Below are 68,913 nucleotides of genomic sequence, written 5' to 3' on the forward strand. Positions count from 1 at the left end.
ATTTTAATCAAAATGATCAACAACAATCAATCAAAAAGGTAAACAATCAAGAAAAACCAACTAGAATCAAAATCTAAACAAAACTGTTGGAAAAAAGTTTTCACATAACAAATGAATCGACGTCGTAACTCATTGATTAGGTCAAAAGTGTTTACAATTAGAGTAACAATTAAATAGGCAATGGAAAGGTGATTGTTGTTTAATTGTTAACAATTAAATGAACATTAGATTGTAATCATTATTCCGTAGAGAAAAAGGTAAATTTGATACGAAGATAATCAGGGAGAGAGAGAGAGAGTAGAAAATTCATCATGAGTGTTCATAGAATTCAAGTTTTCTCAAGGACGAATACCAGTTTTCGTGTTTTCTATTTTCTCTTTCAACCATTTCTCTCTCACTCTCTCACTCTCTCGCTCTCCCATTCTCTCTCATCATCAACCAACATGAAGCTCATTCGCACGCTGTTGTCAGAACCTGTAACACAATGAGCAGGATGTTGTTCACTTAGAACTCTAATCGTTCAGTTAACAGTTTCAATTGTTATTCTTTATTCATGTTTTTCATGATAGAGAAAAAAAAATTCTTAATCTTTATCTGGATTAACACTATGGATTAATTATCTCTCATTTCTTCACGTGTCTTCCTCTCCCTTAATTGTTTCCGTGTTCAACTATTTTCATGTGTAATTCAATTCTGTCAATCATTTTTTTTTATCTTCATCATCAATATAACAGTTTGATATTAATTACCTTTAATTAACCTGTTGATTCAATCACCAGTCTTCATTTGAATCATCTAATTAATTGTTTTCTTTGCTGTTTCTGTGAATTTTGTTTACTTGTTGTTTCAATCAATCGAGACACTTAAATGTTAATTATTATTACATTTACAACTCTCGTTTTTATTTGTTAATTTCATTGGTTATCAAATGATTCTGATCAACAGGTTAATTAAAAATGGATAACAATTAATTAGCCGCGTTTCCAATGGAAATAGTAACAAATTTTAACATCTAATCAACTATTGGATTGAATCATCAACATCTACACTTAATCAGTGGGTTTACCTGATTAAGAGTGAAAATCAAATTATTTCATAATAAACAACAGGTAAGCTTTCAACTCTCTCACTATTATTATGTTGATAGCAATTCCTAAACTGAAAACTGAATAAATCTGATGATGATGAAGGTATTGAGTGAAAAATTGATAAACACCACCAGTTGATTAGAGGGAGACAATGTTAATTGTTGATAGATGAACGTTTATCAACTAAACAATTACCTAAATTTAGTTTCTCTCTTTGTTAACCATCACTTTTACCTGACAGATTAACCATCACTTTCCAACCTCATCAACCATCATTATCTAATCATCATCACATTAAGATAATCAACTCTCATTAAAAGTGAATTAATCAACAACTGTCCTTTTGTTTATTGTTGCTTAACATCATCATTTTAATTTAAATCAAGTGACCATTGAAAAAATTGATTAATTGTCCTTCCAATGACACAATTGACATGTTAACTATTAAATTAAAGAATAGATTGTTTAACCTTTGTGGTTAATCAACAAGTAACAAAACAATTTAGACAAATCATGTTAATCAATTTCTTTTAATTACCAATTTGAATTGTTCTATTCTATTGTATTTTTAGCCTAATCATCATCAACAATCAATTATCGTTTTCACAAAGCAAAATGTTATTCTGTCGTAGCAAATATATCAATTCCTCAGCCGATCCAATTAACTACCGACTCTCTGAGTATCTCATGGAAAGTGGTGGAGGAGGAGGTAAATCAAATGGAAACATTAACATGGTAATTAAAAAATTCTATTTAATCAACAATTATCACTAATAGACAATCAACAATCAACAATCAACGATCAACAGTCTTAGTGTCCATCAAACAAAAAGAACTTCTTGTTACAGATCAATTTCGTTTCTAATCAAATTTCCATCAAAATTTCCTTTTCTGTGTTTTGATTATCATCACAATTTGACAACAATCAAAAATCTTGTTTGATTACGACGATTTTTTGAAGATGCGATTAATTGATTTCCAATGTCGTCAAATTAATTTATCTTCTTTGTGATTACATCTTGAATTTTCCAATAGAATCGAAAAAGAATTTACTTTACTTTTTTTTCTCTTGGATTTGTCATCATCATGTTGAATAAATCATCCTCATCTTCATCTTCATCTTCATCTCCATCATCACCATTACCATTATCATGTATTTCATCCGATTATAACTCGACCATTATAACGAGAAAAAGTTTGACTTTATGTTTGATTGACTTGACAGTTGACTTGATTATCTACTATACCCTTCAGGCCTTAATTTCAATTTCTCTTTATTTAATTAATCTTTCCATTTGGTTTCTTGAGAGATTTAAATTAATTGTTGTTGATTATTTTCTCTTCTATCATCAGATTGGCGGTGATTCATCAACAACAATTCCATCATCTTCATCATTAACTCCGCCAGAACTTACTGACCCTGAAGCAAGAAGTCCACTGACACCTAATGATTGTGACAATAGGTTTCTCCATTTACCTGAAGGAATTGATTTAGCTCTTCATCGGGCTAAATTATGGTCCAAATATGCCAAAGATTTGATTAACTACATCGACAAGAGAAGCAATTTAGGTAAGTCTCTCAAACAATCAACATTTTCTGTGTAAAATTAGGTTAAATTGTGTTACCAAATGTTTCTCATCAAAGTGTAATTATGATTGCTAATTAATAATCGATTCTCAACACTAATAAGTATTTAATACAGGGGCTATTGATTGATTTTCGCCCATGTTTTTTTTTCGATTTTCTACCAATTCCTTATTCCACCAATGACCTAAATGACCTTGATCCTTTTCTATAACAATTAAGTATCGGAAAAACATTTACAATTTACAATTAAAGTCTCATCTTCATAAGACTCATACTTATCGAGAAAATCGCAAAAAAAACTTGGGCGAAAATCAATGAATAACCCTGTAAATGGAAATCGTAGCATTTTGAATTATAATTAACAAGCAATTAACATTCATTGACATAATTTTTTATGTCGTTCATTTAAACATAATCAACACTTAAAACTCAATTTCAATCATGTTAATGATAAAAACGATGAATTGATTGAAATAATTTGATTCCATTGAACTTAGATCTAGTAGATTATCAGATTAATATTTTAATTATAATTGATCATTTTGTTTTACATGAGCCATGGATGATTAATCAATAATCATGGTGATGTAATCAAATTACACTGAAACAATCAATTGTTTAGTTTCCTTAATAATAATAAATTCTGATAATCATTAATTGTCAAATTGTCAAATGAAACAATCACCTTGTTGATGTTGTGTAAGCAGCATTACAATTAAGCAATTAACAATTTGATTATAGTTACGATTATATATTAATACTTAATCATTGTTAACCGGAAATTATTTTGGATACCAAACTATTGAACAATTTAGCATTGTAATTGTTAGGTTTACCATGAAGCTGAAAAACTTTAAATTTCAGCAATTAACATGATAAACAATCTGATTAACACCTACTCAGAAAAGTAAATTGTGTTTATATTTTTACCTTCAAAGTGATTTAATTATATCTACAAATTAAGAGGTGTTGAGAAACAACAATAAACAAATGATGATAGTTGATGATTGTTTGTGTGAGTGTATCAATTTCCCATTATTAACTTAATTAAATCAACAGATTATCATATTGCTTACTGATGATCATCATTTGTAAATACAATTATCATAATGATGAGACTCATCGTCATTTAATAACTAATTGTTCATCTTTTTTGTTTTAATTGTTTCACCGATTCTCAAATTTTTCATTGACAATTAAAGTAATCAAACATTTTCTTCCTACAACCAGTTAATCAATTAACTTAATCCTGTTAAAAAGTAAACCATCAACATTTAATTAAATCCAGTTATAATTGATATAAAGGACAAATCAAACTGTGAATTAGTCAATCAAAGGATTAACAATTATCACCGTAGTTAACAATTAACCTTTCAATTCAACACCTTGATTAGTTATTAACGAAAGTTTCTCCTATACTAATTAACTAAATATTTTTAATTTAAATCTTAATTGTTGCTGATCATCATTCTAATTGTTATTCTCGTTAATTATACTAATATAATATAATATTTAAAATATCCTAGAAATTAGTTTAAATCAATCAGTCAAATAATCTTGTCAACCCTTAATGAAACCAACATAAGTTAAATCAGGAAATAAGTTAAAACAATTAGTTAATTTATTATTAATAATTGAATGAAAAAAAAGACATAAAAAATTAATGATTAATTGTGATGATTAAGTTTCTGATATTGATGTGATTCCGTGTCCCGTTAAATGATAATCAACTTTAATCGAGACACAATAATATCAATAATTGAGTACAACTACAATTAAATTAATTATAAACCATCAATTGAACAATTTAATCTTAATAGCAGATTGTTAAATTGTTACCGTGATCCATTATTATTTATTAATTGTTGGACTGGTGAAAATAATTAAATTACCTTTGATTTGTTTTTCGCAATTTTTGTTAAATTTATTTAGAGTAACACTTTTTAAATTGTTGTGATAATTTCACTTTCATTTGATGTTAATTAACTTTTGCTTTAAGGATTTGTATGTATGATTAAACTATATCAATTAACTAATTACAATCACTTTCTTAAATTGCTGAATCCAATCAAACATTCCGATAATTTCAACAACATCCAATAATTAGGAAAAAGTGAATCCAATTAAATGAGGAAGGGATTTATGAAAATGATGATCGACCCGATGATTAGAATTAATTAATTAATAATAATTACCTGGCAGAGTCAAGGTAATTATAGAAATTTAAACGTTGATCATGATCAATCAACAATCAATATTTTCGCATTGATTGTAAATCAATTGGATCAACAAATATTAATCACAATGAATAAAAACTTAGTAACTTTTTCCTAAGTTTGATAACATCAATTTGTATTTCTAAATCATTGCCCCTGTAATTGAATAAATTGATAATTTTAATTACGTTAATTTAATCTGATTGTGATATTACCTTAATTTCAATTAAAAAAAAGGTAAAACTTTCAATTTTTACCTGATTAGTGTCAAGCTAATTTATGAGACAAGATTAAATCAAGTCATTCATTTGCTCTACTTTGGTTGTTAGTTAAATTGTGAAGTTCAATTAGCAATTAATTTTAATTTACCTTTTTTTCCTCTAACAATTTAAGCTTTTTTTTACCATTTCTTTGAGTTAATTGTTAATTAATCATCGATTAGTCCGAGTAAACTATGAAATTTGTGACTATCATTTACATTTGAATTGTTTAAACAGTTAATTGAATTGTTGATTGATTTAATTGCATTATTATCATTACCTTTTGATTACTTTTCAAGTGTTGATTAATCATCTAAATCAAATGAGCTGATTCTTTTGTTTTTTTTAATGATGATTTGATAATTAATTGCTTCTGATTCTCATGATCATGGTCAAGTACAATTACTATTACAATTATGGGTTTTATTGACATGAATTAATTTGATTATTATTTGTGATCAAATCATAAAGTATCTCATATTAATCAGAATATAATTTTCATCTAAATCACGATTAAAATGAAGAAAAATTGTTAATCACGATCATGACCGATTGCTACGAAGTTAACCAATTGTAATCAATTGTTAGTTAATTGCTTAAAGATCAACAAGTCAATTATTGTTCAACAATAGCTGTGAATATAAATATTTAGTTAATTGACTAATCAACATCGTGATTAAAAATGATTATTTCACTCACTCGAAATGAGTGATCAGCAAATCATTTAATTGTTAGTCTCATTTACAATACTGTTAATTGTTGGACGAATCACTTTCTATTATTAACAATTTAACTAAAGGCATTTCCGAGTTTCAGACTAATTATAAATTAATTTATGTGATTGATTGGAAATCATTTCTTCAGATATTATCGTAAATATCTTTAAATAATATTAATTGATTTAAAGTAAATCATCTAAATGATTAACTTCCAATTATTGATTCCTAGTGATAAACGATGATCAATTCAGACTCAATCTTTTAGTAGGTTAATCAACTTAAATTATACCCTAGAGAAATTGATTGTAAACAATCAAGTGAATGAAACTTTTCCAATTTTAATCACGGACCTTTATTTTGTTCCCAACTGATTAAATATCAACAAATAACGTTGATTATCATCATTTTATCAGCGACTCTGATGATTAACTGACAATTTGTAATCAAAATTTTAACACAATCAGCTTGTAATTATAAATATCGTTTGAACGATGTTGCTTTAAGCTCTGATAGGAATTGATAGTTGAATTATTGTGAACCGATTGTGATGATTGAAGGTAACTAATGGTTCACATTATGTTAACCATCAAGTCCATCATTTAATCAAATGATTTAATCATAATCAGTAGCAATGAAATTGCCGTTAACGGACCTGCGAGCAAATTAATGAAAGTGAAAACAAAAGCAGATGAAAATTTCCACCTCAAGAAGATTGAACAACTTTCTCTTTTTATCATCATCATCATCATCATCATCATCGTCATCGTCATCATTATCATCTCTCACTCTCCCTCACTCTCTCAATCTACCTTCAGGTATCTTAAATATCATCATTATAATCCTAATGGTCAAGCATTTATTCAAACTTAAAGGTAAAGTTATCGATGACCGTTATCATTAGTTTATCTTCAATGAACTTCCGATAATATCTTTCCAACAATCAGCTTAACTACTGTTTTCCCATGATGATCACAATTAATGATTTACTTATCACAAACAATCATTAAACTTTATATTTAGCTAATCAAATCATATCAATCATCAATTTACTTTTGATTAAATTGAGGTAAATAACTTATTGGTAAATCAATTATAAATAATATCAAATTTTTTCATCATTATTATGAATTTTTGATTAACCTACAATCTATTAATAATAATTGTTATTTTTGTTTCACTGTAAACAATTAACTTAATTCACTCTCATCACATTAAATCACAATAAACACTCAACGGGGGTTTTCAATTGTTCATATAACTGATTGATTTAAATCATCTTCAATTATCTCATGTTGATTAGTCAAAATGATTTACTAAATACAGGGAAATATTCAAATACGTTTTCACTGTGAGTCTCTGTATCAATCAATCAATTATTTCAACAATAGTTTCATCAAATTATCAACAATTTGTTTATCACAAAATTGAAATGATTAAATTACCTCAATTTGATTGCAATTAGTTAAGCTGATTGACCTCACCTTAAAAGGATTTATTTTAATCAAGTTTATTGTAAACTTTTTTATTTACACCTTTGATTTAGTCAATTGAACTAATCAATATTAATTAACTTTTGGTTATATCTTTATATTTGTTTATGGACAATTGTTGTGAATTAAATTAATTATCAAGATTGATTTGTAAAAATCAAATTAATCTATTATCCCTACACACTCACATTTACCTGATTGTCCTTAATTGTTGTTTGTTTTGATTGTTAACAAGCAAAGTCAATGATTTAAATTGTTGTTTAGTAGATTAAGAAAAAAAATAATTCAAGATCAATTGAAAATTACCTTTAATTTTTTTTTCCTGTTTCCAATCATACTCAATGTTCAGTTGACTAGATTATATTTTTCACCAATCAAATCAATGATATTGATTAAACTGTCAATTTGATTTGTTGATCAAACAATTTAACTTTACGATTGTAAATCTTGTTATTAACTAAATATTATCATTGTTTAACATTTAACCAAAGCAATTTAATGTTTCTTACCAAACAACAACCAACCATTAATTCAAATTGTTATCAAATGTATTCATATTATTATTGTTATTGTAAAAATCTAAATCAACAATCAGGAAATGATTAAAATCTAATCAAGTTGAAAGATCATTGAAAATCAATGGTCTCTCTCATACAATCAATTTAAAGAGCAAAATTAATAAACAATTTTGTAACCTTTTCTTGTCACTTTACTTGTTGATTGTGATAATCATGATGATCATCATCAAGTTTTCACTCAAGTTAATCAACGAGTCTCTTGTTGAACAATTTAACAATTCACAATTTGTATCACGATTAATACAACAAAACACTGATGATTATTGATGAACCTTAACCATTACAATAATCACAGTTGAATTAAAAATGCAAACCATTTATTTAAATAACATTCATGTTGATCATAATTGACCAATAACATTACACTTGATTGTTTGGGATATAATTTGATTTTTTTCACCAACAATTCTAATCATTTATTTCCTATTCCAATTTATTTAATCCGATGATTAACAGAAGCTGACCATGTACGCAATTTAACTAAATTAGCACAATCAGTTAAGCCCATCCTGAAGGAAGAGGTAAATATTTTCATGATTAACCTTTAAATTTAATTTTCACCTCTAATTTTCAGTTGAACCATTTGCATAATCCTTTTAAAGGTTAATTTGATTAGAATAATTTAATTTAATTGAACAATTAGCTAATTATTCTGTTCTCTTTTCTCTCTCTAAGAAATATCTTCCTCTTCAATCGGTTTACCTGAAAGCCTTGGACAATGATTTGGACAATAGTTGTAGTACACTTGCTAATTGTTCACTTCTTTTAGGACATAAATTTATCGAACCACTGGCTGCTCGTCGAACTGAACATGAAAAAATTCGAAAACAGATCAAATCAGAATGGAATCGAGAATTGAAACGCACTCACGAATCATTGACCAATCTTCGCAAGGCTCGAATCATCTATTTTCAAAGGAATCAAGAATATGAGAGACTTAGAACTTTAAGCAATTTATCATCTGAACTGAATACAAATGAATATGGAGGACCAATTGGCGGTGGTGGTGGTGGTGGTGGTGGTGGAGTGGGTGGTTGTTATGGTGGAAATGATCCAGTCAGTAAATGTGAACGAAAAAAGCGAATTGAAGACGAAGCTTGTTTAAGAGCTCAAGAGGCTGAGATAGTCTATCGAAATACAATCAACGAAGCAAATATCAGGTAATTACAATTGAAATTATCTCAATTCTAAATTTTAATAATTGATTCAAACTAATCATTAACGATTAATACAGAGCACTTGACTATTTTTTTGCAATTTTCTTGGTAACTATAAGTCATAGAAAAGTCTTAAAGATTTCATGATTTATTTGAGCGACACTGAATTGTCATATTGAAATATCAAGGTCATTTGGGTCATTGTTGATCCGTATCAATTGATTTAATAGTAATTTAAGGTTCAGGTAATTGTCGAGGATTAAGTTTCAATACATTAGCGATAGCATTTGGATGGACATTACATGTATTTAAATCAACACTGAAAGTGTCATTTTTATTTTCTCAATTGATGAACCTCAATTTATTTTAACATGTATTTTCGTGAAATGGCCTTCAAACGCGTGATTTTGGGATTGACCTCAATGACCTTGATATTTTTCTATGACAATTTAGTATTGTTCAAATTAATCGTTCAAGTCTTTAGTCTCTAGGACTCATAGTTACCGAGAAAATCGCAAAAAATATCGACAAAGCTGAATAGCCCTGTAAATTGTGAGAAGTTGATTAACAGTAATTAAGTTTTATTTCAAGCAGTAATCATAATTAGTTTCCTGTTGATAATAATTGTAACCTTTTATGTTGACTGTCGTAATATAGTTATAAAGTTTGATTTGATTATAAACAAATTATTAATGATGTAATCATAAAGTAAATTTAAACCCATCAGAATCCTTAATTTAGTTAATCATTTTAAAATCACTTCTTTGTATTTAATTGCTCAATTTGTTTACAATCTCATAACTTACATGTGACATATCCGTTGTTTATGATTATGACGTTGATTGTAGCTGATAAACTAGGTTAAATTGTGGTTAATTGTAGCTCTGATTTATTATCAAGGCGAGTAAGGGTAATCATAAATTGCTAGTTATCATAATGAAGTGATGGTTGGTTGATTGTTGTTTCTAATAAGTGTATAATTGTTGTTTCCTTTTGTGTGTTACAATCAGCATTTATCATTAAATTTTCTCAATGCAAATTGTTAGTTATGACAACATAAAGTGCCACAATTAACTTTCATCACCATGATTATTGTTCACGATTTATGGATAACCATGAAAAAAAATTAGTCGATGAATTGAATTACATTGACATCTAAATATTCACAAGGAATCAATTTCCTCTCAATATATTGATGATAAAATGATTGTATCATACACCAAGTTTAATCTGTACATGTAATTGTCAAGTTTTAATTGTTCTCATCGTCAATTTCATCTAATAATAATTTGATTGTTGATCTATTTTCTCAAGGACTCGAAACTGTGAAGAACTGAAAAGAAAACTTTTAATCCGGATTCGGGAGTTAATCTACCAGTGCGATCAAACCCTGAAAGCAGTGACCATTGGCTACTTTGAATGTCAACATAACCTTTACAAACCAATTGTTGAACAATTTGGATCTCTAAGTGATTTAACTAAATTGTATCAACCTGGAAGTAAATACGCTGATTATATATCACAATTACCAGAATTTACAGAAACCCTTAGAAAATGTAACAACAATGGTATTCTGAAAAATTCTGATTACAACAATAAATTTGATTCATTAACAAATCAAATGTCAACAGGTAAAGTTATTGGTAATTGTAATCAACGATCAACAATTAAACGATCAAACAATTTAAATGAAAACCATTTAAAATCCTGCAAAGATATTGAATTGCCAGTTACCTTTTCAAGTGAAATGGTGGTTGATGGAGATTCAAACTGTAAGTAATACACTAATCATAATCAACCATCAAGTTGATTACCTTAATTACATGAATATTAATGTACATGAATGTATGAAAAAAATGTCCTCTATTTAGATTGTTTGTTAATTGTCCTTTCTGTTTCTCGATTCTTACAGTTGAAAGTGGTTTTAATTGTTCAACTCTTCCTGCGACATTAACACCAAGCCACCATTTTCGTAAACTTAAAACACCATCTCGCTGTCGGCATTGTGATGGTTATGTTTGTTTCCAAGGTCTTGAATGTATCAATGTACGTCTTTTATCAATCTTAATCAACTTAATCATCCTCTCAATGTCTTAATTAGCACCATTATTACATCCTTAATTGTCTGAAAATGGTTTCATCGTTTACCTTCAAACAGCCATGATAATAACACTAATTTTAATAATAGTAGTAATCATAATGAGTCCACCTGAGTAAACAATCAATTCAAATAATAGTAAATTGTAATTGTAAATTTTGTCCAATTTCAATCAATTCATTATTTTCTATTAGGTTGTGATTGTTGGTTTAATTTAATTCTCAGTTAATTACTTAATTTTGATCTCTACCAGTCAAGGATTTAATAACTAACTTTGAAATCAATTCAATATTAATAATCTGTTTCTTTTATGATATTATTGTTATCAAAAAGGTAACAATAGTGATAATAATTAACTAAAAATATATAATCATGTTTATAATACATGTATAGTTAATTATGATAAAGCTAATTGCTTTGTTGAATCTTTACCGTTGAGTTTTGATTAATTCAACAGTAATTTGTTTTCAATAGACAATCAAAAGTAAACTGGTTTATAATTTCAAATCATTTTTACCTTTTATTGTAATAACATAACAATCTGAATATTAATTTAATTCTTGTTCTTATTCAACAATTGAATCAACAACAACAACCCAACTAACTGTAACTTTTTGTCTTTTGTCTCACATATATTAACATGGATTATACTTTAAATCAAAGTGTGGATTAACCTGTCATAACAAGTGTCGAACCGAATTGGTAATCGTTAATTGTAGTAATAACAACAACAATAATAGTACTAATCTCCGACGGAATCGAGGTTCATCAACTAAGAAAACAATGACAACTTTTGGTGTTGATTTGAAATGTTCGGGTGATGAGATTCCTCCGGTTCTGGTTAAATGTATCAACGAACTGGATCGTCGTGGCAGTTTAATTAAGGGACTTTATCGTGTATCGGGTGTTAAATCTCGAGTGGAAAAACTTTGTCAACTTTTCGAATCCTGTCCAGTCGATTCTGTTGATTTAAATGATGTCCATCCAAATGTTATCGCTAATGTATTGAAACTTTATCTTCGTCAGTTACCTGAACCTTTAATTACTTATAAACTATACCCTGAGTTTATACGGATCGCAAAACAATATCCGTCAAGTGCTGATGGTTCAGGAGCAGATTTGGACGATCCTTCAATTGCTGACCAACTGGTTGTCCAGTATAAACAATTGACCTCAAGTTTACCCTCTGTTCATAATAAAACTCTTGCCTTTTTGTGCTATCATTTGAAAAGAGTAGCTGATCAGAGTAAAATCAACAACATGCCTTCATCAAATTTGGGAATCGTTTTTGGACCAACTTTATTAAGATCGTCAGAAGGAGATTCGTTGAGCTCACTGGTCGATACTGGTCATCAGGCTCGAGTTGTTCAAATACTGATTACATATGTTGAAAAGATTTTCGGTCCAGCTCCACCATCACCTCAACCACTGACCGATCCTTCATATCCGGATGATGATGAAATTGATGAAGATCAACAACATCCATGTGAAAATAATGAAAACAATAAGGTAAACTCAATGATGACCAATACAAATCGGACACAAGTTACTCTTACACTAGAAGGTAATAACTGTTCATCGTCAAAGGGGAAGGATAAAGAAAATGATAAACTGATAAATAAGTGCAGAAAAATGATCAACAGTAATAATGTTTACAATAATAACATGAATGACCAAATGATCATTGACCATAACAATATTACTATCGATGGTAAAGTCCGAAGCCTCGAACGTGAAAGGTTATCACCTACTCCATCAATTTATTCATCATCAGCTGTTATCAAATTATCTGGTCAACAAATAATCACTGGACCATCAAATCTTAGCGGTAATTATGATGATTCAGATGATAGATTAAATCGGTCCAATAATAATCATAATCATAATTGTAATCATATTATTGGTGGTTCTCGGAATTCACTTTACGAGGCAAGGAGACAATTTTTTGCTTCTCCCTCACACTCACCTTTATCATCTTTGACATCACCATCTTCATCTTCATCGTCACCTTTATCCTCATCTTCAACCTCAAGTTACTCCATTCGACCTCATTCCCTAATTACCGGATCAATGTCATTAAATTCACACAATCTTAATAATCACAATCACAATCATAATCATAATCATCACAACCATTCATCACCTTTATCTTCAACAATGTCATCACCAACAACAACAACATCTTCACCATCTAATGAACTACCTTCAATGACCATGTCCAGTTTATCACTGACCAGACCTCGCAAAGCCTCAATCGTAACAAATACAATTAATAATAACAACAACAATTTAACCTCAAACAATGATTTATTCATTACAAAGATGACCAGTTAACTGGTTTAATTGAATTACACTGAGAGCGCCGATACAGTAATTTGATAATTGAAATGCAAATAGCAGTTAATTGATCATGAAGGATTAACGGAACAATTAAATAACAAATTTCCTATTACTTTAATTGTTGATCAATTTTAGTTATAAGATTTTCTTTTTATTTTAATTAAATCAACTGATCAATTGTTTCCTCCTGATAATTAACTTTTAAAATTATCCGGACAGGATTCCAATTGTATCTACTAATTGATTTGGTTTTGTCTTTTTAACAATTAACATGTAATCATCATTTTTTTTTAATTGTTTAACAACCAAATCATGATAATCAAAAAATTGTTACGATCTTTGTATTTTAAACTATTTTATATTAACAAAAACTTTATAAATTGTTACACAGCCAAGGGATTGAAGTTTACAATCAGTTTGTTTAATCATTTGCTCAGGTAATCAGGTAATAAAGATACTAATTACTTTTAATATCTAATCAGATGACCATTCAAAGGGATTATACCGTTTGAATGAGAGAGTGTTGTATGATTGGATTAACTTTATCTCATTCATTGATTATATTTAATTGTGTGAATGATTCAACAAATTGTTGAAAACTCAAAGTCTTTGGCTGTTTATTATGCATATGAACATTCAACGTTTAACTTTGCTATTGACGCATTTTGAATAAAATAAATTGCAATTAATTGCTACTATTGTTTCAACTTAATTGATTATCTGTAGGATTTTTGACCACTGAACAAATCAAATCAAGTGAATTCAATCAATTCTCAATCGAAAGTCTCATTGAACATTTCAACTTATCATCACTCGACTTGGTGATCAGTACGAATCTGAAACCGATAGTAAAAGATCACTTTTTCTTTTCCTAAGAATATCGAAACAACCATATAATTATTTACATTTTGAATGATTGGAAAAAAATTTCGTCGATTCAAAATTAATCATCTAAATTGATTAGTTGAAATTTGCAATTTGAATTTGGCGCAATCGAAGTTTTAGTTTTGAAAGATTTTTATTCAATTTTCTTCTACCCTAATTGAACATTTCTTTTAATGGAAAATTAATTAATTAGCTTGGCACGAAATTCAGAAAACTTCATGTGAACACATTTCATATCCATGGATTTGTTAATATTTTCGCTGAAAATTTCGCTTTTCAGCGATTTAATCGCTGAGAGATTTGATCGAAAAATCGATTAACCCGAATCGATTTTTTTCATTCATTTCAATTTGTTTTCTTTTTGATACTTACAAAGTCTTACATTTAATCAACTACACCCGAAGTGTTTTATTGTTTTGTTTCTTCCATACGGAAACATTTCCATCAATTAAAATGGCAAATCTAATAAAAAACCAAGTTTTTAAACATCTCGCCAAGTAAGTAAATTAAATTAAATCCCAATCATTTAATGTGAACAATTGTAAAACCTAATTCTAATCCCTTCATTCACCAAATCGTTTTTACAGATATTTTAAAAATTTGTCAACCGATAGTTTTAAATTAAGTGCAATGAAAGGTTTCTGTGAATTACATAATCTTGAATTAAATGAAGAGGTTCTAATGGATCTACTAGAACTACCCGTTTGGTTGAATATAACCAAGGCCACTTGTAGTCACGCAGCAATTAAGGTAAATATTACAACCGCTGGTTGGCCCTAAACCTTTCGTTCTGACGGATTGGCCTTATTTCATTATAAACTATTGGTTTACATTATTTTCCCTTCTAAAAATTGATCTTTCGTATCTTCATTTTCTTATTGTGATTGTTATTATTCAGATTCCATGGTCAAAAATGCCCTGGGTCCCAATTTGCTTGGGTTTGGATGAGGTCAATGTGGCTGTTGAAGTCTGTGAAAATTTCCGTACCTTCAAGAATCAAGCAGCTTCTAGTCAAAAGTAATCAATTATTTGCTAAATCTTGAAAATGATTGATCATTTCAACACCAGTTAATTGAATTAGTTACTAATTAATTGACGCAAGAAAATGGAAAATACATTTGATTTGATGCTATAGATGATTAAACACAATTTAGTGAACGAAAAGTAAGAGATCAATCACCTGTGGACTTGTTCAATTAGGAATATTGATAAAAGGGATAATCTCTTGTAAGAGATGATATTATGTGACACTTTCTATCTCTCACTCGAATGATTTTTCTCGCAACTTTTTGTTACATTTACTTTAATCATCTGTAGTCACAGTTTTTGAGGAAAAAAATATCATTTTCATGCTTCGTGATTGTTGAAATTATCCTTCACTTTCTCTTATTATAAATAATCAGCTTCATTTGATTCTCAAATAATTTTATCATCACCTTTAATTATAGGTGATTGGTGATTATCTTTTCGTTTACGTTTAATGTTTTTTTCTCTTTCTCTTTCTCATTTTCATCAACATCATCATCGTCGTCGTCATCAGTGCATCTAAATATGGAATCATTTCGAGAACAATTGACGGCATTCGGATCACAATTAGTTCGGTTGTTGTCAAATTTACCTCACCTTTTATTCGTGCCTCTTTCCAACTGTCCCAATTAGAGGTCGAAAGTCGCTCTCCCAATTGGAAACCAGTACCCGATCTTCGTTCGACCACTTTCAAGGATAAAGAGAAAGGATTAGTTTTAAACTTTAAGCACATCGAATGGCAAACAATGAAATTTGAGGCAAAGACTGAATCAACTTCATCTTCTGCTCCATTGCGACTTATCTGTCAAGGCTCATGTCGCCTGATGATTAAGAAAAGAATCTCTGATTCTCAAGTAATGGGAGCACGAATTGTCCTAATGTTCAATGATCTTCTCTGGGTTCTAACTGATGCCATGTTGGTTTCAGCTTTTCATTTCACAACCTACATAAATGGACTGATTAAAAGATCACCAATCACTAAGACAGTTATCGAAGAGGCAACTCCATCTTCTCTATCAAAATCATCCAAAGTTAAATTGGCGACAAATAGTGCTGATGTTAAAAAACACCTCGACGCCAGTAAATTGTTTTCCTTTGAGACTTCGTATCATCTGGTAATTAATTGTCTCCAAGTTCAATTATGTGATGATCTTGATCCTGAACATGGACGAAGCTCATTACCCTCGCTTACCGAAGGCGGTGCTCTTCATGTTGTCGTAGATAAATTCATTTTAGACATTTATCCTTATCAAAAAGCTCTCGGAAGTCGTGACAATTGGCTTAAATATGGAGATCCATCAGCTAACCGAGACTCTTGGATGAAAGCTCATCTATTTGAATTCGCCGAAAGTTTATCCTGTGGACCACCTAAAGGATCACCTAATCAACGATTAGCGGATTTATTTTCTTCTATTATTTTACTTCGTGTTGGCGATTTTTCTGTTAAATGTGTTTCAACTTCAACCTCTCGTCGTGGAGGAGGCAGAAAATTTGGTGCTGATTCAGATGAACGTAAATTAATTTCTACGGGTAAATTTCCTCGTGATATTCCGGCATTTTATTTGGAATTTAATCAATTCTATTATTATGAATTTGGATCTACCCGAGTTTCCCGAACTCGACCAGTACCAGATCCAACTCTTTTTGCGAATGTTGCTCCAGTAAAGATTTTATTTGATACTCCGTCACTCATTTGGTTTAATGCCTTACAAAGTAATCTACATAAGCCTCTCTTAGAATTGAAGCAAATTATACCTCGAAGTGAATCTAATGTGACCATTTTCACTCGATTGGAAGTACTGATGCCAACGATTATCCTCGATCTTGGTAAACCATTACCAACAGATTCTTTCACACCGGATGCCTACAATATTGAATCAATAAATTTAAATTGTTCTCGAGTTGTGATTACCAATTCAATTAAGGAAACAACTTATCTTAATCGATTGAATGATTCAATGGTTTCCATGGGAAGCTGCAAATTATTTATTGAAAGGGAAAAATTCCCATGGATTAAGGGAGTTCATTCAAAGCCAATTTCTAATGGATTTTTACAATTAATGGGCTCTGAGAATATCAAATATCATAATCAAATTTGGGTTGTTGATTGTGATCCAGTTTGGTGTGATTTTGTTGAGAAAAAATCTTCTGGACGAACGAGACCTTTAATTGACCCTTTCCAAGTTACCATATGGTCATACCTTTCCTCTGATCTGTTTGATGATGAAACTGCCAAAAGAAAATCAACTGACCATGAGGTTGACCAGCAAAATCCAGAGTCTGATATAAATATTGTCCTTTGTATTCCCACAGCTCTCAAGATTGTTTTAGATCATGAGGGTTACCTTTTCCTTTTACGATGTTTGGAAAAATTTGAACAATTCAATGACTACCTGACCAATGATTCTCGTAAAATTGAGCAATACCATGGAATTGAGTCTTCTGGTTCACCAAGACTCTCCTTGATCTCATTAATTAAAAATGTTGCAATTGAAGTGATTTTAGATAAACAGGAAAAAGTTAAAAACAATAAATCCGGTTGTTCATCGTCCATGGGAAGTGATCATTCATCACCAATGAAGCAGATTAATCAATCCTATTCGGATCAAAATTTGGCTTCGTCGAAACAATCATCAGATCGATTATCAATTATGGAGCTTTCTGAAGTGCCCCTTGATCCATCAGGATTGAATACTGATCGATCAAGTTCAGGTTATCGATCATACTCCGTTCGAGGTAAAAGTCAAATTGAATAATAACCAGAATTAGAATTGATCAATTGTGGTTACTAATTGTTACTTTTTCGTATTTCTTTCAGATTCTGATTTAAGTATAAATGAGAGTATCTCAGGTTTTGAAATTTTAAATGATCTTTCCCCAATCGATGATGATGACCGCTCTATCCGAAGTGACCTTTCAGATGATCATATTGCAAATAACCTCGATAGTATTACGATTGATGACGATGTTTACTTTACCTCTAATGGTTCCCCTCGGATAATTGAAGAGGCAATGGAAGCAACTGAAGCTATTCTCATCTCAGACTCGGATAATGTTAACCAACCAAAAATCGAGATACTTTCATTGTCATTGGTTAAATTACAATTGGATATCTGTGCATTTGTCAAGCAAGCTCACGGTTTCCAATCCTCTTTACTTGCTTTCATTTCTGGATTGGATTTTAGTGAATTTCAAAAGATATCCTATGAAGAGTACAAAAGGTTGACCTCAAATGTGAAAACCGACGATGAAAATGGTGACGGGAACAATGAAACTGAATCGGCTATCGCTCAGTGTGGTGGTGGTGATTCATTTTCTCAGAAAGATTCATGTTTATCCGTTCGCCTTGATAGTATTTTACATCCTAGTCAAAAAAGTGATTTATGTTCTGTTAATATTGACCATTTAAAACAAACAATCAACAACGAGACGTTATTACAATTGTTAGATTTTCTTACCGATCCCGATGCCACCCAAATTTTACCAATTCTCATTTACCTTCAAGATGTTGGATTCAAATTAGTTGATTGTACTCTTAAAACGCCCCCGTTGACTGTTAATCTAAAAGAAACTCTCGTTCAAAGATCCAAAGAAAATTGTATCAATATTTTACCTTCCACCTCGAATGGTAAGTTCGAATCATGAAGAAGCACCAGAGGAAATTGAATTAATGTAACAATCTTTTCTCTGTTTCTTTTAGGTTTTAAACAGCTAATGAAATTCCGTGATAATTTACTCAATTCAAAGCCATTCGAAAGTGAGAGGAGCGACTATACCGAAAGCAATTTACCCGATGTGACAGAAAATGACTCTTCAATCAATCAAATAATCGCCGAGAATGAACGTTTGAAGAGGCAAATTTCTGACCTGAAGCAACAAAATCTCACGTTGAATAATATTTTAAAGACTAATATGGATAAATGATCATCTTTAATTGTTTCATGTTAATTATGGATTGTTGTTCCTTACTACATAAGACTATTGAAATGAAGGAAAAGATTTAATTTTTTCCATTAAAATGATTTTTGATATTTTTCTTTTTCTATTAATATTACTATGAAAAGTTACTTTTTTTGAGGAGAAATTTTATAAATTGTTGTAAGAAATTGATCACGATGGCAAAGAAGAATCAAGCATAATTATCGCCATCGTCAATATAATCACTTATGCACAAATAAAATGCAGTTGACTAAAAAAATCACTTTTTCTTTCAAAATTCTTATTTTTATTAATAAATATCGCGAACTATTTGTTATATTTATTTCCTATTGTAACAAAATCGATAATATATTTTGCTCATCTCTCGATAGATTGTGTTCATCGAGATTCTCCTATTTTCTCTTTCTCTTTCTCTCTCTTTCTCTATCTTCATATTAATCCATCTTCATCTTCATCTTCATCTTCATGATTCCATTATTCAGTTTTCTCTTTATCTCTTTATTTACCTTGAGCTGAAATCGAGCGGAAGTTTAATCTAAATCAAAGTCAATTTCCTCTCATATTTAACCCACTTTTCTGGTTAATCTTGAGAAATGGGTGATCCCTGTTCATCATAATGGTTAACAAGTAATTCAAATTCTCACTCCCAGTGTAATATTCAAATACTCAACCCACACCTTAACCTCCCATCCCAGTGTCTTTATCTATAGTACTCAGTGGTGAATTCAATCAATTCAACTTGAATTGGGTATGTTTTTCAAAGAAACTTATTCAAAACGAGTTTGTCTTTAATCTTAGTGTAAGGATTAAGATAATCTCGTTTTCAAATGAGTTGGAATTTCATAAATTCGAAGAAAATTTGTCCAAAATAATCATCTTGATAACAATAACTTCCATTGGACTTGGAGTGAAGTGATCTTTTGACTCTGGGTGAAGACATTGAAAAGATTCAATTTTGTTTTTGAAATTTAGTTAATCCGAGTTGATTTGATTGGACTAAAAATTGTTTTATTCATTTGTTTATTTGGTCTCTAGTTAATCATTTGGATTAATTAATCATGCATAATAGACGTGAAGGTCAACATGAAAATGGAGATGATGGTTCAGGAATGATGGGTGGTAATGGAGGGGGAAATGGTGATCTATCTAATTACGATTGGAATGTAATGAGTTTTAATGGGAATGGTGGTGATTCCAATGGGGGTGGTCATCAAATGTCCGCCGAGGAAATGTCCAGGGCAATCAATTCATCTCGTGCACAGCGGATTCGTGCAGCAATGTTTCCTGAGACTATTGATGAAGCCGGTGAATTGTCCCTGGTCAATGGGAGCAATGGTCCAACCACCAATGGTGGTAATTTGAACAATCATCCAAACAATGATGCAAATTCAATTAATATAAATAATTTAACTCTTTCCAATAATAATAATAATAATAATTCAACCAGTTCCGTGGTGGGTCGACTTGCGGAACCCGCTCAAATGTTGAAACACGCAGTAACAAATCTAATCAATTATCGAGATGACGCTGAATTGGCCACTCGAGCTTTACCCGAGTTAATGAAACTATTGAACGATGAGGATTCTGTGGTGGTTGTTCAGGCTTCCATGATGGTCCATCAACTGTCCAAAAAAGAGGCATCTCGACACGCGTTAATGAACTCACCTCAAATGGTTTCCTCTCTTGTTCGAGCCATGGCATCAACAACCGATATCGAAGTGACCAAAAATGCTGCTGGAATTTTGCAAAATTTATCTCAACATCGCCAAGGACTTTTGGCCATCTTCAAATCGGGTGGGATTCCAGCTCTGGTCAAGTTACTATCATCGCCTATTGAACATGTTGTTTTTCATGCGATCACCACCCTACACAACTTACTCCTTCATCAGGAGGGATCCAAGATGGCGGTTCGATTGGCAGGAGGTTTGCAAAAAATGGTCGCTCTTCTTAATCGTAATAATGTTAAATTTCTTACCCTGGTCACTGATTGTCTTCAAATTCTGGCTTATGGTAATCAAGAAGGTAAACTGATTATCCTTGCTTCCGGTGGCCCTCAACTATTGGTCAATATAATGACCACTTATAATTACGAGAAGTTACTTTGGACAACATCTCGAGTGTTGAAAGTGCTTTCAGTTTGTTCATCCAATAAACCGGCTATTGTACAAGCGGGTGGAATCCAAGCCTTGGCGATGCACCTCAACTCAGAGTCTAATCGTCATGTGTCCAACTGTTTGTGGACATTACGAAATTTATCCGACGCGGCGACCAAATTGGACGGGATGGAAGGATTGCTACAAAATTTGGTCCACCTTTTATCCACGAATGACCCAGGTTATGCTATCACCGCAGCGGGAGTTTTATCCAATTTAACTTGTAATAATCCAGTGAATAAGGCAATAGTTTGTCAGGTGGGTGGAGTTGAGGCTCTGGTTCGAGCGGTCATTCAAGCGGGTGATTCGGAAGAAACCATTGAACCCGCAGTTTGTGCGCTGAGACATTTAACTAATCGACATTCTGGCGCTGAGGTTGCTCAAAACTCGGTTCGAATCAATTATGGACTTCCAGCTATCGTCAAATTACTCAATCCTCCTTCTCGATGGCCACTGATTAAAGCCGTGATTGGATTGATCAGAAATTTAGCCTTAAGTCCAGCTAATCATGGGCCATTAAGGGATCAAAATGTAATTCAAAGATTGGTACAATTGTTGTCCAAAGCGTTCACTGAGTCACAGAGACACAAAGCGAATGTAGCTGCCGGTGGTGGTGTTGGGCCAGGAGGTGGCGGAGGCACATCGGGAAATGTGGCAGCAAACAATTCACTTTACTCTGATGGTGTTAAAATGGACGAGATTGTTGAGGGTTCGGTTGGTGCTCTTCATGTTCTGGCCAAAGATGCTCACAATCGTGCTATCATCCGAAGCTTAAACATCATTCCGACATTTGTTCAGCTATTGTACAGTGATATTGAAAATCTTCAACGAGTCGCTGTTGGTGTCCTTTGTGAGTTAGCCGGTGACAAGGAGGGAGCAGAAATGATTGAGGCCGAAGCAGCGACAGCACCTCTGACAGAATTACTTCATTCAAGGAACGACGGAGTAGCGACTTATGCGGCCGCGGTTCTATTCAGAATGTCGGAAGATAAACCATCTGATTACAAAAAGAGACTATCGATGGAATTGACCTCATCTCTATTCAGGGAAGACGCAAGTAATTGGGTCAATGGACCAGGTGAATTGGACATGAATCTGATTGCCGTTGACGACGGTTTCTCAAGTCATCTCTTTGCAGAGCCAACGGCGGGTTCAGCTTCAGTCCATTCAACTTTATCTCGATCAAATCATTACACCACTGGAGGTGGACCAGTAGGTAATTCTGGTGATCTGATGACCACTACATTAACAAGAACAGGACATTATTCAACAAACCCAAACATGGAGTCAACAGTTACTTTTGACCCATTAATGACCAATGGTCAATCTCAATTACAAGGTAATCAAGGGCCAGTGATTAATCCTTCAGGTCAATCATTGGAAAATGCCTTGGCCGCTTGGTACGATACAGATCTGTAAGTGATTCCCTTACAGATCTGTATTGAGCGAATCAATTTCTCAGAAACAGTTCATCATTTAATAATTAAACAAATAAATTAATTGTCATCATCATTTGCTATAATTACGCACCAAAAAAGATACAATAAACTTGATTTCTTTTTCTTCATCTTCTTCTTTCTCTAACAAGTTAATCAAGTCAAATTGATTCCTCAATAAAATTATTCGGTGTAATTAATAAGTGAAAAGGCATTTAAATCAAATTGTGTGATTGGTTTCAAACTGTTCAATCAATTGATTTCTAACAACAATATGACTCTTCCTCTTTTGGTTTGGTTTTTGTGTTACTTGCAAGAACGAGTTTCTTTCGGCTTTTTTGGAGCGATATCCTCTTGATATTCAGCAGTTTTCACTACTTTTTCGAGACAATCGTAAATAGCACGAGAGACATTTTCCCCGCTCTTAGCACTTGTCTCGAAGAATGAAGCTGAAAGTCTGGTGGCCAATCGTTGTCCTTCCTCTCTTGATACTTGTCGTTTGTCTTCCAGGTCACTTTTATTCCCAACAACAACTTTAATCAGCTCTTTTCGGTTAGAATGGATCATTACCTCTTCGTGCCAAACTTTTTCGAGAACCTCTAAACTCTCTCGTTTCGTAATATCGTAAAATAAAATGACTCCATGAGCTAATCGGTAAAAATTCTTAGGTACTGATTTGAATATTTCCTGGCCAGAAGTGTCACAGAAATGGACATTGTATTGCTTTCTGTCTTTTGAATATTTTAATCTAATCGCATCGACACCTATTGGAAATGACAGAATTAATTTTATCGTAAAATGTTATTGTTCAAAAAGCTAATTGTTGGTCGAAAAATAGTTGATAAAATCATACCGAGCGTAATTCTGGTGGTATCGACAAAAGTATGCAATTGCTCCTGCAATATAAAACTAAATAAATAAAAAATTTTGATAATTAGAAAATTTAATCACAATCATATTCCATCGATCATAGTTAACTCAATGACTACATTATTAAATTTTCTGAATCAATTCGGAATGAAAATCGTTCATATGAAAAACTTACCTGGATTTACCAGTACCATTTTGGCCACAAGTAATTATAAAGATATTTTGGCTCATTATTGGCTAGTTGAGAATCACAATTAGATGACAATAATTATTAATTAAAACAAAGATTTTAGAATGAAACAAATAAGAAATATTTTCCAAAAAAACGTGGCTGAAGTTTTTCCAGTGAACTTTTCAATTTGAAGACAATTTTATTAATGACCAACACCAGTTACTGACCAATAATCTTTCTGGGGTGAAATTAACTTTCACAGGGAACAAGGATTCTGCCTTAGGGCTTTTGTTTCATTATAAAATCGTAAAGTCTGACCCTTGAACCTACTTAAGTTTCCTTTGGAGTGTCAGAATTTTGATAACTGCAACAGATTCAAACAAATCAAATTTTTTGGACTCAAATCAAATGGAAATTAATCTTTACATTCATAAATGGTTAGATTATGCTTTAAATTGATCCAAATTAGAATTAATTTTAAATATTTACAAAGAAAATCTTTTTTTTCTGATAAAATAGTAAAGATATAAAACTTTTTCCTTGAAAGTCTTTTTTTACAATTTCATTTTTGATTGAAACAAAAAAGAAAACAAGTAATCAGATTACTAATATTGTGTCACAATTGATTGTTGAATTGGTCTGGATAACATTGCAAATTTGTATGATCGATTTGTATGTATAAAGATGGTGTTGATTGTTCACAATTAACCACAATAACCACCACACCAACCAGTTGATTGTGGTTCTTCCTCTTCGAGATTAATGTTTCTCTTCCTTCTGACTTCGTCCCATAGACCAGGAGTTTGTAAGATCTTCTCAACCAGCTCTTCGAATGCTGTTTTAACATCTTCATTGGTTCGAGCACTCGCCTCGATAAATAGAGTAGAATATTTTCTAGCCCATCGAAGTCCTTCTTCTCGTGACACTTCTCGTTTATCTTGTCTATCGATCTTATTTCCTACAACCATTTTTATCATATTATCACGAGTAGAATAAACTTCTAATTCGTTGAACCAGCTCTCTAATTTTTGGAAACTTTCTCTTTTCGTAACATCATAAACCAAAATGGCTCCATGAGCTCCTCGATAAAAGCTTGGTGTTAATGATCGGAATCTTTCTGAACCAGCGGTATCCCAGATAGCAAGTTTAACACGAACTCCATCAACAGTTATATAAGCTGACTTGAAATCGATTCCTAGTAATTAAAAGAAAACCAATAAATCACAGATTAAGATATTAATAGAAATCACGTAATCAGCTAATCATTCATCAATGACTATGAGGCCCAAGAGAAAAGAGCAACTTTAATACAAACCTATGGTAGCAGGAACTTCATTATGAAACGTATCATCAGTAAACCGCAATAGAAGACTTAATTAAACCAAAGAATAGGGAAAAAGAGAGATGTAAATTTGAAGAAAAAAAATTCATCAATTAGAAAAATATAATTCCCAATAGACTGAAACATAGACAATTTAACAAGGGAAATTATTGGAAAATGATTTGTTACCTTGATTTACCAACATCACTCTCTCCAACAATTAAGATCTTAAGAACTGTTAACACATCTTGGTCATCAGAAGCCATAATATAAACCAGATAGTTAATTCAAATTAATCACAAAATCCAAGAAATAGATATAACCAATTAAACTGTTATATTGACAATTGAATTTGATTTTGTAACAAAATTGAAAAATCAAAACAAAGTCTTAAGGGGCTGTTGAAAAATAACAGAACGAAAATATTTTCGTAAGGTAAAAAAATTAATGTTTTTGATTGTAATCAACTTAAATTGTCACATTTGATTTTTTGAAAAGATTAATATTGTATTAGAATTTGGATTAATTAGAAAACGATTGGATGAGCTTGATGATGTGTTTGAGAATCAATATTTTCCTTTGTGCCTCTCAGATACCAGGACGAATTGAATTAGTTGAACTTATCGGATTAAGAAGTTGAAATGATTATCTCTTTACTTGATTGCGAAGAGGTCAGTAAATTCAGAGACATTTGTTGATTCAGTTGATCAATATCAGCGAAAGGAAAAAGACTGTATTCTAATAATTTAGTCGTGATTTGAATTTAATTGTTTATCCCATGAGATGCGATTAGCCGACCATCTAAAAAGTGATTAACTTAATTATTAGTCGATAAACTTTTGATCAATTGCCCGTTTATTTGATCTCCTTCGACCTGATCAAACAATTGATTTCACAAAGAAAAATTTTCACTAAACTAGTTGAACCAATACAATTAAGAGAGTTGGTTGCAATCGTAATCAACTTTTTTCAACGTTACTATTTAAATTAACTAATATTAACCTTGTTTGATGCTCTTCTTTTTTAATTGCAACAATTGTAATTATTGTGTCATGTTATTTTGTTTGCATTGAAATCAAACAAAATCAAGGACCATCCTTGTTGATCATCATCCGCTTAATGTTTATGTGAAAACAATTTAATGATTATTTAGATCTCAAAACTAATTTTACGAAAATTATTAATGTGTAACAATAATCAACAATGATCAAGATAAACTTGAGATAGCAATCGCTTTCAACGATTAAATTAAAGTTTATACTATCCAGCAATTCAATTTTTGAGCTTAATCATCAACTGGATCAGTGCAATCAACATTCAATGAACGATTTTAAAAGAATCAGAAATCAATTAGGAAACAAAACAAATTGCGATATCTTTTTGTAATATAATGATAATGATGATTATGAGAGAGAGAGAGAGATGATGATGATGATGAGAATGATGATGAAAGAGCTACAATTATATCAACAATTTGTATTGCCAAGGAAACAAGGAATAGATGAAAAATGAAAGAAAAGTAAGAGAAATGATCAAGAGCAAAACAGAAAAATAGTAATAAAAAGCAGATACGAAATCGATTCAATTGATTTGATAAATTTCTTCATGTTGATTACTATTGTTTTCAATCATTTGGCTAATTATTCTCAACTTTAATTACAATCATTTCAAGACTAATATAAGAAAATCAGAATGGTGAGAATCGCTGTAATTGGATGTGGTGTTCTTGGGATTAAAATAATTGGTAAGTTGATTGTGATGATCGTTGTTTTTTTCCTTAATTGTTCTGATTGTTGTTTATCTATCAGGAGCTTTGGCTTATTATGGGCACGAGATTAGAGCTTACGACAACGATGCCAACGTGTTGAACAAAGTGTACCTACGATTGAGTGAGGATCGGCGAATGCTTCGAGAAGAGGGCTTTATGATTGGCAATGAATTTGTGGTTAGTTAATTGTTGATGTTCATTCTTAATACATCGGGTGATTAGGCGTTTTTATCTTTATCTCTTTCATTTTCTAATTTTAATCCAATCAACTGATTCCTCTCAGGGTTTAATTTTCTTTCTCCTTTTCTATTAGGGTGAAGTTTTTTGCTTCAGTTCATTGGAAGATACTGTTCGTGGTGCTCAATTCGTTTTCGAATCAGTTTCAGAGGATATTCAGATCAAAAAGAGCATATTTAAAAGTAATTATCTCTCTTTCATTGGGATTTAATTGTTAATCGATTGGTAATAATTAATTTCGTTTCTTTTCAACTTTAGAGATCGGAACGATTTGCCCTGAGGACACTGTCCTCTCAACCGGGACAATGAGACTTTCTGTCAATGAGATATTTGAGGATATTAAAAATCGTGAGGTAATTAGTCAATTTCCTGATCTTTAATTGTCGCAAGTTAATTGTAAGTCAAAATGTACTTTTAGAGGTGCATTGGAATACGTTTCTTGTATCCCGTTTATCCAATACCTGAAGTTGAATTGATCACAACTAATTACACATCGGTAGCTACTCTTGAAAAAGGTAATTATGGTTGTCTGTTTGTTAATTGTTAATTAACTTACTCTCTCATTTAAATAGTTCGAAAATTTCTTGAACAAATGGGACGAATAGCTTTTTTCCGTTCTGGACCTGAACCAATAATTCTTAGTGAAGAGCAAAGAGAATCTCGGAAAAATGGTAGACAATCATTATTATATTTTCACCTAATAGATGATAGTTAATTGTTGCAAATTCTCATCTCTAGCTAATGAGTTGTGTATTTTTCTTTAATTTTACAGCTTTTATCCGTCAAATGGCCGAGAAAAAGGGAATCGGACGACGATTGACTTTACCTGTTCCAGATCTTCAAACAGGTTCGATTGATGTCGATTCGTTGAAAGAGACAACCAATGAAGCGATGAATGCACGGAAAGAAAAAGAATGCGTTGTTTGCATGGACACTGATCGAGATTGTGTTCTACATCCATGTCATCATCTATGTACCTGCGTAAATTGTGGTAAATTGTTACTCAAACGACAAGACGCTTGTCCCATTTGCCGTCGACCAATAACCAATGTTTTCCGTGTTTTCCATCCTTAGTCCTTTCCAATTCGAGCCTTTCCTTTCACCAATCCATTCATCGAATTGATTGACACACAATCATTCTCTTAACAAATCAATAGATCTCTCTTTTCATAAATATGTTTGCCTTTAATTCAAAATTAACTTGATCACTTTATCTTATATACAATAAAATTTCCAATCGAAATTATTTTCTCAAATGACTTGACTCAAATTTCGCGCATTTTTTCCAAATAAAGAGCCTCAGGCACCGGATCCATATTTTCATCTAGAAAAACAGCCCCATCGGTGATTGGGTAAGTCGGTAAGGTTCAACATGTGTCATTGGGTCTCAAGAACTGTTCATCAGGTCAACATTTTACTTCAAGCTGATTTTCCGGCTAACAATTCCGGCTCTTCATGAAAATGAACTTAATCATTCAATCAATTGTTTTATTTCAATCAGACTAATTAGGTTTTCATTATTAAGAGTAACTATTGATGAAAGAAAGCCCCAAGGCCTAAGGCAATGAAACCATCACAAATTCAGTGACAGAAAAGCTGTCGACAGCTAATTAACCTTTTCTTCAACTTTTTTTTTTCTTCCATCGAATCTGAATGAGGACTAATTCATATTTTCTATGTCCAAAATGTGTCACATGATCTTCGATTGTCGATTTAATTATCTCTCTTTAATTACTCTAATTGTTGAGTAGAAAAGTCGCCGCTATTGAGCTGAAAGAGAATCAGCTCAAAAGGGAACTTGTTGAGCCGACGGACACACCGTGAGAATTGCCCTCACCTCGTTTTCCTTCAAATTCCGTGTGAAGAAAAAAAACTGGGTCATTACTGTTGAAGAGTAGAAACAATAGATGTCACTGTGAATCGTAGAGAAGAATTTGTGTTACCATGGTTACTTTTGTATTTGGATTTCAGATTTTTTTTCTCTTCACTCACTTGTTCATCTTGTCTTGATTGTTGCTGTCATTCTGTATGTTCATGGTTAATTCTGTTGAATGTTTGGTGCTGTGGTTTGGGTTTTCTTTTCTCCTTTTCATCTTCTCCTCTCTTCTCTCACCCCCAAATCATATGTGTGACTTTTTCTCCTAAAATTCTGGATACTCTGTGGATCATAATTGGCTCATTTTTAGCTTTTTTTCTTTTCTCTTCTCCAATTAAGTTTTGTAGAAAAATATGTTGCGTCTCTCATCCTCTTCGCCAGGAACAGTTTACAGTTTACAATATGTTGTTCCCGATCGGCCAATTGGTTATGGTGCTTTCGGTGTAGTTTGGTAAGTTTGTTGTTTTTCCTCTTTTTCTTTTCTCTCTCTCTCTCTCTTTCTTTTTTCTACCTGCTTCTCTTTCTCTCTGTCTCTCTCTCTCTTCTTTTCCTCTTTCCCCTGTCTCTTTCTTTTTTTCTTCCTCTTTTATTTGCTTCATCGTTTGTTGCTCTTTCAGTACAATCGTTGGTTTGGTCAATCATTTTCATCTTTTTCTCTTCTTCTCCTCTGTTAGGATTACAATCGACTACCTAAAAAAGTCCATCTTTTGTATAATGGGCAATTCGAAAGGGTTGATGTAAATTATTTCCATTGAAAAGATATCAAACTTCAATCCTTGAGCCAAATCCGAAATTTGAGTGAAAATATTACTTTTAATTTTTTTATTAAATCAGATTTTGATATTTAATCAAGAAAAAAATAATCAGTCTAACTAAGAAAGATGGAGCCACGAGCGATGGGCTATTTGGGTAGGGACAGAATTAGGTAGTTGACTGTAATTGGGATTATTTTTGGGTTTCGGGGTTTTTTCTTATTTCTTTCGCTCCTCATCTCTCTCTCTCTCTCTCTACTTTGTAAAAATTTATCTTTCAGTTATCCTGTTGATTAGTTATTCTAGTCCCAGTTACTGAAACAGCTCCATCTCCATTAGGTTTCCAAAGTCTTGTCAACCATTTCCTCATATTGTTTATTGGTCGATTCTCGTCATTTTCATTTCCTCCAGCTTGAGGTTTGACATTTATGTCGGTTGTTGGATACCTTCCATGTGGGTTAATCCCATAGTTAACTGGATCACTTGGATGATCTGAAATGTTACCTCGTTGTCGGTCAAAAAATTTAGCCCACCAAGCTTTAGATTTTTTACCCTTTCCACCCTTTTTATCATGCTCACTTGGCGACGATTCATCACCTCCTTTATTTACTGTTAATCTTGTATCCTTCAGTGGAGAGCCTTCATCATAATCGGCTCCATTGAATGATGCTAATCCTCCGATAGCCGGTCCAGTATAAGCTTTAATCCAGTTTTCTTCGCCATCTCCTTCAAAATCTCCTCCATTTAGAGCTGCTTTTAATTGATCGGCTGCTGATGATGATGGAGATGAGGATGAAAGTGACGTAGAATCTGTTACTTGTTTAATCTTTTGTTTAAACAAACCGAAAGGATCCGATGAGAGAGACTGTTTGATTGAAGGGGTCAATCTTAGTTTAGTTGCACTTGACCAATCCATCAGATTATCAACACTGACCAACTCATCACCACCACTAGACCCTTCAAACTTTTCTCCTTCTAATAACAATTCACTTATATCTTGACGCTTTTGTGTCATTGATTTGTCACCATTTTGATGAAACTTTTGATGATCCTCAAGTTTACTATTAGGTTGAGGTAAACAGTCAATAAACAATGAGCAATATAGTAGCAAGGTAACAATTCCGATGGTCAACATGACTCAACACACACACACACACGAAAATTGATAATAATACTTAATCAATTATTATTATTATTAATTGAACCTATTCCTAAATAATTACACACAAATTTAATGAACCACAATTAGATAATAATCAGATTAATTTAACTCAAAAACAGGTTTATAAAATGTTCCTATTAAAATCACTTTAGTATAACCATATAAAATCAATTAAAATTATTAGTTGTAAATAATGACGATGAAGATGATTATCCAATGTGTTCCACTTTAATCAATCCCGTTATATTGACCAAAATCATGTTTATACCTCTTGTTAAAAGATGAAAGAGTAAAAACGATTAAGGGAGTGAGAAGAGAAAAGAGAGAGAGAGAGAGAGAGAGAGAGAGAGATGCGAAAAAAAGATCATCTTCTTTGGGATAACTTTTCCTCTTTCCTGTTATATGACAGTCGAAGAGAGAAAAAAAACAATCTCATCGATATTTGTTACAATTAAAATTGTTCGATTAACTGTTTATCCGATTTTAATTGTTGATAGTGAGCAAAAAATCAACAATTTGTTGTCAATTAACAGTAAACCATCAACCAGAAGAGTAACAAGTTGTAGTTTTGCCGATCAACAAAAACCATGACAGCGATGTGTGTATATTTAGTCAATTGTCATACAATATTATACATTAACTGTTGTTTTTGTTGTTTCTTCATCATCACAATTATATTTATAAAATATAATTTATATCAACTTTTCAATTGAATAAGTTCCGTTCAATCTATTCTGTTGTTGATCTTTTTTTTCTGTTCCTTTCCAAATCTTAATCTCTAATCTTTTTTATTCTTTTTTTTACTGTTAAACAGTTAATCTGATAGTTCACCATCAGTTAATTGTTTAGAATTAATTTATAAATTGTGCAAAAAGAAGAAGAAAAAAACAGATACATTAGAACTCTTTTTCGATAACTTTATGATAATTGATCTGTAAAATTTGTATCACTTCCATTTTCGTCTGACCTTCTTTTCTTATTATCAACATTATCTTACCAAGCATATCATCATCTTTTCTTCATCTTCTACCTCCCCCAATCCTCTCATTCATCTCTCCCTCTCCCTCTCTCTTATGTTCATTCACCAATTATCATCACCATCATCTTTTTGGATGATTATTATGATGGTTATGATGACATACTAAACAATAAACATCATCGATTTGATATTATCAATATTGTCAGTTGAAGATATAATTATATTGATTGATAATGTTTTTTCTCTCTCTCTCCTCTTTCATCACCAACATCATCTTTTTTGTGATAATCTCTCTACTTTAAGGCTTTCGAATTGAACAGGCAAAAAAATGAAGTTCTATTCTTTTTTCTTGTTTCCTTTTCGAATATTAAAATAAAAATTCTTAGCTTTTTTCGAGAGGAAATGATTTTGAATACAAAAAAATTCTCTCTTTCAAACATGATTATTATTATTGTTCTTTTTTTTCTAATTTTTTTTATTCTCTTCCTTTTTTACTATTCACTTCATTTCTCCTTTAGGGCTGTTACTGATCCACGTGATGGGAAAAGAGTGGCCCTTAAGAAAATGCCCAATGTCTTCCAGAATATATTGTCCAGTATTCGTGTTTATCGAGAGATTAAAATGCTTCTTTTCTTCAAACATGAAAATGTCCTTTCGGCATTAGATATACTTCAACCTCCTCATATCGATTTCTTCCAAGAGGTTTATGTGATCACTGAATTGATGCAAAGTGATTTACATAAAATTATCGTCTCTTCCCAACCTCTTACCTCCGACCATGTCAAAGTGTTCCTTTACCAGATACTCCGGGGTCTCAGGTACCTCCACTCTGCCAATATACTTCATCGGGATATTAAACCTGGCAATCTTCTGGTCAACAGTAACTGTTTGCTCAAAATTTGTGATTTTGGTTTAGCTCGGGTCAATGAGACCGATGCCTCTAAACGTATGACCCAAGAAGTGGTCACCCAATATTATCGAGCACCCGAATTATTAACAGGAGCTAATCATTATACCTTTGGTATTGACATTTGGTCGGTTGGCTGTATTTTCGCCGAATTATTAGGAAGACGGATTCTTTTCCAAGCCAAGACTCCCCTTCAACAACTTGATCTAATTACTGGTCTTTTGGGTACACCAACCTGTGAAGATATGAGATATGCTTGTGATGGTGCCATAAAGTATATTCAAGGTCGACCTTATAAAGCACCTTCGCTCAGTGCATTATACACTCTCTCGCCCCAGGCAACCCATGAAGCTGTTCATCTTCTCAGTCAAATGTTGGTTTTTAATCCAGATAAAAGGATTTCTTGTACAAATGCACTTTCTCACCCTTATCTGGACGAGGGTCGATTACGTTATCACTCTTGTATGTGCCGATGTTGTCATACCATTGGAGGTGTGCGTCGTTATGCATCTGATCTCGAACCTTTAGCTTGTGCCGTATTCGATGATGGCTTTGAGAGAGGTCTTCATTCTGTCCACCAGGTCAAGGAGAAATTGCACAAAACGATACTAGAAAAATGCGGAAGTTACAATCGAGTACCGCTTTGTATTAATCCAAATTCAGCAGCTTTTAAAAACTTTGCCAGTTCCACTGTGGCTCATCCATCAGAACTGCCACCATCTCCCCATCAATGGGAATGTTCATAGGTGTCTTCTAATTATAATTATTACCAATTAATTTTCAATTAACTTAGACAATTTTCATTTTTTTTAAAATTTACATAAACATCAAATTTTTTAAAACCACACGCATACACACACAAGCCACACACTTGATGGAAAATGACACGAACAACAATCAAGAACAAGAACAAGGAACAAGCTAAATGAAGTCAACTCTCAAAGTGAATTGTAAATAACCCATAAGAAAAAGGAATCAAGTGAACTATTGACATGGTAAAAAATCAGAGCAAAATAATCACCAGTTTAAATTATTAACCCAAACATTGGTGATGATTTATTTAGAATCGCCATGGTTCAAATGGTTAAATGAAGCACAAGAAACAATAATAGTAATGATAAACTCTGAATACCGGCCAGTTTTTTTTTGCTTCTTCACTAGATTATCCTTTTATATTTTGTATCAACTCAACTTATATAAACTTACACACTACCATGTTTGCCTAGCGGATTCAAGTTTCTGGTTTGCAGGATAGACCAAAAAAGCTGAATTGTGAATGAAATTATGTCAAAATACAAAGTACGGATACTTATGCAAGAGGAATCATTAACTTGTATCAAAGAAAACAGTAGCAACCAACAAAAGGAACAAACATCAATTGTATCAAATTTTTCTTCATCTTCATCATCATTACCATCATCTTCTTTTTATACTCATCAACACATGAAAATAAGGTTAACACACCTCGTTGCACCAAGATTACATCACCTCACACACACACACACTCATAAGCACACACACACACATACACATTCAATGATCACGTTTGATGTAACAAAAACACTCACAGAAACTTTCACACACAATCACTACTCCTTGATCACCTTAAATTGCCCAAAGGAAAGAAACAAAATTTATAAGATAAATCACAACTAAATCGCCTATTCAATACATCGCTCATCAATTATAACACCATCAGAACCTCAAAACGCAAGCCATACACACACACATAATACCTTATTTATATACAACTATCATCATGATAAACATGATTCATTTTAATTTTCTCTTTGTTTATCCGTCGTGAAGTAACACTCATAAGGATGTCGAAGTAAGGGAGTGATGGGAGCGAAGTCTGATGATTATGGAATACAACCACTTGGAATTGCTAATGAATCTATTCGTAATAGATCAATATTGAATTCGAAACAATCACCGTCGACCATCAAATCAACATGAAACCAACAGAATCGTTACTAAATCTTGCGACGAGGAATTTGGTCCTTTAAAAGTTACCTTGTCAACGAATAATTAGTCCATCGTATAGAGAAAACTCAAACAACAGCGACAACATTTCAACGGGAACTCAAACCATCAACTTTAGATACTTTGATTACAATTATAATTCTTATTTTACCGTCCACTTCTAATGGTGAGTTCGAATCGAACCATGAACAAGCACCAGAGGAAATTGAATTAATATAACAATCTTTTCTCGTTTTCTTTTAGGTTTTAAACAGCTAATGAAATTCCGTGATAATTTACTCAATTCAAAGCCATTCGAAAGTGAGAGGAGCGACTATACCGAAAGCAATTTACCCGATGTGACAGAAAATGACTCTTCAATCAATCAAATAATCGCCGAGAATGAACGTTTGAAGAGGCAAATTTCTGACCTGAAGCAACAAAATCTCATGTTGAATAATATTTTTAAGACCAATATAGATAAATGATTATCTTTCCCTGAAATCGGACGTTTCCCATTATTGTTGTTAATTGTTTCTTGTTAATGATAGATTGTTGTTCCTTACTAATACATAAGACTATTGAAATGAAGGAAAAGATGTAATTTTTTGCATTGAAACGATTTTTGATATTTTTCTTTTTCTATTAATATTAATACAATGAGAAGTTACTTTTTCTTGATGAGAAATTTGTAAATTGTTGTAAGAAAAAGTACTAAATAAACAAATTGTTGAAAGAATTGGTTGATCAATTTGATTAAATGAAATTGAATCAAATCAGTTTCCATAGTTACTTTTGAACGAAAACAAAAACAAAAACAAACCAGAAAATTAAGTATCATTGATAAAGATTAATTTTACACATTAACTAGTAAATTGTTGTCAAAATTATTATCAATTAATCTCAAATCTAATCAGTGATTTAATTTTGACACTTAAAAATCAACTAAATGGTAAGTGATTAAACAAATGCAATAAACCGTTGAAAATGAATCTCTAGTACTAACTGAATATCTCTCGAGTCTAGTGATTATCATGATGATTAAACTTTCGTCTCTTTATTAATCAACTAATTGTTATTGTGAATTGTTTAGTTATTGTCACGAATTAAATCCTCGGTATCTTCTAAATCAATCGCAAGTAATTCTGGAAGCAATGGATCAGCTAAGAGCATAATTCCAAATTTAGATGATTTCCTGAAGAATCGCGATTTCACCGGAGCCTTAACTCTTCTCAAGGTAAATTATCATCAACAATCAAATACGATCAATCGTAATGACTTAATTTTCCCTTTTCTTCTTCACATTATATTACCCACATTCGCACTAACTGTGCAGACAAATAATCTCTTAAACGATAACTATTAATAATTAGTAGTATTAATTGATAATCTCTGTCAACAATTTATTCCAATTTCTCTCTTTAATCTTTCCACCGATGGAATTAAATTCAGTACAATAAAACCTCTGGAAAGGATAACCTTGAAAACGAGATTTGGATTGGCTATTGTTACTTTCATCTGGGTGAATATTCATCTGCTCTCGAATTGTATGAAAATATAATCAACTCATTACCATCTAATCATGATCCTAATCATGGAGGTTCATCGTCGTCATCATCAGTCAATATCACGAGAGATGAGGTTTACCTTTACATTGGATGTTGTCAATTCCTTCTGGGAATGTATCCCGAGTGTACCAAGAGTTTATCTCTTTCCGTACCGATCGCTGGTAATCAACTACGAACTCGATTAGAGTTTCATTTGGCTCATAAAAACGGCGATGAAAAAACACTGATTCACTTTCACCAACAGCTACAAGACGTACTTCAAGATCAATTGTGTCTCGCGTCGATTCATTACCTGAGGTCACATTTCCAGGAGGCAATTGATATCTACAAGAAGATCCTCCTTGACCATAGAGATTTTCTCGCTCTTAATGTTTACGTAGCTCTTTGCTATTACAAACTCGATTATTACGATGTTTCCCAAGAAGTTCTGGCAATTTATCTCCAACATTATCCCGATTCAGTGACAGCAATTAACCTTAAAGCCTGTAACCATTACCGTTTATATAATGGAAAAGCGGCCGAGGTAAAAAGATACAAACTCGAAGGAAAATTTCAAATTGTCCTTAAATTGTCCTTTACCTTGTTTACATTTTCTTTCCAATTCGTTTACTTATTCTTGATTCTATTCTAATAATTTAATTTAATCGACTAGAATGAATTACGACAATTAATTGACAATTCATCGCCATCATTTGCCTATGCTAAAGATCTGATCCGACACAACCTCGTGGTCTTCCGGAACGGCGAAGGTGCCATGCAAGTCCTACCGAATCTCGTTGACAGTTGAGTATTAAAAGTGAAACAATCAAACTGATTGTTGGTCATCTTATAATTATCTGTGATAATTAAAACTCTTCCCTTAAATTGTGACTCGTTATCATAGCAATTCCTGAGGCTCGTCTAAATTTGGTCATTAAATATCTCAAACAAGGTGAAGAGATGATCAACAAGCAAGAGAATTGTAGTAATTAATTGTTCTGATTTTGTTTCTTCCCAATCAATCATAATAATCAGATAATATCCAAGAGGCTTTCAACCTGATCAAAGACTTGGAACCAACAGTTCCCCATGAATATATCCTGAAAGGAGTAGTAAATGCTTCTTATGGCCAGAAAAAGGGTTTACGTGAATTCTTGAAAGTGGCTCAACAATTTTTCCAACTCGTCGGCGGATCAGCTTCCGAATGTGGTAATTAATCATTCCACTAGAATTGTAATCAATCAATCAATTAACTAATCGTTGACTTGGTCCACAGACACGATCCCAGGTCGCCAATGTATGGCCTCGTGCTTTTTCCTGATGAAACAATTTGATGACGTTTTGCTTTATTTAAGCTCAATTAAGAGCTACTTTTACTCGGACGACTCATTTAATTTCAATTTTGGTCAAGCACAATCAGTAACCGGTAATTATACCGAAGCTGAAGAAGCGTTTTTAACAATTAAGGAGAAAAGAATCACAACTGATCCAGTTTATATTAACTGGCTAATAAGATGCTGTAAGTTAATCAACAATTTAAATTACGATTCATTGAATTGTATCAATTTCTTATTTTCTTATTTTCTTAATTTCTCATTTCTTGCATTCGACTTCCTAATTATTTCATTTATTGATCATCATATTGATTGTGCAATTTTCGCAATAATGTTGACCATTTAAGAAGTAAATTGTTAATATTAATAGTTAACACCACTAACCCACTTTGATTGATTTAGTGTTTGTATTGACAATTTGCAGAATTAGGAATTGATTCTGATTGTTTATTTCAATAATGTTGGCAAATAGTAAATTTAATTAACTCAATTAAATTGTTTCCTTTCCATTCCTCTCTCACTCTGTTAATCATTTGTATTAGTTTAAAATTTTGTATTCCACTGATTTGAATCATGTTTGCCTCTCTTAATTGTTTCCACAGACATAATGAATAAAACACCAGAAAAGGCTTGGCAATTATATGAACAGAACTCATCTCGATCTGATTCATACAATTATCTTAATCTAATTGCAAATGATTGTTACAAAGTAAGTAATTTACCCAATTTCTAGTTGAATCAATTACATTGTGAGAGATCAAGTTAAATATTAGACTTGTCACTTTAAGTTATCACTTGTTTACATAAAACAAACAATTGAACCAAATTGAATTAAATCAAACCATTAATCAGTGTTTATTGTTTCATCTAATTGTTGAACTAAAATCACCAAATTTTTTGTCTGTTTATCATTTATGTTATTAGATGGGACAATTTTTGTATTCAGCTCGAGCCTTTGATATTCTGGAAAAACATGAAACAAACCCTGAATTCTGGGAAGGCAAAAGAGGAGCATGTGTTGGCCTTTTCCAGTTAATTCTAGCGGGTAAAGAACCAAGGTCAGTACAAATAATTAGCCAACTAACAAGGAATTAAATTAATCACAGAAAAACAAAACAATTTCCATTTTCACAGAGAGCAAATATATGAGATAATGAAGCTACTCCGAAACTCGGACAATCCTCAGGTTGACCAAATCCTAAGAACACTACGTAATTGGGACAAAGAGAATAAAAGTGATCTCTAAATCGAATATCCGATGTAATCAACTGACCCAAGTTCGGAAAAAGAACAAAAAATACAAAGAAACATAAACATTGCGAATCTCTTGAAGAAAGAACGAGATATTAATGAAGAGAAAGAAAAAGAAAATCTGGTAACAAAGAGAAAGAGAAGAGAAAAAGAAAAGAAAACCAAAAGAAAGAGACTTAGAGATGGCGCTTTTTCTGTTCTTGCACAAACTCTGTTCTAAATTCTTTGTCTTGAATCTACCATGTTTTCTTTTTCATTGTTAACATTTAATTTAATCTTGAAGAGAATTTTAATTTTCTGTTATTAATTTTAATAAAAGTGATCGACATTAATTGTAATCATAACAATTAACTTGTTCTCTATCGTTTTAATCGAAAACCTTTTTTTGTCAATCAACCGTTTTTTCTAATATTCTGTTTGTTGATTTTAAAATTTTCTTCTTTCTCACTTTTTTCTCTCATCTGTAATTTTTCGTGAGCGATTTTTTCGCATCTAATTAATTAAATTAAAAATTATCAAGAGCGAAAAAAGTTATGATCGCACTGGTGTGGCTTAAATTAGATTAGCCAATGATAGGCGATCAGTGTAAAATTTGGTTTGGCCTTTTTGTGTGTGGTACTCATGCTTACAGGCCAAAGTGTCGAGATTATGTGCAAACAGTGAACGGATATCGAAATGAAACCCCTGGAGATGCTTTATGTCCATTTGGTCCAGATCAAAATAATACAGCAATTTTCGCAGGTAACATCAATCAATCAACTCATCCTGATCATCAACATGAATTCAGTTTTTGTTTCTCAATGTTTGTGTGAGATTTTCCATCGCCAACCTCTTTGTTTTCCATTGAATGGAGAGAATTTGTTGAAACAAAATCGATGTTTATGTGAATTTATTTTCTATTTTCAGTGATTATTTATTTCGTTTAATTTATTGTGATAAACATTTTGATTCCTTTTTAATTTTTGGTTGGTTCGTATTTCAATTCATCATCCTGACTTCCCCAAATTCCCATGGAATTGTTTTTTTATACGGTGTGCGAATGGGCCATGTTATCACTGGAGAAATGAATCAAGCTCCTGGTCAATTTGAATCATCTTTACTCAAAAGTTATCGAAGGAGTTGACAAAGTTAAACAGATTGCAATGTTTGTCGATCGTTTCAAGAAATTCTCCTCCAGTCACGATACTTGTGAATTATTGCTATTTAAACAATTGATCGAAGCTCCTCTTCTTTTACCTGTCTTTGTCTTGAAATGTCTTTTGGAGTGGAAAGAGGGTGATGAGGTTATTTCAGGGTGGGTAAAGTGCTCAGTCTACTGAATAGAGGGAGAGAGTCCATGTTTATGTAGCTCATCAATTTTGTCTCATTTTTTTGTTTCTTAATTTTTACCATCTCTTCAGTTAGATGATGATAATGGTTAACATTGGGGGTGGAAAATCATGAAATTATCTGTCAGATCTGAACTTTTATCTCAATCTTTCATTAGATGCTAATGATTATTGTTGATTATTGATTCGAGTTCATTGTGTCTTCTTTTATCATCTAACTAATTGTGCCTCATTTTTGCTCTGTTTCCCTTAATCTTCAGATCCTTATCCATTTTTATCATCAAATGGACGACTTACAACTTCAGGTAAGATTTAGATAAGATAAAGGTTAACTGGATTAGTTGAGGATTAATGGATTAATTTTTTTTCCACTTCAGGATCAGGACAAATTCAATTGTGGCAATTTTTACTTGAACTGTTAGATGATCCAACAGCCAAACAATGTATCATCTGGGATGGTAATGATGGTGAATTTAAATTAACTGATCCAGATGAGGTCGCCCGTCGGTGAAAGAAAAAGCCAAACATGAATTATGATAAACTGAGTCGTGCCTCAGGTATTATTATGATAAAAATATAATGACCAAAGTCCACGGAAAAGATATGCATACAAATTTGATTTCAGGTAACGATTAACTTATCAACCATTATCATAAGTGTTTTATGAAAAGGCAATTAAATTGCCAAGAAAATTGTAAACTATGATTATCATGATGTTTAATTTTCTCTGTTTTTTGTTATTTATTTGATTTAATTATTTTCCAGGATTAGCTCAAGCTAATCAACCCGCACCACCTCATCCTACAAGGCTTATCCATCAGCTGAATTTTTCATGCCTCCCCTTTATCATCATCCAACCACCCTAAGATTAATTTTGCCTGCAGCCTCATTGACACCTCCTCGGGAACCGGAAGTATCTTCAGTCCATCAACAACCTATTGGACCAGTCCAACCGCAGCCGCTGCAAACCTTTACTCAAATATTGCAGCGGCCTCACATCATGCAACAATGCCTCATCATCATCATCATCATCATATCACCACCCCTCTCATGTTACACCTCATATTACATCTTACACACACTATGCATGATGATGATGCTCCCTCACTTCATCCTCATCTTTCATCCTCATCCTTCATCATCTTCATTCATATTGAGATGGTTAAAACATTACACACAAAACTTATGGAAACCACGAAAATCCCAAAGCAAAAGGTTAATCAAGTTAATCAGCAACAATTAAAAATAAACCAATTTGACAAATTAAAAAAAAAACAAACCACAACCTTAATTGTAATCATTATGTTAGTTGATTGTTTGCATTTTTTAATCACAATTAATGCAAATCCAAATATTGATGTACAAGGATTTTAAAAAACACAGATAATACAAAACTAAATTAAACAATCAATATTATTATTATTAACTTATTATTATCTCAATTAGTTTGATTGCTTTCATTTGATTGACGGTAAAATTTAATCTCAAAGATGATTAACTTAATCATTTGGATATGTTGATTGGCTTTGATTATTTGATTACTTTTTCATTGGAAATATTCAATTAGATTTTGACTTTCATTTTGAGATTAATTGTTATTAATGACACAATTAATTGATGATGGTAAACATATTAATGCATTTAATTTGCTATTAGTTAACAATTTAAATAGTAACAATCTGATCCCTTGAGGGTTAATATGATATGATAATAAATAGAGGTAAACATTAGCAACGATTAAGCTTTAACCACACAAAAGTTTTATCACAATTTAATGTCAACCTTTAGATAGTAATTTAATTAGATTAACAATTAACTGGTTAAATAAACTGTTGATTGAAGTTGTTGATAATCAAGTGATCAAATTTTTCAAAGGCAATACTAACAATCACCAAAGGATTTGATTAAATTGTTAACGCGTGTTAAGGGCTTGGTTATTGGTCCACAGACACGATCCCAGGTCGCCAATGTATGGCCTCGTGCTTTTTCCTGATGAAACAATTTGATGACGTTTTGCTTTATTTAAGCTCAATTAAGAGCTACTTTTACTCGGACGACTCATTTAATTTCAATTTTGGTCAAGCACAATCAGTAACCGGTAATTATACCGAAGCTGAAGAAGCGTTTTTAACAATTAAGGAGAAAAGAATCACAACTGATCCAGTTTATATTAACTGGCTAATAAGATGCTGTAAGTTAATCAACAATTTAAATTACGATTCATTGAATTGTATCAATTTCTTATTTTCTTATTTTCTTAATTTCTCATTTCTTGCATTCGACTTCCTAATTATTTCATTTATTGATCATCATATTGATTGTGAAATTTTCGCAATAATGTTGACCATTTAAGAAGTAAATTGTTAATATTAATAGTTAACACCACTAACCCACTTTGATTAATGGTTAGTGTTTGTATTGACAATTTGTAGAATTAGGAATTGATTCTGATTGTTTATTTCAATAATGTTGGCAAATAGTAAATTTAATTAACTCAATTAAATTGTTTCCTTTCCATTCCTCTCTCACTCTGTTAATCATTTGTATTAGTTTAAAATTTTGTATTCCACTGATTTGAATCATGTTTGCCTCTCTTAATTGTTTCCACAGACATAATGAATAAAACACCAGAAAAGGCTTGGCAATTATATGAACAGAACTCATCTCGATCTGATTCATACAATTATCTTAATCTAATTGCAAATGATTGTTACAAAGTAAGTAATTTACCCAATTTCTAGTTGAATCAATTACATTGAGATAGATCAAGTTAAATATTAGACTTGTCACTTTAAGTTATCACTTGTTTACATAAAACAAACAATTGAACCAAATTGAATTAAATCAAACCATTAATCAGTGTTTATTGTTTCATCTAATTGTTGAACTAAAATCACCAAATTTTTTGTCTGTTTATCATTTATGTTATTAGATGGGACAATTTTTGTATTCAGCTCGAGCCTTTGATATTCTGGAAAAACATGAAACAAACCCTGAATTCTGGGAAGGCAAAAGAGGAGCATGTGTTGGCCTTTTCCAGTTAATTCTAGCGGGTAAAGAACCAAGGTCAGTACAAATAATTAGCCAACTAACAAGGAATTAAATTAATCACAGAAAAACAAAACAATTTCCATTTTCACAGAGAGCAAATATATGAGATAATGAAGCTACTCCGAAACTCGGACAATCCTCAGGTTGACCAAATCCTAAGAACACTACGTAATTGGGACAAAGAGAATAAAAGTGATCTCTAAATCGAATATCCGATGTAATCAACTGACCCAAGTTCGGAAAAAGAACAAAAAATACAAAGAAACATAAACATTGCGAATCTCTTGAAGAAAGAACGAGATATTAATGAAGAGAAAGAAAAAGAAAATCTGGTAACAAAGAGAAAGAGAAGAGAAAAAGAAAAGAAAACCAAAAGAAAGAGACTTAGAGATGGCGCTTTTTCTGTTCTTGCACAAACTCTGTTCTAAATTCTTTGTCTTGAATCTACCATGTTTTCTTTTTCATTGTTAACATTTAATTTAATCTTGAAGAGAATTTTAATTTTCTGTTATTAATTTTAATAAAAGTGATCGACATTAATTGTAATCATAACAATTAACTTGTTCTCTATCGTTTTAATCGAAAACCTTTTTTTGTCAATCAACCGTTTTTTCTAATATTTTGTTTGTTGATTTTAAAATTTTCTTCTTTCTCACTTTTTTCTCTCATCTGTAATTTTTCGCGTCAATATTATTATTACTTCTTCTTTCTCTCTTTCTCTCTCTCTTTCTTTATCTTTTATATTGTTCATCATCTTGTCATCTTTGTAATTTCGACTGCGAAAAAATGTCCGAGAAAGAAGTGATCACCAAGAATGACAACAATGAGAATGAAACCAAAGATGTAACATCTCATAAACGAAGTATCAATGAGGTAATTGAAAGTGTCAATACTTTTTCTTTTCTAATTGGCTTTTTTGTTTCTCTCACCGCCATCGTTTTGAACAGTTTTTTCTCTTTTCTCCTGGTTTTCTTTGCCTCTCATATTCTTTCTTTGTTTTCCTTTGAGTCTTTGTAACTTGTCTTTCTTTCTCTCTTTTCTCTGGTCGATAATCGGATGTTACTTTGTTTTCTTTTGTTTGTGTGGTTTTGTTTCAAAAACACTCGTTTCGTGCTTCATGTCATCTTTAATTTCTCTTTGTATCAATTTTCTCAAATCTTCTTCTCTTTCGCTCTCATCTCTCTTCTGTTTCAATTCCTTTCATTTCTCTCTCCCTCTTCTTTTTCTCTTCTTCTCTTTATATCAACCATTAGCATCATCATAGAATCTTTTCCCTCCGTTGTCTATCCCTGTTTCTATTACTTTCTATCTCTCGCTCTCTTCTTTCACTCTTCACCTTCACCTTCACCTTCATCCCCCATTTTCCTCTTTTACCCGATTTTTGGCCATCTTGTCGATTCGAGGGTTAGTTTGTTATAACAATTCGATAGTTCAATATTTTATCATTCGATTTTCGCACAATCCATTCAATGTCATCAATCTTTAAGCCGCCATATTGGCCTTTAGTTTCGTTATCTTGCACCTATGAATGATCTCTCTCGTTCCCTGCTCTTTCCTCTCCTTCTTCATCTTTTTTCCTTTCTTTCCTCTTTTTCTCCAGTTTTGCCTCTCTTTTTTTTCATTTCATTTATCTTCCTTTCTTTCTCTTTCTCTTTATTTCTCTTAATTTCTCTTTACTTTTCTTCTTCTTCTCTCCTTCTGTTTCTCTCTCTCTCCTCCCTCTCTTTCCGTCCCCTGCTTTTCCCTCTCACTCTCTCTCTCTCTAAGCCAATGACTGCTCAACTTCTTTGTTCCCTTTCTATTTACTCTCTTTCCTTTCTGTTCTCCTAATTCTGGTAAGGTCCTAGCAATGATCCCAAGGAGGGGTCTTTTTTTGATAAACACAACAAGCTCATAGGCTACTTTTTGTTTTTCTTCATCTTAAAGTGATTTTGTGATGAATGTGCAATTGATTAGATGAATGACAATTAAATGACAATCTACAAATCAATTGGAAAAATATCATTTCGTAATCAAAATGTCTTTTACCATCAGGGTTTTAATCACAAGTCTTTAAATTGAGACATTGACATTGTCTCAATTTAGTATTACAATAATTTCCCTTTCAACAAGAGCTTCATCCTCTTTCTGTGCTTTAATACCAACACTTCGGGTTCATTGTTTTCTATTATTATTTTGTTTTTTTTAATATTTTGTTTCCATTTGTATGTTTCTAAATTAATTAGTTATACTTTTATTTTATGTGTCTTTCATCACTAGTTGTCATTCATTTAAATTAATCTTAATCAATTTGACAACAAATTCTCATCACTGTTTATTTTGTAAACTTTTTGCTTTTTAAAATTTTTTTTCTCTTTTTTTTCTCTCCTTCCACCTTTACCATCATCATCTTTTCTCATCTTTATCTTCATCATCACCGTTATCACCATGACTTTGTTTTCCACACAGATGGACCAAATCAATAATCTTATTGAAGAGGGTAAAGTCAAAGCAAACGAATTGAATGTGACATTGAAAACAATTGAACACATCACCGATCGACTTCATCATCAGTACACCAAAGCTCAAAATGATGTTAATGATACTTTCAACTTTTATGTTAACCAACTGGACGAGGTTAAAACGGACACACTGAAAGAATTGGATGATATTTATAATTCTAAACTGGTCAATTTGAATCATCTTTACTCAAAAGTTATCGAAGGAGTTGACAAAGTTAAACAGATTGCAATGTTTGTCGATCGTTTCAAGAAATTCTCCTCCAGTCACGATACTTGTGAATTATTGCTATTTAAACAATTGATCGAAGCTCCTCTGGTTCAAATAAGAAACTTCGAACCCGATATAAACATACCAAAAGCCGAATTGGAGTTTGTGTCCAACTATCAAGCCATACAGGTTAGTGGCCTATTATTTTATAGCTAATTATTATGCCTCCCCCTTTTATCAAACTTTTTATTTGTTGTTAGTTAACAACAATCAACAAGGAGATATAGTGAGAATGTGTCGATGCACTTCTGAATATGTTTCCATGTTGTGTTGTTTTTCTTTCTCTTTCTCTTTCTCTTTCTCTTTCTCTTTCTCTCTCTCTTTAACAAGCTTTGACATTGAAACCCTCCACCTCGGCCATGGTTGATTTGCTTAGTTATATATATTAATTTCTCTTTCTCTCTTTCTCTCTTTCTCTTTTTCTCTCCTACTCTCTTCACTTTCACTTCTGTTACCCTCATCCTATTTTCACTTTTACTTTTTGTTTTCTTCTCTTTGTGTTTCTCATTGCCCCCTCTTTCTCTGCTCTCTTTCTCATTCATTCCTACTGCTTTTCTATTTTATTATCTTTTTCTTCTTTTTTTCTCTTCCATCTTCTCTCTTTTTCTCTCTATAACCCAATGCTACTTCATCCACCTTGAACCTGTTTTTGACTTGTCTTTATGCCCACTAATTTATTGGAAACATGTTTCTCGCTCTCGGGGTGGAATTGGGGATTTGGTAATTATGGCTTCATTATTCAGACAAGTGTGAAAAATACTTACGGGTATATCAGAAGCTCGTCAACAGAGTCCAAGCAACCTCCAATTAGTCGTCCAAATGGATTGAGTTCCTACAATCAGCAGCATACTAATGGAGTTGATTCCCTTCTTCAGAAACGATTTAACAATTCAGTCAACAGTACAGTGACTAATACCAATAATAACAGTCCAATAATCAGTAATGGCTCCAATAATGGTACTCGTTCCATGAGTAATATTTCATTATCTGATTCGATTGCCACTTTATACGAGAAATGGTCCATTGGCGGTTTAGGTGGTTCTCCGGATTCATCTCTCTACACTAATAGTACCCCATCCATATCAGAACCATTCAACTCGCTATCTGATCCTCTGCTCGACCTTTCAAGTAAATTAAACTCTGCTATATCATTACTGCCCATCAAATCTCAAATTAAACGTCATAAGATGATTTATCATTGTAAATTTGGTGAATTTGGTATTTTAGAGGGCCAATTCACTGAACCCTCAGGCGTTGCTGTTAATGCACAGAACGATATCATTGTCGCAGACACAAACAACCACAGAATCCAAATATTTGACAAAGAAGGACGATTCAAGTTCCAATTTGGTGAATGTGGTAAACGTGATGGACAACTTTTATATCCAAATCGAGTTGCCGTGGTTAAACAATCTGGCGATATCATTGTTACTGAAAGATCTCCTACCCACCAAATACAAATTTACAACCAATATGGTCAATTTGTTCGTAAATTTGGTGCCAATATCCTCCAACACCCTCGAGGTGTTACTGTTGACAACAAAGGGCAAATAATTGTTGTTGAATGCAAAGTTATGAGAGTACTTATCTTCGACCAAATGGGAAATGTACTCAAAAAGTTTGGTTGTTCAGCTCATCTTGAGTTTCCCAATGGAGTTGTGGTTAATGATAAACAAGAAATTTTCATCTCTGACAATCGTGCTCATTGCGTCAAAGTTTTCAGTTATGAAGGTCACTTCCTCCGACAAATTGGTGGTGAAGGTCTCACTAATTACCCTATTGGTGTTTGTATTAATGAGGCAGGTGAAATATTGGTCGCCGATAATCATAATAATTTTAACATAACCGTTTTCAGCCAAGACGGTCAACTAATCAATGCCCTTGAAAGTAAAGTTAAACATGCTCAATGTTTCGATGTTGCCCTTATGGATGACAATTCGGTTGTTCTTGCCTCCAAAGATTACCGAATTTACATCTATCGATATTTGGGAGTGGAAAGTCTGGCTCAAGCTGTTGCAACCTCCGGTATCTGTTGAAATGGTCCAAATAACAATACAGTTTTAACCCGACGATCGACCAACCATTTATCACCCACCAGACACTAAAGAAACAAACAAGACATCAACTATCGTTTTTTTCAACCAAACTTCCAAAATTTTTCTAGAGATGCATCTTTTTCACACACTCTCTCTCTCTCTGCCTCTCTACGTTTCTCTCTATTTCTCTTTAATCAACACCAATTTCAATTTTTACCACCATCATCATCATCATCATCAACATTCACCAACACGCACATGAACACACAACACATACACCAACATCTTCACCACCATAGCAAAAACAAGACCATTAGTTATCACTTTTTTTCCCATATCACAAGTTATCTCGTTTTCCTCTTGTCCTGTTCTCCCAACACCTTAATTTTTTCTACCTTTTTCTTATTGTGATTTTGATTTATTTGTTATTATTTTGTTTGCTTGTTTTCCCTGTTAAATGGTCTGCATTATGTGGCACTTGTTGACTTACCCTCTTCTCAATCAAATTTATCCCTTTCCTCTTATTATTATTACTATTATTATTATTATTATTATTATTATTATTATTACTATTATTTAACATTATTATTTATCATTATTTTTATTTTATTATAACATGAGTTACATCAGGAGCTTAACAATTAACTGAGTCCCAGTATCCAAACAAACAAACAAAACAACTTTAATCGTTCATCAAAAACAAAAAAAAATCCTTTTAAACAGCAACCACAAACAAAAAGAAATTTAGTTTTGCTATAATATACATATTATATCGCAAGAAATGACAATAATTTCACCAACAAACAAAGAGCCACTACTTCATCCTCATCATTATCGTCTTCTTATCTTCACCATCTCTTCATAATTTCAACATGAAACTTTTGTTTATCTTCAATCTCTCTATTTGGATCTAATAAGTTTTCTCTTGTTTTCTGTTTACCTTTTGTTTCTGTTTTTCTGTTTCCTTTGTTTTCCTATTTATCCTTTTGCGGCTTGAGCAATTGTGAAATCCATCACCATGAAGTTCATCATCATCATCTCACCATCATCATCTCAGCATCAAAAGTAAAATCTTGTCAAAACTCAAATGGCAAATCTCAGTCACCTCAAGTTACACGTTCTAAAAGCAACGAAAGCAAAGCAAAAAACAGATCTCTTTTTTATCTCTGATCCATTTAATTCATTGGACAAACATCAGATCAACACACATACGTTTAAACGGTTGTTGTTTTTACACTTCTATGTTTATTTATAATCATTCACAAAAAAATTATCTCTACATCATCTCCATCTCTCTTTCTTTCGCTCTTCAATCATTATCATCTTGTGAAGGAAAAAAAAAATTAGTTCATCTTTGGAGATTCTCATTTTTCATCTCTTCCTCCCTCTCTCCATCTCAAATGGATCCCCAACAGAAGGAGAAATTAAAGCGATAAACAATAATAATAATCATAATATAGTAACAATAATAGTATTGAAGGTCATTGACGACAACGATGATTTAGGAGATTATCATCATGGATAAATCATCATCATCATTATTATTACACACACACATTTATACCCTGATTAAGTTAAATACTTGATTTTGTTGAGTCTTCCCCTTGTAATATCAACAGACATCAGCGTAACCAATCAAACCAGAATATTATTTAACTTGTAAACTCTACTTTCTCAACTTATCTTTTTGTTTCTATTTTGTTTCTCATCTTTCATTTATCTTCTCTCTTCTTTTTTCTCATCATCATCTTTCAATCTCTCTCTCTCTCTCTTTCTTAAAAGTTTTACATCTTCATCTTTTCATTTAAAGTGACATCGACTTCTTTCAATGCCAGAAGAAGTCAAAAGAAACTGGAAAACCTACTCAGTGACAATAGAGAGAATTTAATTTAACTCTCTCTCCCTTTTGCTCACTTTCACTCTCTTTATCTTTATCATCATCATCATCATCTATCTCTCTCTCTCTCTTTCTCTCTCAGGGCATCAAATTACCACAAGAAAACAAAAAGACGTTAAAATATCAAAGGCAAATCATGAAAGCAAAAACCTAATCAACACCAAAACGAAATCAATTTTTGATATTATTACTATTGATACTATGATATACATTTATTATTATTATTGCTATCAATTAATTAACTAATTAGTTGATATATTATTTTTTTTTATCATATTCTATTTATAATTATATTTATTGTTAGCATCTTTCTCACTCTTCTCACACATACCCCACTCTCTCTCTCTCTCTCTCTCTCTCTCTCTCTCTCCCCTGATGATGATCGATATTTATATATTTATATTTACAATTAACTAATTATTACGATTAGTATATATAATTTTTGTTTTCTAAATGAAAACTAAATCAATATATTGGTAAACAATTAATTGATAATAATAACAATTTTTTAGGACCTGAGGTGTGATAGATGATGAGTCGATGGAGACACAATGGTTACCAATAATTACCCTTAACTCATTGAATTTAATTGTTAACAATTAGATTAGATTGAGTTTCTTTATCCATTGATTAACCTCTAATGATGAATCAATAATAATATGAAGTAGTGGTCTCACCTTTTTTATATGTTTGTTAAACAATTAATATTAATGCAAATAATTAATCTTTATTATTATTACTATTAACTCCTTACTATCCTTTTTGAAATCCAACTATTAACTAATTGTAATCAAATTGTAATTCATTTTTCTAGCTACCGTTTTTCTGATGATTGCTGCTGATTAATTGTAATTCAACTTCTCACACAACTTCAACTACTTTGATTTACTTTTTAATTTATTGATTAACTTTCTCAATCTGATTGACTTTTTGTTTGTAATTTCAGTTTTTTTAAATTTGTTTTCACAATTTTTCAATTATTATTATTGATTATTTGAGATTATTGTTCAACTAATCAACCAGCCAGAATCAACCTTTTTAATATTTATCTCAATTAATTGTCATCAAATTGTCAAAAAAGCCAAAAAAAAAATCAAATTGGTTGATTAACTTTCTATCAATTTGTTTTAATCATTTTAAGAAACTTTTTTTTGGTCAATCCCAATTTTAATTGCTCCAAATATTTATATTAACGAGAAGCAACAAAAAACTGGTAACTTTTTTAATTGTGTTATTTTATATAATATATATGATTAATTAATTATAATTATATTGATATTATTAATTCATATTGATGATGATATTATATTTGGTACATGTATTTGCTACGAGACAGTAACTTTTAATAAAGATTTTGATTCTGTCACAATAATTTAAATTGTTGTTTTTGTTAAATTACCGGTGAAAAATTTAATTGTTACACTTACCAAATAGAAAGCAATTAATTTGCTTTTAATAGTTTTTATTAAAAAACAGATCATGTAAAATCAAGGGAAGGATTTTCATTGGGCTCATGATGGTGATTATTTGGTTTCAATTGTTTTGGTTATTGTTACAATTAGCAAATTAACAATTTACAATTCAGTTGTTTCCATAGATTTTCATTAACCATCTTCATCATCTAATCATTGACAATTTAAATTCATATGCTGGTTGCTGATAAGGTTATTAATAGTAAGTATGTATGTATGTATGTGTGTGTGTATATGTATGGGAATCAATTGAAGATGCAAGTTAATTATGATTAACAATTAACTTGATCATCACGTTTATTTCATTTCGCCATCTTTATCTTCATCTTTTTTTTCGTGGTGTTGGGTGTTGATGGATTTTGGTTCATTGTTCAATTGCAATAATCAGGATATTGAGTTGATTTTGATGATGTGATGTAAATAATTTAGATTCTGTCTCTTTTGGTTTTGTTGTAAAGTTGCACTTGGTTAATTGTGATTGAAATAATATCAACAATCAGTGAAAGAGGAAAGAAAAAAAATTTAAGGTGATATTGTGATGTGAAAGAATCAATTGATGAATCATGATTAAGGCGAGTCACTATTACGCCTTAATGAAGATCTAGGCAGTGAACTGATTGATGTGTTTGACAATGAAGATGATGAAGAGGATGATGATGATGATGAGATGTTATGATGATGAAAATCTTCTGAACTTTTATTCTTTTTAAGAATAGGTTTAACCTTGTTGATACTAGAAGAATCTTCTGAATTGGTTTTCTTTTTTAGAATTGATTTGGGTCGAGTCTCTTCTTTGGTGAAATTTTTTCCACAAATACTTTTATTCTTGAGGATTGGATGTGGATCAGGTGAGTGCGAGAAAATAATTGGCGAGGCGATTGTTGGACCAAATTTAGATCCAATAGCAAAATGGCAGGTTGATTGTTGTTCATTCTGTTGGTTTTGTTGCTGCTCATTTTTCTGGTTAAACTGTTGATTATTTGATGAATGAAGAAGATGAAAATCTCCAGATGATCGGCGATAATGACCATTAGAATGATGACCAGAGTTTGTAAACGATGAGAGTGTTGATCTTCCACCTTCACCTCCTTCTCTTCCTCCTCCAACTCCGGTTGATAAAGAAATAAATTCAGATGAATTGTTATTATCAACATCAGGCACCGAATGGCGTTTTAATATTGATTGAATATTATGTTGGCTCTGATTGGTTGACCGTTTTGATTCACTAGCATCTCGTTTTTTCAATATCGATGTAGGATAAATTGTTGATGATCCAGTTGGACTGAAATTATTTTGATTATTATGAATCATATTGAAAATTGTGAATCAAGAAGAAGGAACAAAAAAATATTCTGATTATGATGAAGATTAGGCTAACAAATGATTAAAAGCTTACGGTAAATGTTTAAGCTTCTCAGGTTAATAACATAATATTTGTCTATTTTAAAGACACAAGAAAAAAGAGAAATAGAAATAGAAAGAGAATACACAAGTTACACAATAAGAGCTTCAAAGAGAATAGAAAAACAATTTAGAAAAATTACATTAATTTATAAAACAATTAATTGTGATGAAAAAATATCTTTTTGTACAATTGAGATGAGAAGAGAAAATGAAAAAGCAAATTTTGGTTCCTTCTTATGATTGTCGCACAAAAGTAAATCACAATAAAACAGGTAAACACTTAAAGGCAAAGATTATTACAATTTAGATACATTGATTGTTGAGGATAAAAGAAGAATAATTAAAAAGGACTAAGATAATTAAATAAATAACTAATCAAGAATCTGGTCAAGTGAACAAATAAAAAAGAGATAAATTTTTTGGTGAATTTTGAAAAGAGAAAAACATTAGACGAAAAGGCGAACCCGCTTAATGGAAATTCGCAAGCGAAAACGGTTATTCATTTAACCGAATTTTTTTCTTCTCTTTTTTTTCTTCATCATTGTTTCATTTTCTGTTGTGCACACATTTTGGAGAAATTAATTAATCAGAATTAAAGTTTGTGATAAAGGACAATCAAAAGTACTAAGTGAGCTAAAAAGAATGGACTATTTGAAACCAATTGAAGTCTGTGCCCCCAAGGTGAATCTAAGTAAAGCAGTAATAATTAGAATCGATGACGGTGATGGCAAATGGATGAACAGCTATAGGACAAAGGCGGTGGTCAAATCATCGATATCCAACTTGGAAGTGCAAAAAATACTATATGGAAAGGATTGTATTAGACTGATCACTGAAAATGTCTCTGGGCTACTATACCAACTAATTCCATTTCAAAGCACCTGGGACATCAAAGTAACTAAGCCGCTTTCACCAATGATAAAGGTCTACTTTGACCAGGTAATAAACATTGGACTCAAGTTTGGTAAAATAATAGAAGAAAATAAACTGCCGGAAACAACGAAACTGGTGACTGTTTTTTATGGCAACAGGATTAACTCAGCGATAATAAAACTACCAGAAGATTCAAGACGAAGCTTAAACAATACGATCGTGCTAGAAGGGGTTAAATATCTTTTCACTGACTATTTCGACATCAATAGATGCGAAATATGCTTCTCATATTATCACACAAGCAAAAGGTGTAATAAATTCATCAAATGTGCTAAGTGCTCGCTCTCTCACCACTTTCTCTGTTGCAAATTAAAGAATCAACCGAACAAGTGGAAGTGTCCGTCGTGTCTCTCTCCAGGGCATTCAGGATACTACTTTTACTGTAGAGATTATCAAATGCGCCTGAGGAAAAAACTTGAGCAAATTGAATATCTGTATGAAACTCTACTCATCGAGCAGAGACAATCAGAATAAACTATAAAAAGAACTAACTCAACTGAAAATACTATTATTTGTGAACTAACTCTCTATCGTGATTTGAACTAGCTCTTTACTTATCTATTATTTAAACTGTTTCTCATTCTCTGTTAAATTTATCCTTTTATATAGCATTAAAGTCAACGCGAGTGTAAACAATGGCCCCAATGAAAAGGACTAAGAAAAATGACGGAACAGAAAAGATGATGGAAGATTCAGACTCGTGCTCACATATTGAAATGCCTGATGCTGACACTGTGCTCGCCTATTTTGATGAATTAACAAAGGATAAAAATGGCAATGACAAATTCGAAACAATTAAACAGAAAATCTCGGGAGAAGAAATAGAAGAAATGCTGTCGATCCTGGCGAGGGAGAATATTCATGCAAGACAAAAAGACATTGACAACTACATGGAAAAACTTACCGTGCCACTTCAACGGAAAACAAGTGTAAAGTACAACGTGAAGCCAGAGGACAAAGTGATACAAGAAGGTATGAAATTAAAAGAATTGAACATCAGGTATCAAGTTGAATGGACAAGACCAGAAAATTGGGTTTCAACCGAAGACATTGAATTGCTACCATTGATATTGGTGGAAACGAAGTACAACAAACAAGTGGAAACGGGACTAATGGCAAGAGATAGAGTTCGATCCATGATTGAGCAATCAACAGAAAAGATCAACATCCAGATGATTGAACCAGCACGTCATTGCTGTAAAATAACCACTGAAAATGTAATGACCAGAGATAAATTGGTAAAGCAACTGAGAACGATGGCTGAAAAGATTGGAGGCGAAATCGAAATGAATGTCTCAATACCAACATTAAATCATCCAAATATCTCATTTGACGTAGATGACAATGAAAAGAGTCCAGATGAATGGAATGAATGGCTGAACAGATTGGCATCTTGGAATGATTGGAAAAGAGAAGACATAAAATTAATTCATGCTGAGTATAGAATGAGAAGAAACAGAATAATTTTACAAGTGACATCAAACATTCGATCACTCATTGACACAGCAAAATACAAAGGGATGATAAGTGTAGGATGGCGAAAGGTAAGAGTGTTTGATCATCTAGATCTAACAATCTGCTATCAATGTGCACGATGGGGGCACAAAACGCAAAAATGTAAATCGCTATTCTCATGCATGTTTTGTTGTAAGCCTCATCGCTCATTGGAATGTCCTAATAAAAACAAACCAGAATTACATCGCTGTCAACCGTGTGGTGGTAAAATTGGACATAATGCGCTGAGCAAAGACTGCAATGAATTAAAAAGACAACTAAGAATGTCATTGGTAAGAATAAATCACTCATACCAATTTGTAATACTTCGTCATTTACAACAAAATGATTCATAAATTGAAATAAAAATTTAAACTTGATCACTTGACAAGTAAAGTCTCCACAAATGAAGTTAAGATGGAGCCAGTTTCTAAAAGATAATCACAAAATAAAAAGCTATAATTCACTGATAAACAATATTGATATCTGAATATTTATTTTTTCAAGTAAAGCAAATTCAACACGTAAACAAAATTTACAATTCTTACTAAAGTGAAAAATCTAATTATTCAACCTGTTATAATTAAATTAAAAGACTGAAATGGATCTTCATGTAGCACTTGGTTATCTACCACGCTCGACGATGAAGATACCCACAGTTGAGAGATACTTGGAATTGGTAGCTGACATGAAAACTGAGGTGGTTGAGTTACCCGAATGTCTTTTTCCAAAGACAATCAAAAAATACAGTGAAATGGGTAAGTTAATGTGCCTTGATCATGAATCTATTATCTACTTTTACCTACCAGTCAAGGAATGGGTAGTTGAAGATGTTCTACGACCACAATTGCTTCAATACAACAAATGGCACTCAGAGGAAATTTCACTCATCAGACTCTCTCGCTTCAATGAACAAGTGTTTCGAGTAGATGTGGTAATGAACAAGAATACAAGAAATTATCTGGTTAAAAAGAAACAACTAATGGTGGCATTAAGAGAACGTCACTATCTGGCCTTTGATTCTAACATCAACAAGCCCGACTTTGGGGCAAGCTCGAGGAAAATGGAAATTGAACTAAATCGATTAAGGCATTGTGATCGTCTTAAGCTCTTTGCTTATTTTGAAGTATCTAATGAGATTAATATTAATCATAAGCTTCTTAACACCTTAATCTTTCTTGAGAAGTTCAAACGAGGGGAGGAAGAAAGAATTCGTGTTTCGCTCCACCTTTAGAGTGAAGCCAGAGGGAGTTACTTTGTTTAATTGCATGTCGTTCCAATCAAATATTAATCACTCACTTGCAATTAATATCTTAGCTCATCCAATACTTTTAGTTTAATCAACAACCTAATCAACTTATTAACATTTACTAACAAACAAGTAATTAATCTAGTAGTGACAGTGAAATTATCTAAAAACAAAGAAATAACAAGAGAGTTAATCTAATGGAGTTGGCGCCTTACCATCAGAATGGTCATGTTGGAATACGTGCAGGTGAACATGGAAAAAGATTTGTGGTAAAAAATGATTTTGACCAAATAACGGAAATTCTATTTACATCAATAAACAACAGTCAGGAAGAAATCAAGAAATTGGTGGAACTGCTTCCCTCGGTCCAGAGTTACCAAGCTTGGGCTCACTCGGCACCGAGACTAACAAATGAAGGTCTGTTTGTGTGTATCACAATGGTGAATGTACATGACTTTATAAATGCGGTAAATGCGACTTGGTGGTGGAAAGAAGGAAGATACAATTGCGATATGGTGAACAATGTGGTCCCGAGCTTTGTGATGTACCATAAGAATCTGGAATTACAATCGACTGAGGACAATTTCTTCTGGATGTCATCATCACAAATAAGGTGGATTGATCTAGAAGTAATTGATGCAAGAATAACAACAGACAATGTAATGAGAGTTCTATTCACGTGTGAAAACACCAGAGAAGACCTGGACGAAAATGAATGGACAATGATTATTGATGGTCTACCGTATCTCTTTGCCGATAATACCAACTTGGAGCAATGTCCCAACTGTTGCGTTCATTTCTACCATTCACAAGAACACACATGTAATACAACACCAATATGCTCAGTATGCTCGGAAGTAAAATGCCAAAGGCAAACTAACCATAACTATTGCATTTACAGACCAAAGTGCCCAGATTGCACTTATTACAATCAAGAAGAGTCATCACATCCTAGTAATCATCACACGAAATGCCCGGCGGTCAAACTATTAACTCAGTTTGCTCTCAAAAACTCAAGAGGCATTTATGGCTCTTTGCGAATTGCATCTTATGCTCCTCCGATTTTAGGTGATGTCCAAAGCATAAACAGAAGAAGAAACAATTAAAAAAGGTGGAGCAAAAGAAGATAATGGTCAACAAAGAAGCTCCAATGAAAAGAAGAACAACATTTAAAATAAGAAAATGGAAATTTAGAAAAGTATAAAAGGATTCAACTTGTATATCAGAAATCACTCTCTTGTTAAGCTACCCCACTAATCCTTGTAAAAGTAAAAGCAAAACTAAAATAAAATGTTCTTTGAAAACAATTACATAATGTTCAAACTCTCTTCGTTTAAACCCTTAACTATGATCAGTGCTTCGACAAATAACAACATGTTTGAATCAGAAATAGATGCAATGGAAAACACATGGGCCAGAGAAGAGAATGGAAAATTTGAATTTCTATTTGCGATTGATGAAAACCGACCAATAGTGGAGAACCAATTAGACATGGTGACCAAACTACTAGAACACAAAGCTGAAATAAACATGTGGAACTGGACAAAAATGGAAATCAAGTCGGACACAGTGGACATTTTGAAGAAAGGGATGGTAATAAATAGTTGTAAAAACTTCTTGATCCTGAAAAAACAGATAAGCAACATTATTTTTGTCAAAACATCAAGTGAAGCAAGAACAATAAACATTGCAGATGCTTTTCATCGCATTGAATTTGTATAACCTAGTGTAACGTACTCAAATAAACAGTTTCATTAATAAAACAAATTGCTGTGAATATTTATTGAAAATAATGAATGTGAAAATCTCGCTGATCAATGTGAGGAAAAGTAACAATGTGGAACGAAGATTGAGAGAAAATTTAGCTGATGACAAGATTCTGGTACTGACGGAAGACAACGATAAGAAAATGTACAACAACCAAGTGAAAGCAATAAATGTCAGTGTCACCTATCCTGTTCGGTGGAAATGTTTAAGGAAAAGATTCATATCTGACTCGATATTGATGGTGTATCTAAGTTGTGGAAGTGGCTTCATGGGAATCATTGCTGTTTACGCTAGTCCAAATAATGACTGCTGCATCAAGGAACTGATAAACGCTCTGGAAGAACTTCCCGATCAAGAGCCATTTATAATATGTGGAGATCTCAATCTAGAAACCACGATTTGGACTGATCAACCCAGAAAACCACATGGAAGAGACAAGGAAATAATTGAATCATTAGCAAATGTATTGGAAAGAAAAAGATTTCACACAATATTGCCGAAACAAAAACCGGAGAATTTCACAAGGAAGGGCAATAAACCAGGTACTGGAACGGTGATAGATGTGATGCTGGCCAAAGGGGTGAACAAAGTGATAAGTGTAGAATTCAAGGATGAAAAGTTTCTTGATCATCGTATTATTAATTGTGAAATGGAATTGAAAAAGACAAAATTTAATCTGGATGGACTCAACAGGAAGATTACACAGTATTACCACCAAAAGCCGATTCCAATCAACAATGAGATGAACATAGAAGAAGCAATCTGTGCATTACTTAATCATGGAAGATCTAAAAAGATGAAAATAATGAAAAGTGGAAATAGAAAAGAAAGAAGATACAAAAAGAAAATAAACAGAGAAATGGATCCTACCAAGAGGAAAGAGATTATTGTGAATCTGAGGCAATATCGGCAAAGTAAAGCACTGAAGCCATGGAAATATGATCTGTCATCGCTTCATCGACTAATGAAAGAAAGAGCACCAAGAACTGGAAAACTAGATGATAAGATAAACAAGAAAAGCCAATTAATACCGAAATTTATCAAAATGGAAAAAACAAACTACATGGAGACGGGAGAAGGTCTAACCTGGGATGAAATTAAGATGTTAAAAGATATAAAACTTTTTAAGACCACATCAGGATGGGCTGATCCATATACTAAAACCCATTGGAACAGAATATGGTCAAGGCAAAAGACTGAAATAATAAATCTGGTAAATCGTATCTTTAGAGCAAAGAAAATTCCACCACAAATATTAATCTCTGGTGGTACAAAAATTCCAAAACCGGATGGATCATATCGGATAGTAAGAACTCAGAGCTATTTAGGAAAGCTAATCGATCTAATATTGGTAAAAAGATTACAATCCTTTATAAAGGAAAATGCATTAATAGATGAAGAAATTCAATTCGCATACATCGGAACAGAAAGAATGAAAATGCTGGTGAAAATCTATGAAAATTATGAAAGATTGGGAAAACTAATGTCAATGGACCTAACCAAAGCGTTTGATATGATCGACCGGAGAGCGATAAAAGAGAGACTGGAAGGAATGAATTTAAGCACGAGATGGTTGATTGAACAATTCATATCAAATAGGAGACTAAGGATAATGGAGAATGGCAATTTAATAGTGAGGAAGGATGAAGAAGCTCTACAAGGATTTGGCTTAGGGCCTCTACTATTTGTATTGGGAACAGATCAAACACTAAGACGATTAAACAATCATCCATATGATCAGATGGTATTGGCCTTTGCGGACGATCTAATTGTAATAACAAAAGATCTTGAATCGTCAAAGGAAGAGGTGAAACAAGCGTTTGAATTAATTGGAATGAAAATAAATGAGGGGAAGACCAAATATCATGATCTAAACGATAAAAGAGCGGAAAAAACGATTGTTGGATACAATCTTCAATTCACAAAAGATGAATCAGCCCTACTGAATAAACTGGTAACGAAATCCAACATGACCCACTTACAGAAGCAGTTACTCTCGTCAGTAAGGATGACACAACTGAAGATATTAATACAAACACACACAAATCATCTTCTAGAATCACTGGGTCTATCGCCATGGTGGAGAAATAAATTGTACAAATATCGGATAGATCATCTGATAAAGATCGGAAGGAAAGCGACACAGAGTGCCTGGATGATGAAGAGACACTATAGAGATCCGCTCTTTGACTGGATACACGACATCAAAAATCCATTCATCAACTATTTCATCAAAATGATTCTGCTTCTGTGGGAAATGGATGCAGACGAAGATGAATTCCCAGTAACTAACTGGGGAAAAGAGATTCGAAACCATTTGAAAAAGAAAAGAGAAGAGCAAATAGATCAATTCGAGGACCAATTAATGCTTGTCATCGAAAATGATAACGCCTGTGCTAGAATAAAAGGAAATCACCTACATTTTAGATCAATAGGAAGAAGATCACCTTTTGACGATGAAAGAGCGGCAATAACTATCCTTGAATACCTGATAGAGAAAAGAAACAACATTGGAATTGAAAAAATGGAACTGAACATCAAACTATCACCAAGTAATATCAAATACATGGACGATAGAGGGATAAAACCAAAATCAATAATGACAATGAAGGAAATGGAACTATGCTCAGAGGAAATTAGGCTAGAGGAACTATGGATCAACAAAACAGAGAATCAATGTAAAACTCTGATAAGAGAGAAGTTAGAAAAAAGAGAAAATGAACTAATGATGCCAAAGAAATGGACGTTTATGGGTGCGGTTTTAAAAAATAAAGCAGCGATAAATTGTATTAGGAATCAAGTATTCTACCAACATTCGATTATGAAAAACATGTGTCTGATCAAAACGATATGTCAACTATTGCCACATGACTGTGGAACAGAAATGAATGAAAAGCATCTGACAACTTGCAAAGAATATCAACCAAAAGGTGGATGGTCCATAAGCAAGAGAAAATTTGACAAAATAAAGAAAAACCTAAACGAATTAGCTGAGACTATTATGTCAGAATCCAAAAGAAGTGGTGGGATAACCCAACACTGTGCTCGCCGAGACTAGAAGTCGACCCCAAAAAACGGGGCCACCGAAAGGTGGGAGCAGCTGTTCAGTCAGCAACAAAGAATAAATGTTTACTCCCATTCACTAAATTCAATTGATTCAATTTCTTTGATTAATCAAGTATTTTTTTTAAATTCTCATCTTGATTCATCTTTCGCCAACACTTGAAAATCAATAACAAGTAAGTTCGTTTCTGTTCTTGATGTTAATTTAAAGTAATTTATCGGCTAACCAAATGTAATTTTTGTTTCTCTGTTTGGTTTTGTTTTTCGGTTCAATTTTGTATCTCATTTGTTAATACATGCGTTTATTTTTCGCTTAGATTGAAACAATTAAATTTATTCTCATCAATTATGACAACTAAGGATCTTTTTAAGGTAAGTGTTACCATTATTATGTGTCCATTGTGACAACATTATCCATTTTTGTCACTAGAAATTATGATTACAATGGTTGGTGATTTTCGACCAGGAATCATTTTGTTGAGTGTTGTCACCTCTTCCTTGATGAGAGGTTGACATGGTTTATTTTTAGTTTCTTAATGATGTTGACAATTAATTTAATGTTATTTAAGTGATTTTTATCTTGGTACAATTACATTCTCACTTGTTCCTGTTTCAACTAGTCATAAGGAAAGAGTTACTAATGAAAAGGTTGATCTAAATGGGTGACACAATGAATGAAGATTTTTGATTGTTAGATAATTACACTTTACTAATCAATCTTTTTTTTTTATTTCTTTTCTCTTTATCAACATTATCATTTGGATCGTTTTTATTGGACTGTCATAAAAAAAAAGTCTTTCGACTTTGGTCCTTCTCTGATGGATGAAGTTTTCAGAGAATTGGATATCATCAAACCAGAATTTACCGATGATTTAAATGGTCAACAAAAGGCTATCAATGATTGTAATTCAAACGTCAAAAATGAAATCAAAGAAATTGTTAACAAGTTAACTTTAAACAAGGATAAACCAAATAAGAATAAAACAACAGTTAAGCCCATCTCACCCGCTGAAGAACAGAATTTGGATTCAGCTATTGCCATGGCTAAAGAATTGGCTACATTGAGTATGATGGAACTTGAATTTAAGCCTGTTAATGATGTTAAACATGATAATATTTCATCAGACAGCCCAAAAACACCAACCTCACCAAATAAGAAAAAGTTTTCATTCAAATTCAAAAATAGTCCTAAAGGTGATCGTAAAAATTTCAGTGAAAAAGCAGAAAAAATCCCGGATATTCAATCTATTTTAACCGAAGAAGCCAAAGTCGCCTACAGTAGTTTAATTGAAAAAGGTGAAAATAAATCAACTAAAGGAAAAGAAACCAAACGTCATTTACAAATTACTAATTGTCAACTTTTGACATCAACTAATCCATCTTTAACAGGTACATCTCACTTTGGTACAGGAGCGACCATAACCTCTGCCACCTCAACCGCTAATCCTGTAACCATAAGTCATCCCATTGAAACAGATACAACTGATTATAATCCATTGAGACTTTTACGAAGTGGATTCTCAATTATCCCTAAAGTAAAGGGAAACAAACAACGTATTGCTGCCACCCCACAAACCGCATCACTTGCCAGACTTACAGCTAATGTTAACCGAAGTAATTTGGGAGCTCCACCACCTCCTCCGGCATCTTCAACCACCGGACCGATAGCGGTTTCAAGTTCATTGGGATCTGTTTTCCTAGATGACAATTTACCATCTTCATTAGCTCAACAACAGAATCAACTGCCATTACCTCCTCGTGATAGATCAAAACAAACTCAGCCTACCTGTTTGAAACAACACCAACGTAGACATCCACTTCTTATACCTGGATCCTCATCTTCAGCCGCAATCGGACCGGTATCTTCACTGGAATCTTCAGATTCATTTGAAAATGTAAATTCCAGTGAACCACCAATGTCCACTTTCAAACCTCATTTACCTGCTTTAAAACATGGAGTTTGTAATGAATCACAGCCAAGTTATGTTAACTATGTTCCTCCTCGAACCACAGAGATGGCGGATAACAAATATTCTAGTTCAGCCTCAACATCGAGCCCGATACGTACTTTGGGTCCTCATCCACCTCCAAAGCCAAATAGGACTTTTCTGTAAGTTTTACCTCGAAAAAAAGTTCTAATCATAACTTATATAATCTGTGTTATTCGAACCTATTGTTCATCTGATTCACTTTCTCTCTCACTCTCTTCTCTCTCATTTCCTTTCTTTCTCTCAATTATCGACTCTCTCTCTCTCTCTCTTCTGCCCTTGCCCATTTCTCATCTTCTTTGGCTTGATCAGGAATGAAGAGCCATTGGAAGCTAAACATGCTACTACTAGCTCAGCCTCTGTGGATAATCATTCATCACTAATGAAACCAACACAACAATTTAATGAGATAAAATCTTTCGATGGGCTCAACCAATCGCCACTTAAATCCTCTTCTATAAATTGTCGTGTTTCCTCACTAGATTATTCATCTACTTCTGCCGTTGATAAACCTAGTCTACTCACTCGATCACTAGATTCTAAAGAACCTGATCCAGATGAAGTTCGAGTCATGCAAAAAGTTCTTGCTAATGAAGTATGGAAAATGAACATTTACCATCTCTTTAGAATAGCAAATTAACCTTTTCAGACAAAACTTAGACACTAACTCGAAACTTTGATTATTCTTCTTGTTCTTTTCGTTCTCTCTTTTTTTTATTAACTTTTTCTTTTCTTTTCTTTTGCTAATTTATTAATTTTTCTCTTTATATTCGTTAATTTAGATACAGTTATCTACAGAGGAATGCATAAGAATCCTTCGAACCACAGGCTGTGATATTCACAAAGCAGTTAAATGTGTTCGATTACGAGAAACATTGAAAAATCATTCGATCAATATTGATTGTAATTGGGCGGAAATGTTGGCTCGATTTAATTGGAATATTCGTCAAGCCTCAAATTATCTAATTGCTACCCAAGGACTGCCAGAAGATACCACCGAAGTGTAATTGTGATCAATATAAGCACACAAACAATTCGTTAAGCTGCCCAGTTAAACTGCAATTAATTCAAATTTAACCAGAAAACGAAGCATTTAAATGGATCCAAAATCAGCAACTATCAATAAGGATCTAAATCTATTTCTTCATTTCTTAATTAGCTTTCATTTTACCAAACTGACCCGCTGAATTAATCGTCTCTTCTTCATCATTTATGGCAAATATTTTCAACCAAAATTTAATCAAACTACTAAATTGTAAAGCATTTAAAAAAAATCAATAATCATCTTGCAAACAATTAACTTTGACGCTGACAAATGCTGAAAAAATGAGAGCTTTAAACGTTACCTTCATCCGTTAATTAATGACTATGGAAAATTAATCAACTTCCCTTTCTCATCAATAGTTTATCTAAATAAGTTCCTGATGATCATCTAAACAATCAGTATATTTGCCAATGATTGTGAAAACAATTTCAAGTTCATCATCTCAAGCCTGTTAATCAAAGTGACCCAGGTCGTTACAACGATTACTGCACAAGAAATGAAAACAAAGCAACAATTAATTACCAATAATCATCTTATTTAGTCAATGGAATCAAAATTTTCATCAAAAATCATTTCTACTCATTATAATTAATCCTTTCCTTTTATTCACAATAGAAACTGAAGAAAAGCTCGATGATAATTCAAATGGATTAACTAATTTACACCAATCCCGACAATTAACTCTAATCTTATTCAATCCACAACCTTTCATCCTCTCTCAGTCTTATCAAAATTCATCTTCTATTATCATCTTTGTACTTATCATCATCCTCTTCAAGGAGCTAGTCTAATATCTTAATTGTAATCAAATCTTTTCAATTACCTTTTCTTTTCATCATCAAATAACCATCAACAACGATCAACTTATTGATTGATTTTTATTTGATCAAAAAAAGTTAAATTTTGTTTTTTGGTTAATCACTAAAGTAGTTGATGATTTAATCTTTAATTACATTTTGATGAAACTAAAACCACAATTAGCTAAATTTCTGCAATCATTTAGCAACAATAATGGTAATTATGACAAAACTGTGAGCATAAATCGATTGATGATCTGTATTAATGATTAATTGTAAGCAACAATTAAATTAATAAAATACGTTTGTTATCCCAAACTTGAAAATCTAATTGTCAATTAGATCAAATTTTCACGTTGAATCACAATTGACTAAATCATAAAATTTACCCAACAATCAATGAGTTTAAATTAACTCTGACAAAAGATCTAAATCATGATTAGTGAATCAACTGATCGAATCAAATTAAAATATCGTTCTGATTAATGAATGAACGATTAAACTTGATTAAAATAAACTAACAATTAAAATGTAAACAAGGAAAACGATGATTGAAATAAATTGTCGACACAATCAAATTAACTCTTAATAATTTGTTATAAATACAAACGAAATTAATTAAATTTTAATGACAAGTTTTACAGTTGAATAAACTTGATTAACTAATGATGAGTGAAACATAATTAGTTTGATTGTTACAATTTCTCCCATAACAATCAATGTCAATTGCCTTGGAAAACAAACAGGTAAACATTTAATTGGTAACGAAACGGAAACTGATGATAATTAAACAATCGAGGCTAAAATCCGGTGAAAGTGAATTTAAGTTCCGGTCAAGAAAGAGAAAAGTAAGAGAATAGCCTAAGGCAATTAAAAGAAAAGAAAGAAAAAGATGAGCCAAGGTGAGTTACCTAAGAAAAGCCATTTTCTCATCTTCTCTTTCCTTTTATCATCTCTTTCTTTTTTACTTCGTTTTTCTTTCTCTCTCAAATTCTCTTTCTTTCTTTTATCATCTTCCTCTTTCTTTCATTCTTTACGACATCTTATGTTTTCATCTTCTTCTTCTCCTTCTTCCTCTGTCTTTTCCCTCTCCTTCCTTTCCATCTCTTTCTCTCCTCATCTTCTGTCCATTCTTCCATTTCCTGTGTCTTTCTTTTCTCTTCTCTCTCTCTCTTTCTCTCTCCATCATCTTCTCTTTCTATATTCTCTTTCTTTCATCTTCTCTCACTCTCTCTCTCCTTTTCTCTCTCACGCAGACTTACTACTCACACGAGTTGTTAGTTAGAGTTGTTCCATCATCGGTAACATATTTTCATTCCAAAATTTGATCAGTTGATTGTTTTTCTTTTTCTTTTCTTTTCTCAATCAATTAATTTATCACAGTTAATGAATCAATTTTTTCTTCTAATTACAATTCAACTTGATTACAATCAAATCGTCAACCAAAACAATCCCATTGATCTTCAAAGACTCTTGACAAAAACTCAAAGCCAAAGCAAGTACAAGGTGTCAACATGATTGACCCAAAGAATAGTCTATGACCTTAACGTCTCAATTTATTGGTGAAATTTACTCTCATCATCAACATGACCTACACCCGATTACCATCATCTTAATCATCCGCCATTTCTAACAAAATAGAAAACTGATCCAACGATAATCAACCAACAATCATCATCATCACACCAACACTTGACTCTCAATCTCTGTAATAAACATCAACTGCCTTTGGTTGCCTTGTGTTAATTTCTGTTGCCATTTTTGGATGAAAACAAAAACCAATTGGTTAATTGTTATTAATTGGAACATCTGATTGACATTTAATCGCGAATTATGATCTTTGTGATATAATCAACATTCAAATTGATTCTCAACAATTTAACTGTTAATCAACTATTGATAATTTAATTCTCTTACCATCATTTTCTGTGAGTGTATTTACTGAGTGAATCTTTTCATTTCTCTCTAACCTAATAGTTAATTTCCAATTCTAAATCCATAACAATCGGTGTTTTCTATTCTACTTTCAAGTTACCCAATATATTACAAATTATCTTTGTAATTTACTAATTGTAATCAATCAACGATTATTTCTTTTGTTATTAATTGGAACACAATCTCTCTCTGGTTCCAATCCTGTTCTTATTTTCTTAGTAGTTACTTTTTCTGGTTCATCTCTATACCGAAATTGTAGTTAACCTTTAGTGTGACCTTTTGCCCGTTTGTTGATGAATTTTTCCTGATCATCTCTCATTATTATCAATTGTTCTTGATATTCTGTAATTTTGCCATGAGATTTAATTGTGATGTCTTTAATTATAATGGATAAAAGTGATATTTTCAGTGATATTCTTGAATGTTCCGTTTGCTTTGAGCAACTTGATTACACTTCCAAAGTATTACCATGTCAACATACATTTTGTAAGCGTTGCCTGGAGGAAATAATTCACGCTCATAAGGAACTTCGATGTCCAGAATGTCGAATCAAGGTGGACATTAAGGTAGATGATTTACCAAGCAATATTCTACTTATTCGTCTCCTCGAGGGACTTAAAAATAACCCCAAATTAGCACTGAGGTAAGTACATTTTTCGTATGTACAATTAGTTATAATGGAACACAATTCTCATCAATTTCACCCAAATTGCTGATTCTTTTTCTCAATTCAATTCATTTCATCTCCATGTTTATATCTCCTATCTTTTATCATCCATCTTCATGATCTTTACTTTCCCTGTCTTAATACACACACATATATACAATCTTATTCAATGGTAATTCATGAAAATACAATCAGAAATTCTGATGATGATTTGTAAACGATTATTAATACAATGTTAAGCTCTAATAGTAATTATTTCAATTTCATTCATCATAATTGATTTTATTCCTGATCATTGGTAATCCTTTTTTTTTCCTTCTGAATATTTGTTCATCATTTCAAATCTATTCTTTATTCATGTTGATTCTGTTATTCACCCAATTTCTGTTGAGAGGAGTTTTCTTATTCATGGTTATTAAGGTCACCCAACACCCATAGACAGTTTATCTTAGTGACAAGGAGAAAAATATTAAATTAAATATATTGTCAAGATGAAAATGTCGCTTAATGGCCTCATGGTTAGTCTTCAATTTGCTCTTGATCTCTCCCTTTGATTAGTTTTCTATTCTGTAAATCTTGAGATGATCATTACAATTTCATCATGATTATCATCATCCCAATAATAGAACCATGAAAATTATCATCATTCCATCAAAATCTAATTCCATATGTATCCTACTAGTTTTATCTTCGTATTGGAATATCCAATGGATAAGACTAATATTATGTACTCATGATTAGAATTTGCTTTGTGTTTATTGGGGAAGATCATCTTAAGTGGTTGCCATTTTTTTCTCTTTCTTACCTAACATTATCTTCTCTCTCTCTCTCTTTCATCTTTCCTCTTCTTCTCAGCTGAGAAAAAGTCTCACTCGATTGTAATATATTATTGCCAAGCTTTAAG

General features: G+C 32.3%; 12 protein-coding genes across 18 annotated transcripts in view; 10 read left to right on the top strand and 2 right to left on the bottom strand.

Moving 5' to 3' along the window:
• The first annotated feature begins 307 nt into the window (after nt 1-307).
• Nucleotides 308-14,223, top strand: LOC128387713 (rho GTPase-activating protein 45-like). 3 transcript variants are annotated; one of them, XM_053346977.1, is made up of 9 exons: nt 309-869; nt 946-1,109; nt 1,661-1,823; nt 2,442-2,658; nt 8,396-8,460; nt 8,615-9,099; nt 10,411-10,868; nt 11,009-11,142; nt 11,858-14,223. In XM_053346977.1, exons 3-9 carry the CDS (start codon nt 1,704-1,706, stop codon nt 13,526-13,528), a joined length of 3,150 nt encoding a protein of 1,049 aa, XP_053202952.1. In that variant the 5' UTR covers nt 309-869; nt 946-1,109; nt 1,661-1,703; the 3' UTR covers nt 13,529-14,223. The 3 variants fall into 3 exon arrangements, with proteins under 3 accessions (XP_053202961.1, XP_053202952.1, XP_053202942.1); XM_053346967.1 differs by having other exon boundaries at nt 309-1,109; XM_053346986.1 differs by lacking the exon at nt 8,396-8,460 and having other exon boundaries at nt 308-1,109; nt 8,709-9,099.
• Nucleotides 14,224-14,758: 535 nt separating this feature from the next.
• Nucleotides 14,759-19,494, top strand: LOC128387704 (bridge-like lipid transfer protein family member 3B). Its single transcript, XM_053346958.1, has 6 exons — nt 14,759-14,916; nt 15,007-15,169; nt 15,318-15,436; nt 15,960-18,181; nt 18,264-19,073; nt 19,146-19,494. The coding sequence occupies exons 1-6, from the start codon at nt 14,873-14,875 to the stop codon at nt 19,367-19,369; spliced, it is 3,582 nt and encodes a 1,193-aa protein (XP_053202933.1). The 5' UTR covers nt 14,759-14,872; the 3' UTR covers nt 19,370-19,494.
• Nucleotides 19,495-19,829: 335 nt separating this feature from the next.
• Nucleotides 19,830-23,104, top strand: LOC128387441 (catenin beta-1-like). The gene is made up of 2 exons (XM_053346645.1): nt 19,830-20,132; nt 20,420-23,104. Exon 2 carries the CDS (start codon nt 20,443-20,445, stop codon nt 22,954-22,956), a length of 2,514 nt encoding a protein of 837 aa, XP_053202620.1. The 5' UTR covers nt 19,830-20,132; nt 20,420-20,442; the 3' UTR covers nt 22,957-23,104.
• A 151-nt stretch (nt 23,105-23,255) lies between these two features.
• On the bottom strand, nt 23,256-24,283 carry LOC128387460 (uncharacterized). The gene is made up of 3 exons (XM_053346668.1): nt 24,019-24,283; nt 23,827-23,882; nt 23,256-23,737 (listed from the first exon to the last, which is right to left on the bottom strand). Exons 1-3 carry the CDS (start codon nt 24,072-24,074, stop codon nt 23,280-23,282), a joined length of 570 nt encoding a protein of 189 aa, XP_053202643.1. The 5' UTR covers nt 24,075-24,283; the 3' UTR covers nt 23,256-23,279.
• Nucleotides 24,284-24,419: 136 nt separating this feature from the next.
• LOC128387450 (ras-related protein Rab-18-B-like) lies at nt 24,420-25,706 on the bottom strand. Its single transcript, XM_053346656.1, has 3 exons — nt 25,526-25,706; nt 25,331-25,386; nt 24,420-25,210 (listed from the first exon to the last, which is right to left on the bottom strand). Exons 1-3 carry the CDS (start codon nt 25,600-25,602, stop codon nt 24,720-24,722), a joined length of 624 nt encoding a protein of 207 aa, XP_053202631.1. The 5' UTR covers nt 25,603-25,706; the 3' UTR covers nt 24,420-24,719.
• Nucleotides 25,707-26,879: 1,173 nt separating this feature from the next.
• On the top strand, nt 26,880-28,600 carry LOC128387852 (3-hydroxybutyryl-CoA dehydrogenase-like). The gene is made up of 7 exons (XM_053347131.1): nt 26,880-27,080; nt 27,145-27,281; nt 27,418-27,523; nt 27,600-27,694; nt 27,760-27,856; nt 27,914-28,012; nt 28,114-28,600. The coding sequence occupies exons 1-7, from the start codon at nt 27,029-27,031 to the stop codon at nt 28,413-28,415; spliced, it is 888 nt and encodes a 295-aa protein (XP_053203106.1). The 5' UTR covers nt 26,880-27,028; the 3' UTR covers nt 28,416-28,600.
• A 4,074-nt stretch (nt 28,601-32,674) lies between these two features.
• Nucleotides 32,675-33,763, top strand: LOC128387362 (serine/threonine-protein kinase NLK-like). The gene has a single exon (XM_053346555.1). The coding sequence runs from the start codon at nt 32,675-32,677 to the stop codon at nt 33,761-33,763; it is 1,089 nt and encodes a 362-aa protein (XP_053202530.1).
• A 6-nt stretch (nt 33,764-33,769) lies between these two features.
• Nucleotides 33,770-39,492, top strand: LOC128387532 (intraflagellar transport protein 56-like). 3 transcript variants are annotated; one of them, XM_053346736.1, is made up of 12 exons: nt 33,770-33,967; nt 34,244-35,169; nt 35,247-35,934; nt 36,076-36,219; nt 36,435-37,073; nt 37,203-37,332; nt 37,434-37,481; nt 37,565-37,738; nt 37,806-38,048; nt 38,466-38,572; nt 38,788-38,921; nt 38,998-39,492. In XM_053346736.1, the coding sequence occupies exons 3-12, from the start codon at nt 35,932-35,934 to the stop codon at nt 39,107-39,109; spliced, it is 1,734 nt and encodes a 577-aa protein (XP_053202711.1). In that variant the 5' UTR covers nt 33,770-33,967; nt 34,244-35,169; nt 35,247-35,931; the 3' UTR covers nt 39,110-39,492. The 3 variants fall into 3 exon arrangements, with proteins under 3 accessions (XP_053202711.1, XP_053202710.1, XP_053202718.1); XM_053346735.1 differs by having other exon boundaries at nt 33,770-35,169; XM_053346743.1 differs by lacking the exon at nt 37,434-37,481 and having other exon boundaries at nt 33,770-35,169.
• Nucleotides 39,493-42,415: 2,923 nt separating this feature from the next.
• On the top strand, nt 42,416-48,878 carry LOC128387500 (brain tumor protein-like). Of its 3 annotated transcripts, XM_053346713.1 has the most exons (6): nt 42,416-42,633; nt 43,053-43,159; nt 43,375-43,508; nt 43,585-44,366; nt 45,942-46,391; nt 47,006-48,878. In XM_053346713.1, exons 4-6 carry the CDS (start codon nt 44,280-44,282, stop codon nt 48,296-48,298), a joined length of 1,830 nt encoding a protein of 609 aa, XP_053202688.1. In that variant the 5' UTR covers nt 42,416-42,633; nt 43,053-43,159; nt 43,375-43,508; nt 43,585-44,279; the 3' UTR covers nt 48,299-48,878. The 3 variants fall into 3 exon arrangements, with proteins under 3 accessions (XP_053202688.1, XP_053202691.1, XP_053202698.1); XM_053346716.1 differs by having other exon boundaries at nt 43,375-44,366; XM_053346723.1 differs by lacking the exons at nt 42,416-42,633; nt 43,053-43,159 and having other exon boundaries at nt 43,314-43,508.
• Nucleotides 42,435-43,696, top strand: LOC128387370 (intraflagellar transport protein 56-like). The gene is made up of 4 exons (XM_053346568.1): nt 42,435-42,633; nt 43,053-43,159; nt 43,375-43,508; nt 43,585-43,696. The coding sequence occupies exons 1-4, from the start codon at nt 42,435-42,437 to the stop codon at nt 43,694-43,696; spliced, it is 552 nt and encodes a 183-aa protein (XP_053202543.1).
• Nucleotides 48,879-61,519: 12,641 nt separating the features above from the next.
• Nucleotides 61,520-65,738, top strand: LOC128387525 (activated Cdc42 kinase-like). The gene is made up of 6 exons (XM_053346733.1): nt 61,520-61,753; nt 61,895-61,949; nt 62,372-62,873; nt 62,967-63,687; nt 63,878-64,160; nt 64,348-65,738. Exons 2-6 carry the CDS (start codon nt 61,926-61,928, stop codon nt 64,570-64,572), a joined length of 1,755 nt encoding a protein of 584 aa, XP_053202708.1. The 5' UTR covers nt 61,520-61,753; nt 61,895-61,925; the 3' UTR covers nt 64,573-65,738.
• Nucleotides 65,739-67,506: 1,768 nt separating this feature from the next.
• The window catches only part of LOC128387489 (E3 ubiquitin-protein ligase SH3RF3-like), a 10,346-nt gene continuing 8,939 nt past the window's right edge, over nt 67,507-68,913 (top strand). Inside the window, exon 1 of the mRNA XM_053346702.1 lies at nt 67,507-67,985. Coding sequence (XP_053202677.1) covers nt 67,714-67,985 — 272 coding nt within the window. The 5' untranslated portion in view covers nt 67,507-67,713. The remainder of the gene's footprint in view (nt 67,986-68,913) is intronic.

The sequence above is a fragment of the Panonychus citri genome, unplaced genomic scaffold (genome assembly GCF_014898815.1).
Source record: "Panonychus citri isolate SS breed McGregor unplaced genomic scaffold, ASM1489881v1 Contig00002, whole genome shotgun sequence".
Taxonomy (NCBI): domain Eukaryota; kingdom Metazoa; phylum Arthropoda; class Arachnida; order Trombidiformes; family Tetranychidae; genus Panonychus; species Panonychus citri.

What these genes read in the sequence shown, in the direction of transcription:
- LOC128387713 (XM_053346967.1), top strand. Translation starts at nt 1,704, where the DNA reads ATGTTATTCTGTCGTAGCAAATATATCAATTCCTCAGCCGATCCAATT. An exon ending in CAAATGGAAACATTAACATG is followed by an intron (nt 1,824 to 2,441) that starts GTAATTAAAAAA and finishes TTCTATCATCAG; the next exon opens with ATTGGCGGTGATTCATCAAC. An exon ending in AAGGTCTTGAATGTATCAAT is followed by an intron (nt 11,143 to 11,857) that starts GTACGTCTTTTA and finishes TTTAAATCAAAG; the next exon opens with TGTGGATTAACCTGTCATAA.
- LOC128387704 (XM_053346958.1), top strand. Translation starts at nt 14,873, where the DNA reads ATGGCAAATCTAATAAAAAACCAAGTTTTTAAACATCTCGCCAA. An exon ending in CAAGCAGCTTCTAGTCAAAA is followed by an intron (nt 15,437 to 15,959) that starts GTAATCAATTAT and finishes CGTCGTCATCAG; the next exon opens with TGCATCTAAATATGGAATCA. An exon ending in TTTACCTTCCACCTCGAATG is followed by an intron (nt 19,074 to 19,145) that starts GTAAGTTCGAAT and finishes TGTTTCTTTTAG; the next exon opens with GTTTTAAACAGCTAATGAAA.
- LOC128387441 (XM_053346645.1), top strand. Translation starts at nt 20,443, where the DNA reads ATGCATAATAGACGTGAAGGTCAACATGAAAATGGAGATGATGGTTCA.
- LOC128387460 (XM_053346668.1), bottom strand. Translation starts at nt 24,074, where the DNA reads ATGAGCCAAAATATCTTTATAATTACTTGTGGCCAAAATGGTACTGGT. An exon ending in AATGGTACTGGTAAATCCAG is followed by an intron (nt 23,883 to 24,018) that starts GTAAGTTTTTCA and finishes TTATTTATTTAG; the next exon opens with TTTTATATTGCAGGAGCAAT. An exon ending in TACCACCAGAATTACGCTCG is followed by an intron (nt 23,738 to 23,826) that starts GTATGATTTTAT and finishes CATTTCCAATAG; the next exon opens with GTGTCGATGCGATTAGATTA.
- LOC128387450 (XM_053346656.1), bottom strand. Translation starts at nt 25,602, where the DNA reads ATGGCTTCTGATGACCAAGATGTGTTAACAGTTCTTAAGATCTTAATT. An exon ending in AGTGATGTTGGTAAATCAAG is followed by an intron (nt 25,387 to 25,525) that starts GTAACAAATCAT and finishes GGTTTAATTAAG; the next exon opens with TCTTCTATTGCGGTTTACTG. An exon ending in TGAAGTTCCTGCTACCATAG is followed by an intron (nt 25,211 to 25,330) that starts GTTTGTATTAAA and finishes TTTAATTACTAG; the next exon opens with GAATCGATTTCAAGTCAGCT.
- LOC128387852 (XM_053347131.1), top strand. Translation starts at nt 27,029, where the DNA reads ATGGTGAGAATCGCTGTAATTGGATGTGGTGTTCTTGGGATTAAAATA. An exon ending in CAAAAAGAGCATATTTAAAA is followed by an intron (nt 27,524 to 27,599) that starts GTAATTATCTCT and finishes TTTCAACTTTAG; the next exon opens with AGATCGGAACGATTTGCCCT. An exon ending in AGGATATTAAAAATCGTGAG is followed by an intron (nt 27,695 to 27,759) that starts GTAATTAGTCAA and finishes ATGTACTTTTAG; the next exon opens with AGGTGCATTGGAATACGTTT.
- LOC128387362 (XM_053346555.1), top strand. Translation starts at nt 32,675, where the DNA reads ATGCCCAATGTCTTCCAGAATATATTGTCCAGTATTCGTGTTTATCGA.
- LOC128387532 (XM_053346735.1), top strand. An exon ending in CCTACCGAATCTCGTTGACA is followed by an intron (nt 37,333 to 37,433) that starts GTTGAGTATTAA and finishes TCGTTATCATAG; the next exon opens with CAATTCCTGAGGCTCGTCTA. An exon ending in TAACTGGCTAATAAGATGCT is followed by an intron (nt 38,049 to 38,465) that starts GTAAGTTAATCA and finishes TTGTTTCCACAG; the next exon opens with ACATAATGAATAAAACACCA.
- LOC128387370 (XM_053346568.1), top strand. Translation starts at nt 42,435, where the DNA reads ATGAAACAATTTGATGACGTTTTGCTTTATTTAAGCTCAATTAAGAGC. An exon ending in TAACTGGCTAATAAGATGCT is followed by an intron (nt 42,634 to 43,052) that starts GTAAGTTAATCA and finishes TTGTTTCCACAG; the next exon opens with ACATAATGAATAAAACACCA. An exon ending in CTAGCGGGTAAAGAACCAAG is followed by an intron (nt 43,509 to 43,584) that starts GTCAGTACAAAT and finishes CCATTTTCACAG; the next exon opens with AGAGCAAATATATGAGATAA.
- LOC128387500 (XM_053346716.1), top strand. Translation starts at nt 44,280, where the DNA reads ATGTCCGAGAAAGAAGTGATCACCAAGAATGACAACAATGAGAATGAA. An exon ending in ATAAACGAAGTATCAATGAG is followed by an intron (nt 44,367 to 45,941) that starts GTAATTGAAAGT and finishes TTTTCCACACAG; the next exon opens with ATGGACCAAATCAATAATCT. An exon ending in CCAACTATCAAGCCATACAG is followed by an intron (nt 46,392 to 47,005) that starts GTTAGTGGCCTA and finishes TTCATTATTCAG; the next exon opens with ACAAGTGTGAAAAATACTTA.
- LOC128387525 (XM_053346733.1), top strand. Translation starts at nt 61,926, where the DNA reads ATGACAACTAAGGATCTTTTTAAG. An exon ending in CAACTAAGGATCTTTTTAAG is followed by an intron (nt 61,950 to 62,371) that starts GTAAGTGTTACC and finishes ATAAAAAAAAAG; the next exon opens with TCTTTCGACTTTGGTCCTTC. An exon ending in CAGTAGTTTAATTGAAAAAG is followed by an intron (nt 62,874 to 62,966) that starts GTGAAAATAAAT and finishes CATCTTTAACAG; the next exon opens with GTACATCTCACTTTGGTACA.